This window comes from Populus nigra, chromosome 10, assembly GCF_951802175.1.
Source record: "Populus nigra chromosome 10, ddPopNigr1.1, whole genome shotgun sequence".
Classification (NCBI taxonomy): domain Eukaryota; kingdom Viridiplantae; phylum Streptophyta; class Magnoliopsida; order Malpighiales; family Salicaceae; genus Populus; species Populus nigra.
Window position 1 is genome coordinate 13,251,689 of NC_084861.1, and position 67,330 is coordinate 13,319,018.

At 34.3% G+C, this 67,330-nt stretch overlaps 10 protein-coding genes and 1 non-coding gene across 12 annotated transcripts; 7 read left to right on the forward strand and 4 right to left on the reverse strand.

Annotated features, from left to right (window-relative positions):
* Window positions 1-1,066: 1,066 nt before the first annotated feature.
* LOC133705663 (uncharacterized) lies at window positions 1,067-4,290 on the forward strand. Its single transcript, XM_062130990.1, has 3 exons — window positions 1,067-1,640; window positions 2,502-2,718; window positions 3,276-4,290. The coding sequence occupies exons 1-3, from the start codon at window positions 1,428-1,430 to the stop codon at window positions 3,764-3,766; spliced, it is 921 nt and encodes a 306-aa protein (XP_061986974.1). The 5' UTR covers window positions 1,067-1,427; the 3' UTR covers window positions 3,767-4,290.
* A 3,170-nt stretch (window positions 4,291-7,460) lies between these two features.
* LOC133704606 (glucan endo-1,3-beta-glucosidase-like) lies at window positions 7,461-9,562 on the forward strand. The gene is made up of 4 exons (XM_062129483.1): window positions 7,461-8,074; window positions 8,240-8,821; window positions 8,934-9,222; window positions 9,392-9,562. The coding sequence occupies exons 1-4, from the start codon at window positions 7,610-7,612 to the stop codon at window positions 9,415-9,417; spliced, it is 1,362 nt and encodes a 453-aa protein (XP_061985467.1). The 5' UTR covers window positions 7,461-7,609; the 3' UTR covers window positions 9,418-9,562.
* Window positions 9,563-10,261: 699 nt separating this feature from the next.
* LOC133705993 (glucan endo-1,3-beta-glucosidase-like) lies at window positions 10,262-13,553 on the forward strand. The gene is made up of 4 exons (XM_062131485.1): window positions 10,262-11,084; window positions 11,552-12,133; window positions 12,628-12,901; window positions 13,146-13,553. The coding sequence occupies exons 1-4, from the start codon at window positions 10,620-10,622 to the stop codon at window positions 13,169-13,171; spliced, it is 1,347 nt and encodes a 448-aa protein (XP_061987469.1). The 5' UTR covers window positions 10,262-10,619; the 3' UTR covers window positions 13,172-13,553.
* A 3,704-nt stretch (window positions 13,554-17,257) lies between these two features.
* LOC133704730 (uncharacterized) lies at window positions 17,258-18,219 on the forward strand. Its single transcript, XM_062129667.1, has one exon. The coding sequence runs from the start codon at window positions 17,335-17,337 to the stop codon at window positions 18,007-18,009; it is 675 nt and encodes a 224-aa protein (XP_061985651.1). The 5' UTR covers window positions 17,258-17,334; the 3' UTR covers window positions 18,010-18,219.
* Window positions 18,220-20,971: 2,752 nt separating this feature from the next.
* TRNAK-CUU (transfer RNA lysine (anticodon CUU)) lies at window positions 20,972-21,044 on the reverse strand. Its single transcript has one exon. It is a non-coding gene; the product is annotated as a tRNA-Lys (tRNA).
* Window positions 21,045-21,121: 77 nt separating this feature from the next.
* On the forward strand, window positions 21,122-25,498 carry LOC133704489 (uncharacterized). The gene is made up of 10 exons (XM_062129321.1): window positions 21,122-21,279; window positions 21,358-21,406; window positions 21,974-22,080; window positions 22,582-22,627; window positions 23,041-23,175; window positions 23,304-23,393; window positions 23,518-23,649; window positions 23,749-23,832; window positions 24,032-24,096; window positions 24,971-25,498. Exons 1-10 carry the CDS (start codon window positions 21,167-21,169, stop codon window positions 25,155-25,157), a joined length of 1,008 nt encoding a protein of 335 aa, XP_061985305.1. The 5' UTR covers window positions 21,122-21,166; the 3' UTR covers window positions 25,158-25,498.
* A 2,725-nt stretch (window positions 25,499-28,223) lies between these two features.
* Window positions 28,224-29,706, forward strand: LOC133704094 (uncharacterized). Its single transcript, XM_062128836.1, has 4 exons — window positions 28,224-28,458; window positions 28,559-28,681; window positions 28,782-28,943; window positions 29,035-29,706. The coding sequence occupies exons 1-4, from the start codon at window positions 28,322-28,324 to the stop codon at window positions 29,456-29,458; spliced, it is 846 nt and encodes a 281-aa protein (XP_061984820.1). The 5' UTR covers window positions 28,224-28,321; the 3' UTR covers window positions 29,459-29,706.
* A 961-nt stretch (window positions 29,707-30,667) lies between these two features.
* On the reverse strand, window positions 30,668-33,737 carry LOC133705529 (actin-97). Of its 2 annotated transcripts, none has more exons than XM_062130786.1 (5): window positions 33,607-33,737; window positions 32,712-32,781; window positions 32,035-32,428; window positions 31,044-31,657; window positions 30,668-30,943 (listed from the first exon to the last, which is right to left on the reverse strand). In XM_062130786.1, the coding sequence occupies exons 2-5, from the start codon at window positions 32,769-32,771 to the stop codon at window positions 30,878-30,880; spliced, it is 1,134 nt and encodes a 377-aa protein (XP_061986770.1). In that variant the 5' UTR covers window positions 32,772-32,781; window positions 33,607-33,737; the 3' UTR covers window positions 30,668-30,877. The 2 variants fall into 2 exon arrangements, with proteins under 2 accessions (XP_061986770.1, XP_061986771.1); XM_062130787.1 differs by having other exon boundaries at window positions 33,548-33,700.
* Window positions 33,738-36,040: 2,303 nt separating this feature from the next.
* Window positions 36,041-39,259, reverse strand: LOC133705593 (very-long-chain enoyl-CoA reductase-like). The gene is made up of 4 exons (XM_062130883.1): window positions 38,921-39,259; window positions 38,755-38,794; window positions 37,076-37,830; window positions 36,041-36,378 (listed from the first exon to the last, which is right to left on the reverse strand). The coding sequence occupies exons 1-4, from the start codon at window positions 38,987-38,989 to the stop codon at window positions 36,310-36,312; spliced, it is 933 nt and encodes a 310-aa protein (XP_061986867.1). The 5' UTR covers window positions 38,990-39,259; the 3' UTR covers window positions 36,041-36,309.
* A 5,250-nt stretch (window positions 39,260-44,509) lies between these two features.
* Window positions 44,510-49,920, reverse strand: LOC133705575 (KIN17-like protein). Its single transcript, XM_062130861.1, has 2 exons — window positions 49,890-49,920; window positions 44,510-49,762 (listed from the first exon to the last, which is right to left on the reverse strand). Exon 2 carries the CDS (start codon window positions 49,717-49,719, stop codon window positions 48,529-48,531), a length of 1,191 nt encoding a protein of 396 aa, XP_061986845.1. The 5' UTR covers window positions 49,720-49,762; window positions 49,890-49,920; the 3' UTR covers window positions 44,510-48,528.
* Window positions 49,921-52,442: 2,522 nt separating this feature from the next.
* Window positions 52,443-54,092, forward strand: LOC133704435 (protein VACUOLELESS GAMETOPHYTES-like). The gene is made up of 2 exons (XM_062129255.1): window positions 52,443-52,566; window positions 53,233-54,092. The coding sequence occupies exon 2, from the start codon at window positions 53,235-53,237 to the stop codon at window positions 53,979-53,981; it is 747 nt and encodes a 248-aa protein (XP_061985239.1). The 5' UTR covers window positions 52,443-52,566; window positions 53,233-53,234; the 3' UTR covers window positions 53,982-54,092.
* Window positions 54,093-67,330: the final 13,238 nt, after the last annotated feature.

Below are 67,330 nucleotides of genomic sequence, written 5' to 3' on the forward strand. Positions count from 1 at the left end.
AAAATATATTTTTTTATATTAACATGTTAAGATTATTGAAAAATACTAAAAATAATTAATTTAATATATTTTTTTTATCAAACAAATTTTTTTTAAATGTATTCAAATTCAGACTGAAACACGAAAATAAAAACCTTTTAGTGTTTATATGCCACCTAACCCTAATCCTAATCGTAAAAACTTGTCACTTCCGCCCCAATCTAGCAAAAACAGACGTACATCCTGCCTTTTTATTAGTAATTAAAAATAATCAGAGTGCAGTAGTGCCAGCCAGGTAAAGTTTTCACACCCAATGTGTGTTTAGTATATGTAAATTGTTTTTTAATATTTTTTTATTTAAAAATATTTAAAAATATTTTTTTTCAAATTTTATTTTTATTTATAATATCAGCATATTAATATCATTATAAAATATATTAATATCATTATAAAATACTAAAAGATATTAATTTGATATATAAATACATTTTTAAAACGCATACAAAGCACAATTTAAAACACACTTCTCTTGCTTGACGACATAATTAGTAGGTTTCAAGAGATTAAATTTCATGAAAAGTTGAAATGTCAAAGGTTGATGCATGTAGTAAGACTTGAAGAATTCATTCGAGGAGGAAATTTAACATCGTAATGGATTATTGGGTAGGTAAAGACCAACCACACAGCAAATTGGAACGACTCCATGTTGAACAAAGAATATAATTGATTTGCAAGTACCAGCCTCGATTGATTTTGTAGTCCTAACCTTATCCAAGTAATGTGCCAGCGCATTTTGGTGCATGAGGCTCTTCATTGAATCCCTTGAAAATAATAGAATAATAATAATAATTGAAGAAAATTATTCAATATTTCCTCCCTTTTATACCCAACTCCCCAACACAATGTCAACAGAACCGAACCAATAAATAATCACAATTCCAAACAACGACCAAAGCTCTGTAATTCCCATCCTTGTCCTTGAAATCAGAGGACTGACATGACCACGAAGGAAATTATTACTGTTATCCCAAGGTTGTTCCCGTAATTCCATCTCCATCCCTCTCTTTATATTTTTCCTACCATCTCTCTAGCTCCTACTCCCCAATTCCTCTTCCCTCCCCCCTCCCTCCCTTCTGGGTTTTAGCTGCACGCCAAAAAAGACGGGAAATATAAGATATAAAATATCCTTCCCTTCCCACGGCTCTACCTCCACCATCTTCCCAAACAACATAAAAAGGGCCACCGTGTTCTTCGTTTCTATGATCACAGCACAGTTTTGACTCCAGAAATGCGTCCTACTTGCATCGCGTTTCTGTATGCATAGAAACAAAATTGAAGTCTGTTTTACAGATTCCATGTTTCATTTACTATTTTTCATAATTTTTGTGATTGTGAAATAACAACAATAATATTCATAAAAAGGGGAGAAGTTGTGCTGTTCTGGATTGATGATGTGTGCGGCGACGGCAACAGGGGATTGGTGGGCGAGGGGGATTGGTGGGCAGATCGGGGGAGCTTTTAGCCACGAGAGCGAACATGATTTGGCTCTCATGGTTAGCGATTTTCTCGAGAACGGTTGTAGCTCCGGTGCCGATTCCTGGTGTAGCAGCGATAGCGATTCTGGTCTCTCTGATCTTCACCATCTCGCCGACAAGATTTCGGTAATTTTTATTCCCACGTTTTTCCAATGTTCTGCTTTCTCTCTCTAGAATTCCCTAGAATTATTCAACAACAACAACAACGCATAATTCTCTAGAACTCATCGAGTTTTACTACCGAAAGATTTTTTAATTCTGTACAGAAAGTGAAACTGAGCTGAATTCATAAAGAATCGAATTGAATTCTGCTAAGATTTTTTTTTCTTTTGCTTACAAGAAATGTTTTTTTTTTTTTTTAGTTTTCTTATTTTTTTGTTAATTTTGTTTGGTTATATTAAGAGGAAGAGAGAAGACATATAAAATTATGATAATATTATTGGTTTTGATTTTCTGTAAAAATGGATGAATTAATGTAAGTAATTTTATGGTATAATTTCACTAAAATTGAATTGATTTCTGTAATTCGTGGAGGAAGAGAAAATTTAGATTTGACAATTGCGGTTATTTGCCTCTCTTCTCGGATTGTTGCGAACTTCTAGTTTTGTGTTATAATTTCTATGATTGCTTGTCAAGTTAATCAAATTGTTAGAAATCTCAGATACTTCCCGGGAGATCGTAAACTGAAGTGCATGTAAAGACCAGCTCAGCTTATATTTTGTCTGTCTGAATCTCATCTGGTATACTGTCGTGGTTGTATTCTGGTGTCTGCAGTTTTGTTTAAATGGCAGTTCTTGTGTGGTTTCAAGATGTTTTGCTGACGTAGGTTCAAATGACGACTTCCTTGCGCATCTTGGAGTTGTCTTTAATATTGCAATGAGCAGTCTATCTATCGATCTGTGTTGATACATTTTAACTCTTGTCACTGTTTAGGCTTGCACAATTTGATCATAAAAATTTTTGCTGATTATTGTGCTACTATTGCAGTTTTACAAGCGCACAGTAGCTCAATATGAGAGTGACTTGTTGTTGATAGTTCATTCTCTTGTGCAATCGATCAAGGACACAGACCTTCATCGTATCAAGTCAGGTCCGTGTAATGCAAGCTGCATCAACTTTTCTTTGGTAAAATTGTTGAGGCTTTCGGGATATGATGCTGCTGTTTGTGTGTCCAAGTGGCAGGGTAGTGGCAAGGTGCCGGGAGGTATGCTATCTTGTTCTTAAGTTGCAGTTCTAAGATTTCTTTGAGAGACTATAGGTGTAGAAGGTTATGACTTGGCTAGATTTGCATCGAGGGAATTGCCCTCAACATTTGCTCTGTTTTCAAACCTCCATAATGCAATACAAATAAGAAATTTGGTGGCTTCTCTGTTTTTTTTTTCAGGAAATGTTAACTCTTATTTCTGGGAAGTCTTTGATTTGCATAAGCATTGGTGTTTAGCATCTATCGGATTATCTTGCAAGTTCGTTGGGGCTTGAGCCACCCTTCATAGGCAAACATTGTTTTCACTGGATAATCCCAACCTCAAGTTCTAATGTTCAACATGTGCCTCCTTAAATGATTTAATCTGGATTTTATGGACACGTTGTGATTTTTTGTATCTTGTGATAGTCCGTTTGGAGGGAGGACCTTGTTTATCTTATTTGGAAAATGCACCGCACCCTATTTTATCTTGTTTCATGCTGCTGCATTTGCTATTTTCTGAAGACTCAATTCTACTTGTACTATTTTTGAGAAATGTTCCTTATATTTAATGGCAGGGGATCATGAATATATTGATGTGGTCAACTGCATCAATGCTGGAAGCTCTGAGCGTGTGATCATTGATGTTGACTTCCGAAGCCACTTCGAAATAGCTAGAGCTGTTGACACTTATGATAGAATATTGAAGTCACTTCCAGCCATTTATGTAGGCTCCTTGACCAGGTTAAAACGGTATCTTCAAGTCATGGCCGAGGCAGCCAGATCTTCTCTCAAGCAAAATTCGATGCCTCTTCCACCTTGGAGGTCTCTGGCTTATTTGCAAGCGAAATGGTACTCACCATATCAGAGACAGTTTGATCCAGACAATCAAAATTTTAGTAGTGTCGATTCTTCATACCATAAGCAGTGTGGTCGACATTTAAAGAGACTGCAGTCCTCGCTGCAATTTGAAACAGAAGGAGAACGACTCATGAAGCCTATTAACGGTGATAATAACCGGGGGATGAAGTTTGAGAGGCGGAAACACTCCTTATTCAGGGCTCTTTGAAGTGTATAGAATTTTGTCTGATAATGCAAATTCCTTTCCTTCTCTGAGAGATTAATTATATTGCGGCCTTCTTTTTTTCTTTCTTTTTTATCGTTTGGCAAATAAGCTTGTACTGAAATGAAGAGCAGTTCCATTCAAGGGGGCACAAATTACAACAACACGCCATGTTACTGAAGACATCTTCTTATTCCCTTTTCATCTCAAACTCGGGGATCATAAATCTATTGTTTATTTTTCCTATGTTTGCATCAAGTGACAGTATCTGGTTTTCGGAGCTCCGTGGCGCTATACTCCTCATGGCAGCACCTCCGGCCAAATTACAAAGTACTTGCTTCACCAAGGTGCATAGTTCTATAGATTGCTGTTTTTCTTCTTCTTTCTGTCTTGATTCCACTCCTCGCCTACTATTTTTAATGGCCGAGGAATTATTATTCTTAGTCCCCAGTAATCGTGTTGAAAAACTAGAGTTACTTTTCTTGACAATACGGGCTACAAAATTAATAATTATTTGCTTTATTTGTCAAGTCTTCTACCACCCTTTCTTGTCTCATCGTTGTTTCACTGCTTTGCCCTAGGAAAAGGCATCCTAACATGATGAACTCTCACTTGTCAGGAAATACCATGTGAAATCAGAATCTATTAATTTTTCTTAAGAGTTGAACACATGTTTTCTCTTAGCACGTTTCCCATGTTCCATGCACATGACCATTCGAATTCAGTTGGCATTCGATTGAACTGGGACATTGTTGATCGTTAGTTCTTTGTTGATTTATTTGTTTAACTAATTTAGATTCCAAGTAGCTGGGTAGGTTGTAAGATTAAATATTTCGGGCTGTACTATATAGCTGCCAGTTGGTTCTATTTCAGATGTGCTTTTGCTGTCCCAGTAGACCATCCTTTCTGTATACACTTTGTGCCGTTTTTGCTCTGCTGTGAGGTGGTTCTACAATAGTTTTGGTGCCTGGTGAGCTCGCTGCTAGCATTCAATATATGGCCATGTATGTCACCGAGAGTAATTAGCTCATGATTTTAGCCAACTATAGGTCGGAGATAAATCGGACTGATTTGTTGTGTGGACACCCCGCAGGATAAGGGAGAATAGAAGCACAAACTAGGATAAACACAGCAGCGAAATATTTCAGAAGTTGATCCTTTTGCCCATCAAATAGAATTGTACAAGTTTGCGTAGTTTACTTGATCATTGCAGGTCAAGAACTATCAGCCATGCAAGGAGGACTTCCTGGCTGCGGTATTGATTGCCAGATGGGTCATGATAGAAACACCGTGCCCACACGTGAGATTTAAGCATATAGAGATTTCTCTGCGGTATTGAGAAGTTGAAGATCTGTTTCGAGTCTTCTGCAGCGGGTGGCCACACTCTTTTATTCTTCGGACACCGTTTAATAACATATATCATTCAACTAGATTTTTTATTAATTAACTTAAATGGAATTATTTTTTTATCAGATCCCAAATAGTTCATCTGACTCAGTTCTTTTTAAACACTTCATTTAAATCAATCGCATTCACACGTTGATATCTTGAAGGATGTCATTTCGTAATTCACGTGATCAGTTAAAAACCATTAATTGCTGTTTCAGAACATTTCTTTTTTCTTTTTTCTGTTTTTAAGGCTAAACAACTATTTATAGAGAGACTTGAACAGTTCTCACCTGTCCATACATCTGACGAGTTTCAAAAATTAAAATCTATTAATTTCTGTATTAAATTATTGCTATCATTTTCTCCTCAATTATTATCCAGGCAAAGGTCAAGACTTATTTGTAAGAAATATCACATGATGTAGCTTGTCAAGGAATCCCAGATGCAATTATACAACACCGTCATCGCGTGTAAAACACACAGACCCCCTCAAGACGTAATAAATCCATAGGAAAGATCATAAGCTAAGCTCAAGATTAAAAAAAAAGCAACGGAAAAATCGTTATGGTTAATTTTAATAATATGCAAACAATAACTTATATTTTTTAATTATAAAAATAGTCTAAAATTAGAAACAAAATAAACAGCACGAAGCATTTGATTAATATGTAGGTGGTAGGGTTGGGCACATTAATTATTATTTTTAATAGAGTGCAAACAAATTGATTCGAATTGTGAGTTTTAGTACAATTAAGCAAGAGTTAATTGCAAATAACTAAGTAAATTGGTACAGTGCAAAACTAAGCTATTTAAAAAATTTAGAGTAGTTTTGTTTTTTTGTTTAATAAATATTTTTTAAAATTCAATTTTTTTATAATTTTAAATTATTTTATATGTTAATATCAAAAATATTATTTTGATATATTTTGAAATAAAAATTATTTTAAAAAATAATATTTATTATGCCTCCCAATATTATTTTGCTTTTCAAAATAATTTTAAATTAAAATGTATTAAAATAATTTTTTATTTTTAATATTTACCTATTAAGATAATAAAAACAATAATTTTAGATTAAATTTTTTAAAAAAATATTAATAATATTTTTAATACAAAACAAATTAGGAACTACAAAAAGAAAATCCAGATGGATTTTGTTGTCGGGCCTCCTTAGATCCTGTAATAATTATGGATGCCATTGTTTTCTTTTTCCATTTATGGAATATCTTTATGCCTCGTTGTTATCGGGTTAATAAGCTCACAATTCCCACTACTTTAATTAAATTTACTGGTGTGGCCCTTTATCAATTATTTTTCTTTTTATGACTATTTATGTCCCACCACTTAACGAAGTCTTTGCTTCCAAGTTTAGTTGTTAGATGTTGAGCTGCCGTGACAAGTAAGACTCGTTTTTCATCACTTAACTAAGACTTTTTCTTTTTTTACAGTATGTTTGGGCGTGAGGTTGTTGTTGTTTTTTAAAATATATTTTATATTAAAATATATTAAAATGATATATTTTTTTATTTTTTAAAAATTATTTTTGAAATCAGTGTATCAAAACGATTTAAAAAATATAAAAAACTAATTTTTAACAAAAAAAATTAAATTTTTTAAAAATACAAGCACAATTACATCCCAAACACTAACTTAATCCAATGTTAAAATGATTTCATGAATTTGATGACAATTTGAATTAGGCTATAGACTACTGTTGATTGTTGCAATAATACTCACTTAACATGAATTTTATGACAATTTGAACCAACTTAATATTGGATCAGAAGAAGAAAAAAAGTGAAATGATTATATTAAATAAAAGGAATGTTTGAGCTTAATAACTCTATTATCATCATAGTAATAAACTCTACACTAACAAGTTTGAATATCATTATTTTAATTTTTTATAATTAGTTTAAAAATTAAACAAAAGATAATAATAAACCTGTGTATATTTTGTTTGAAATTGTTTTTATCTATAATATGTTATTGTTAAATAATAATATAAAATAATTTACAGAGCCTCGCACAAAAACTTAAGTTTTAGAATAAAATGTTTACTTGACAGACATTACTCAACAATTTCTTGATTTCTAGAAAGATGGTATTTTTATCTATGTCCAGTCCAGGACAATAATACGGAGTCTTAGAGGAAGACAGGATAATGTATCTGTATGTGTTTGGTAATGTCAAAAGTGCTATTTCAAAATGATTTCCGTCTAATGGTACTCGACGAGGGTCAAAAGAGTCAACTTTCGCTAGGTGGTTTGCTCTGGTCCCCAGCTGGTTTATCTACCCACAAAACAGAAATCACGGAGCCGGTTTCATCTCGATCTTTTAACAGCGCTTCCCATCTGTCCAGTCAATCTCTTATCTAATCTTCATAAATTCCACCATTGCACCTTCCATCCAAATCCAACAAAAAAAAAAATCAGGAAAAAGAACAATTGGTAGCTAGCTATGGTCGCAAAAACGAACCTTTCCCACCACCTCCTCCTCCTCCTCGTCTCCACCCTCCTCCACCTCTTCACTACCACATTTGCCATCGGTGTTAACTACGGGACCCTAGGCAACAACCTTCCCCCACCCTCCCAGGTTGCCAACTTTATCAAAACTCAAACGATCATTGACAGCATCAAAATCTTTGACACAAACCATGACATTCTCAATGCCTTTGCCAATACTGGCATTACTGTGACGGTCACGGTTGGCAATGGTGATATTCCTTCCCTTGCCAATTTAAACAGCGCCCGGGGATGGGTTGCTGCCAATATTGCACCGTTCCATCCACAGACAAGGATTAATAGGATTGTTGTTGGTAATGAAATTATGGCCACTGCTAATAAGCCTTGGATTTCTAATCTCGTGCCTGCCATGCGGACCATTCACAAGGCTCTTCTTCTTGCTGGAATCAGAAATGTTCAGGTATTACTATTCGTAATTACATTAGAAGATTTCCCCTTTTTTTAGGTTTCTTATGATAAAAATAGTGAATGATAATCCAAAGATCTGTAGTTTATTAGTACTCTTGAAATGTAATTAAGAATAATGGACCTTAACCTTCTTTTTTTTCCTCTCAATTTTTCACAGGTCACAACACCTCATTCTCTTGGCATACTCTCAATCTCCGAGCCACCAAGTGCGGGCCAGTTCAGGCGTGGCTTCGACCGAGCCATATTTGCACCCATGCTCCAATTTTTAAGGGAAACCAAATCACCCTTCATGGTTAACCCGTACCCTTATTTTGGCTACTCTCCAAAAATGGCAAACTATGCTCTTTTCAAGCGCAACAGAGGTGTGCATGATAGATACACTGGCATTACATACACTAACATGTATGATGCAATGTTGGATGCTACTTATTCAGCAATGAGAAAATTGGGCTATGGTGATGTGGGCATTGTAGTGGGCGAGACAGGTTGGCCCTCGGTTTGTGACCCTGGTCAACCAGCTTGTAGCATGGAGAATGCTGCTTGGTTCAATGGGAATTTGGTTAGACGTGCTAGACAAGGGAAAGGCACACCTTTGATGCCAAACCGGCGGTTTGAGACTTATATTTTCTCGTTGTTCAATGAGAATCTCAAACCCGGCCCGACCGCTGAAAGAAACTGGGGGCTGTTTAGGCCTGATTTTAGCCCAATTTACGATGCTGGCATTTTGCGCAATGGGCAGGTATGTTATGATCTGCAGAATTCATTTTTTCTTTTTACTAGAGGTGCTTGATTTGGTTTTCAATAATGTTCGAGCTTAAGTTTAAAATTCTATTATCCAATGCGTTATGTAGAGAGGCAGTGGTCGCGGTGGTGGAAGGCAGAGGCCCCGACCAACCCCAGGGAAGCAGTGGTGTGTGCCAAAACCTGGCGTTAGTGATCAAGCTTTGCAAGCAAACATAGACTATGCATGCAGCCAGGGTGTGGATTGCAAGCCTATTCAACCTGGTGGTGCCTGCTTTGATCCTAACAATGTGAGATCTCATGCTTCGTATGTGATGAACTTTTTTTACCAAACCCACGGTCGCCAAGCTTTCAATTGTGATTTCTCCAACACCGGTGTCCTAACTGCTGTCAACCCAGGTAAGTGAAATGTGTTTTACTCGATTCGTTAAGCTTAATTAATAGATTAAATATGCTGTTTTTTTATAGAATTGCAAGTTCGTATCTCGAGAAATATTAGTAGAATTGGTACTTCGATAAGAGGAAACAATTTTCGTTGTCTAATATTTGGTCTTGTGTTTGTGTACAGGTCACGGCACATGCAGATTCATCTGAGATCGAATGTCGAATGTCGAATGTCGAATGGCTCAGTATCTAACTAATTAATTAAAATTAGTGCTTCAATTAAGAAGTAATTTATGTACCTGTTTGTTGTAAGAACATAGATTTGAAATCTAATCGTACGACATTTCAGCTTAAAGCGTGTTTGGAAAAAAAAAAATTCAAATTTTTTGAAAACGCAGCCGCAGCCGCGTTCCCAAACGGTGCCTTAAAACACACTACTGTTCTTCTTGCAAGCCATGTTATTGCTGAGAGTGTTCCGCAGTTGGGCTTTCATTTGTGGTTATGTCACTTGCTGTTCAGCTTCTTTGGACAATTCCAGTTCAGAAACAAAAATATGAAAACTTCGGCTAAAAGAAATGAAAAAGAAAGAAGGTGGTGGTGGCCACTGGCCAGGGCCGCCAGGCCACCTACATTCATCTCCATAGGCTTAAAAGATAAAAAGAAAAGGCAAAAGATGTCTGACAGAATCAAATAAATTGATTGGCCGGAGCAAATTATCTTGATTCTTGATGTTATTATTAATTTTTTTTTTTTTTTGGGGGGGGGGGGGGGGGCGTGGGCTCCTTTACAAAACCGTGTACGCGTTACGCGTTCACGCCAATAAATATAAAGAAAGAGATAATCTTTCTCAATGGCAAGTCATGTTCCAAAACGAAGGCAGTCGATTCGACTGGTCATGTTCACACTGCAAAAGGACAATAAAAAAGAAAATCTGCCTCCATTTCAACTAATAGAACAGGGCCAACCGTGTTCAACCGCCACGTTTGACATCGACACAATCGAAGCATCATTTCATGACCAGCAGTTCACACATCCATGATACAAGTCTCCCATGATACCCTCCACTTCCCAAGGCATTTCTTTCGTGTGGATTTGCAACACGGCTTCTCCATAGCAATATCTTGCTTCACCACCATTCCCATGGGGACCCTTCGGCCTAAATTTACCTCTAAAAAGGAAATATCCAAATCAATATCTTCCATTCCAGAATTCCGCCTATTCATCGTAAAAAGTCAAAACATTTAACGCCAATTCCAGCTGGCTCTTCCTATATATTTCACCACTTCTCTTTGGATTAATTAACTGGTTCTGCATCGACTCTCTAAGTAGCTGTCCCGTTCTTTATTTATTTATAAATCCACAAAGTTTCCGACATCTCTTTCATATCTCAAAAAAAAGAGAGCCTTGATCACATGGCCACTATCACTACCACATCCATCACTACCGCCCTTCTCATCATCTCCACCCTCCTCCACTTTTCCACCACAGCCTTTGCGATCGGTGTCAATTATGGTACCCTAGCCAACAATCTTCCGTCACCATCTCAGGTGGCTAGCTTCCTCAAAACACAAACAACTATCGATAGCATCAAAATCTTTGACACCAATCCTGATATTCTTCGCGCTTTTGCCAATTCGAACATCACCGTGACTGTCACTGTAGGTAATGGTGATATTCCTGCTCTTGTAGATGTAAATGCCGCCAGCCAATGGGTTGCAAACAATATCAAGCCATATTATCCGCAAACAAGGATTAAACTCATCGCTGTTGGCAATGAAATCTTGTTTACTGGTAATAAAGAGTGGATTTCTCGTCTCGTTCCCTGCATGAAGTCCTTGCATCAGGCTCTTGTTCATGCTGGAATCAAAGATGTTCAGGTAGGATGATTTCTTCTTTCTATTGTCACATGAACGACTTTCATAAAAAAAAAAAAAGTCCATCTTCTTTTTGAAATGGTAATCGGTAATTTTTTCCTTTTTTTTCCCCTTCGAATAGATTTAGTTCATGATTTGTACTCAATATTTAAATGAATTGATCATTAAAATAATTTTAGAAAACTCAAGATACATATCGTTATATATAAGCTATAGCTTCAAGCTAGTACTATGCAAATCAAATAAGATTTAATTATCATTAAGTAAGAAAAAAATGTTCCTTTTATTGCCAATTTGTTTTTTGAAATATACCATGTTAAATAAATTTATACACATTGATTTTAAGTTCTTATTCAACAATTTCGTGTTGAATGCATCCTCATTTATTTTTAAATATCAATAAACATCTGGATTTGAACAACGACTTTGAAATTAGTTTTTAAGTATTGATTTTTCGTAAATTTACGCAGGTCTCAACTCCTCACACCCTTGGAATTTTGCACAATTCTGTGCAACCAAGCGCTGCCCGGATAAGGCCTGGCTATGACAGGGTCATATTTGCACCCATGCTCCAATTTCTACGTCAAACCAAATCCCCTCTCATGGTTAACCCGTATCCTTATTTTAGCTACTCTCCGAGCATGGAAAACTACATCCTCTTCAAGCCTAACCGCGGTGTCCACGACACCAACACCAACATTACCTACACGAACATGTTCGTTGCAATGATGGACGCGGTTTATTCGGCAATAAAAGCAATGGGTTATGGTGACTTGGACATTGTCGTCGCCGAGTCCGGTTGGCCCTCACTTGGAGACCCGAACCAGCCCATGTGTACCGTGGAGAATGCAGTCTCGTATAACAAGAACATGATTAAGGTTGTCACTTCAGGGAATGGGACTCCGTTAATGCCTAAACGACGGTTCCAGACATTTGTCTTTTCTTTGTTCAACGAGAATCTTAAACCCGGTTCAACAGCAGAGAGGAATTGGGGTTTGTTTAGGCCAGATTTTACCCCGGTTTATGATGCTGGGATCATGCGCAATGGACAGGTATGAAATATGTCAAACTTTTCGCTTTTTTTTTTAATGGATAATAGCAGGTAACACCTGATAAGTTAAGTGTATTCTTTTGGGATGAATATTGAAAAGGAAATTATTTGCATATGCAATTATGAATACATATTTCCGGCATTATGATAGTTTAATCTAAAACTTTCATATCATTTTCAACAAAATTCGAATTTTGGAGAGATCTAAATAATCTTCAACTTTTCTCCTTTTTCCTTCGATTTGTCTCTCTTTATTCTGATTCTTGTCTTGATTCAATTTCTGTCCTGGGACAACAAAGCAAAATTAATTAACATATTAAGCAGATCCTGTAATATTAACATTAAATTACTACTGTCAACAACCTGAGGTATTCAGTGTATCACATGCACATTCTAGCTAGCAGACAGATCCTCTCTAAAGTCCTTGCAGAAAGCCAAATTCTCGCTATATCATATTGTTGATTAATTTTCTTCTTTTTATTACTTGTTATGCAGTCCAATGGACCAACACCACCATCACCTACAAAAAGCAAGAAATGGTGCGTTCCAAAAGCGGACGCTACTGATAAAGCCTTACAAGCAAACATAGACTATGTGTGCAGCCAGGGTATGGATTGCAAACCTATTCAAGCTGGCGGTGTCTGTTTCAGTCCAAACAATGTCAGGTCCCATGCATCATATATCATGAACTCTTACTATCAATCCCATGGTCGCAATGATTTCAATTGTGATTTCTCTCAAACCGCTGTCCTCACCACCTCTGACCCAAGTAAGTCTATTAAATTATGAATTCTCTTTATTTTTTTTCTTTAACTGATAAATCCCGCTGATCAACTTCAAGTTAACTAGACCTAGAATCTAAAAGATGGTTGGGATTTCGTAAATTTAATCTGAAACTTCCCACCAACCTATATATAAATATATACGAAGTCATATTTGATTGAAGAGAAATTATTGTGAAATGAATTTTGTTTGTTAATATATTCTTTCTTATGCCTTCTCTTTGCACGCAGGTCACGGCACTTGTAAATACAATTGAGTAATAATTTGGGAGTGTAGCTGACCACTAGCAATGCAGGAAGGATCACTAACCAATAAAAAAGAAAAAAAACAGCGAAACATTTGGCATTTTATTTGCCTGTACCATCCATTCTTTATTGCTTTAAACATCTGCTATCTGTAAAAGGATTTAGCCCGTGGCAAGGGACGCTTCCATCTGCACAGCAGCCCTGAAAGTATAGTTATAAAGTCAAGGAATTACAGATGTAATTTTATTAGCTGTGCTTATACATTAATGTTTATGATGTCAGTGGTGCCCTCAAACATTATTGTTCACTCATTTTCATAAATAAAATCAAAGTTCTATGCTGTTGAGCACTTTTGTGGCCTTCAATAGCAGAGCTTCACCCTGTTTTTTCTCTCTTCCTCTTGTTTTGTTTCGTTTCGTTTCGTTACCATAAGAAATTTCCCTTCTTCTACGAGGATGATTGTGGAGGACTAGAGGCCCAGTCTGGAGAGCCACAGGCCACCGTCATCACGCGGCCCTTTTAACTAAGGCTGAAGCCTTCTCTAAACACACACCTGGGCTCTTGTAAGATGACATGGGCCTGAATGAACATCGGAGCTCTTTCCTCTGAGAGATGCCGACATTTCGTTTGCATATAGGTAGGTGGTGGCTGGTTTTTCAAGCGTGTAATAGAAAATTTCCTGAGAAAAACTTCATCAAAGCTTGTACTTGGAAGACACCGGTACTTAAAAGTTGAGTCTTGAGGATCAATCTCCAGATAATTGATTTACCAGTTGTTGGACTATCTACCTTGCATCCGTTGCAGTGTTAGTTGCATCATTAATTCTGATTTAAGCGTCTCCTAAGTTTACTGTAAATAGCATAAAAATCTGCAAGAGCAAGATTAGAAATCAAGTTCTCGAGAAAGGGAAACACGACACTAATCATGCAAAACTAACGTCCCATGAAAGAAACAACCAACCTGTTTTTGTCGCTCTGCTATAACCAGAACCAGGAACCTCCATTAACCCATTCCGTTTGTTCTAATTAATTATGTTTTTTTCTTCTAATCTGTATCGTAATTCATTGATGTTGATGCTTGATACAGTGGTTACCAATATCGATATAATTTCTTTGATTATTATGTCCTCCTCCGATTGTGACCACGTCCAAAATAAAAGGAAAGGCGAAAGCTGTTTTTTTGTTTTTGTTTTTGTTTTGTTTTTTTCCTGATCCCATCATTCTAACACATAATGATGGATCGAATTAGTATCTAAAATGATTATTCTCGATTGCCATTGTAGTGCTTGCCGCGGTTTAAAACAAGAAGTTAATTGATCCCCGACTTCAAATCTCACTATCAATTAAATATGTATGTAATCTTTGACAACGAGAACACTTTTATCTGCAACTTCACACACCATCTTATGAAACTCAGCTAATCTTGTTGGAATTTAGGGTTCGCCTACTTATCTTCGAACAGTACATGCAATTGATGCAACAGTTTTTGAAAACCTGGGTTCGAACAATTTATTTGGTGCGGTACTAATTAATTGATCCCCGTGACTTTGCAAATTGAAGTAATATTTGTTTTTGTTTTTGTATTTTAAAATATTTTTTGAAATTTTATTTATTTATTTTAAATTAATATTTTATTAATGTTTTTAGATCATTTTAATATGTTGATGTCAAAAATAATTTTTAAAAATAAAAAATATATATTATTTTGATATATTTCTAAATAAAAAAAATATTTTAAAAAATAATTATTATTACACTATCAATAATCAAATAAAGTTACATTTATGTTACATTTATGGTGGATAAATCACGTTTTTTTTTAAAAAAAAAAATGTTTTAGAATTTGTTCCTAATGGCAAGATTCATTTTATGACACAAAAGGATGACTTTGAATTCATACGCATGATATTTAAACTGTAGAAAAATGACTTGTTGATATGTAAAACATGACTCAAGCTGGTTTTTATTTTTTCTAATTATTTTAAATATTAACCTTATTAAATTTAATTAAATTTAATTGGTCAATGTTGACCTAATCAGATGAAAAAGTGAGACCAAAGCGAATCAATTCTAGAATTTTTTTTTGTTTAATTTTTTTCTAAAACAACAGTTTTTTTTATTAACTCAGTGATGCATGAGTAGCTGACCAACAATGTGGTAATTTTTTTCCCAAAACAACAGTATTTTTTTATTAACTCAGTGATGCATGAGTAGCTGACCAACAATGTGGTAACTGAGCTCTTAGCCAGACCTGACAACCATGATTGAAACCCTGGCAGCATCTTTTGGTTAGGCCCATGGGGTGGTGGCCCTTACTGCAAGAGTTATTGCTTTTAGCTGGTCTTCTCTCAGCACCTCTAGTCTGGACCGGAATCTCTTTCCCGTGAAATGATTAAAGGCGACGGTGCCTTTGGAAGGAAACAACTTTAACGGGAAGACTTATAATGAGATGTCAAGAATGAGGTAAACTCTCTCTCTCTCAAACACAAAGACAAAAGGCAACCATTTCTTATATATATATATATATATATATATATATATATATATATATATCTGAACAACTTCCACCAAACTATTGTTAATGGGTCCAGTTACAGCCTCTGGTTGATCTAACCATTGTTGTCGTTGCTGTGAACTGGATGGAGTTCTGTTGAGTGTAATTTCAACAACAGGAGTGTCTGTAAGCTTGTCTTTTAGTGCATTCAAATAGCCACACATTGCCTAACGTTAGTCCAGTATTCCAAGTATATTAAAATACGCGTAAGTAGATAGAATTATAGCTAGAGAGTCAAACGGAAGGAATTAAGCAAGTGGGTGTAATTATGATTCCAGGAACATGTTATCTTTTTTATTGGGTTCATTTCCAGTAAGGGGTTGCCGAAGTGTGGTCCTAAGCCCTCTGTTAGTGAGCTTTTGAACCCAATTTGGAAAAAATTATCACCTCTAACCCTAGATCTTCTGGTGGCACATGTTGTGCTCTCATGAAATCAGTAGAAGTGCTGGGTCTGGCAAATGGGTGCTTGTGGTGGATGTTATTGAGCAATGTTACAGTCTAAAAAGCTGTGAAAATCTCCACTAGCAGATCGTGACAGCAAAATGTTATTAATATACCTGCTCTGCTATTTAATTATGCGTACATTACCTGTCCATTCCTTGCATTTATTTGTGCTGCCATGGGAGGCATCATGTAAATAAAGGCGCGCAAATAAGCAAAAAAGTCCAGAGAAAAAAAAAAAGCCAGTGATTCAATCTATTTTTCATAAAAATTTTATTTTTTTTGTTTTAAATTAATTTTTTTTTGTTTTAAATTAATTTTTTGTACTAATATAAAAAATAAAAAAATATTATTTATATATATTTATATATAAAAAATACTTTAAAAATAATATCTACCCCCATTTACACCTAAAATGAAAGCATCATGATCGGAATAATGTGATGAAGATAAAGGGCATTTGACACCCTTTTTTTTTTTTTTATGGATCAGACTGAATAACCCTTTGTAATGACACACTCAAATATTAAAATATAATAACACGCAATAATAGGATAATCAAACTTATGTGATTCATCTAAAATAAACCTAATTAATCTTTAATGGAGGAGTGACATACATAGCAGACATTGATAATGATAGCATAAAACAGGAGTTGATTTTAAAATTAATCCTTATTGTTTTGCAAAATGATTTAAATAATTCCTCTAGCCTTAAAAATAATTAATTGGACCTTGTATTTTTAAATCTATTTATAACCTGATCCTCTTGACCTGTTCTATTTTATTTTTCAATTTTTCTTTTGTGTTTTAAAATTAAAGAAAGGAATAAAACAAATGGGAGAGCGAAAATGATTACAAAAGAGGATATTTTAAAAAAATATTAAATTAAATATGGTCAATACCAGTTAAATGATTAATTATTTATTTTTAAAATTAAATAAATTATTTAATTCATTTTACAAAACCAGAGAAAGTAATTTATAATTTATTCCAAATAGATATGGTCTCCTTTAGGTACAGGGGTACCCTCATCTTGACTGTCGTAATCTCTTAAATAAAACATAAAACCCAGACGGAGAAAACAATTATACTATATAACATAACTTAAAAAAGTTTTAGATTGGTTGGCCATCACATACAACAAAAGCACCCACCTCCTCCGAAAAATCACACCCCCCATGGAAGACAAAGAGAAGAAGAAACACCATAAGAAGCAGAAACACCAACACCCAAATGATCAAACCACCAAACCATCATCAGATTTTTCTTTCAAACCTAGCTCAGAAGTGAAGGGTCTTCGTTTTGGAGGCCAGTTCATTGTAAAATCTTTCACAATCCGGCGAGCAAGGCCACTCGAGCTTCTAAAAGTCCTCTCGTATCCAACAACAAATAAGAACAGCGACAACAATAAGACCCCTTTCCCTTCAACAACAGCTTTTCTGCCTACAAACTTCACCATCTTAGCACACCATGCTTGGCATACCTTAACACTTGGTCTTGGTACCAAGAAATCCAAAGTACTGTTATTTGTCTTCGAATCCGAGTCCATGAAGTTGGCTGTTGACAGAATATGGCCGCCAGAGATACCACTCGGAGAAGTCAACAAGAAACTTATCAGAGGCCTGAATGGTTGTGAAATGGCAAGATTTAAGTTCAGAAAAGGATGCATTACTTTTTATGTCTATGCAGTGAGGCGTGTAGGAAACATGGGATTCTCTTGTGCAGATGATTTAAAGATTATATTACAGTCCGTGGTTGCACTCAATGATTTCTTGGATCACACTGCTATGCTTGCCATGCCTCACCAAAGAAGCATCAACTATGCATCACCCCAGGTCGCCATGGCTCACTAGGCATGCTTATTTTTGCCCTTCTTTTTCTCGTTTTAGGCCCTTTCTTTTGTTGATTTTAGTACTTATTATCCTTAATGACGAGGGAATTGGTTTATTTGTGGGGGATCTTGCTTATGTTTATTTTTATTTTTCCTTTTCTTCTAATTAACAAAAGGACTTTATTTTAGTCTAATAAATAAATAAATAAATCGGAGTTTATTTGGTGCTGAATTCAATGTCTTCCATTTGCAAGTTTATTCACCAGTTTCACATGCAGTGGCGCAGTTAACTGGCAATTCCGAAAGGGAGGTAGCGACATTACAAATGGGAGTAATGCTGTTATATTCTTGTGATCTTATCTTGAAGGAATATTTGTGTACAAAATCATTATTTATTCATTTCCTTCTACCATTTCTGTTGTCTTTCATAAATTTATGGTAACAATATAGTCAAGAAAATTATTGTCGAAGAATATTCTTTGCAGGCAATAGTGCTGCAGTGTTCTAGTTTTTTCTTGAGTGCTTCTTTGCAAGTGTTTGGTGATAAACATTAGTGACAATTACAAGAAAACTGTGAGTAAATAAATAAAAACAACAACCAACTTCTTACCAACATAACAAAAGAATGATCAATGTTACGTTCATCTTTTAATTATCTTCTTGATCCTTTCACATCTTTTCTCAGGGGAAATTTTTATTTGTCCCACAGAAACTGCACTGAGCCATAGATTAGAGATGAATCATGCCAATCCATAGCTATACATGTAATTAATTGCCATCAGCATCGCAGCAGCGTGGCGGCCTCAGTCAACCCAAAATTTCCCCTCTCCAAAGACTCAACAGTCTTTTCTTGTAAATTGTGTTAAAGATCAATATGTAAGAACTTAGATCCAACCCGAGAACCCAAATGTCGAAGTTATACTTGCAGTCCTTCAATTGTTCTTGAAGTTAGAACTTACTGTTCCAGTGCCAATATTTAACTACCTTCACATTTTGTCATTTTACCATAATGTCAAAATTTTCTTGAAATCTAAAAGGCTCTTCTACGAGCATTGCATAACAAGCACTAACAAAAGGTTAATACACATGGTGACCGAAGAGTTTGTTGGTTTATGGGTGTGATGATAAGGATACGGAGATGATATATTTGGGTCAAGAAAAAAAAGAAGAAGCCATGGGGCATGATAGAAAGAGAGAGAGCAGGTCAAGGGCCAACCTCTCCACCTCTACCAAAGCTTTATGGTCTACAAAAGTAGGGGAAGAAAAGAAAATCCTCTTCCTTTTTCACATTCCTTCTTATGGCTTTAATCATGCCATGGGAAGGCCCACCTCCAACCCATCCCTTTTCACATGAATCATGGAAGTCTCATTCCTTCTGCTCCTGAATATACAACAATAATACACCATTGCTAATCTATGCACGGTTTAATTCCATGTAGACAAGCGTGGCATGAGTACTGCACAGAGGAGTGTATTGGACTCATAAGTACTCTGTCTGCTGTTTGATCACAGGTATATCATTGGCTGTCACATGGTATCTGTCGAAACTACAGTAATTAAAATGTCCTTCCAATTAGCTTCTATGAAAATAAAGAACCCAAAAAGAAAAGAATCAGATTTAAATAGTGTACTGGTGAATCGATGTGTATATATTCAAAGGTTTCCAGTGTACTTATGTCGGGGATGGGATGGGGTGGCATCTTTATGTTGTCTTTCTTCTTTCTTGAAGATAAAAGCAACTTGCAAAAGCAGGCGATACCTGAAAACACACTATGATACTTGCCTCCTAGGAGATGCTAAATGCTTGGTTTTTCACTTTTTCTTTTTCTTAATCCGAGGAATACCTCCATCTCAGATGTGTTTACAGCAACACTTGCAAATGTTTCATTACGGTTGGCTTTCCAAAGGGATGTTAATATACAAGCCTTCAAACAGTTTGAAGAAGTGATTCGCAAGTTTGTTAGACAATTAAACCACCGACATGTCTTCAGTCCAACAACAAACACTAGGATCTTTTGTGCCTAGGATCAATTATAGGGCTTGACTTCCATATAAATAAAATGCATGAATTGAAAAGGTTCTCCAGAATTGACATTGCACTAAATTTGACTAAACTGCACCAAAACATTGATTTAAAATTCCAGACATTTTGAGTTGCGCTTCACTCTCCTCGGACATCGTGCCCGAGTTCTCGAGAAAATGTGCTGGGATGTTGAAGATGGTTTCCGTGTTTCGAGCAAGGAAATAACATTATATTTAAAGTGCTTTCTGTCCTCCAGATAAAATTAGAGGTTATCGAGTTAAGGTAAACATAATTTCAAAATTAATACAAAGATTTCAATAGTCTAGTATAATAAAATAAAAAATAATCTAATACCGTTTCAAAAAACTTGTCGATTTTTTATGCAAAACGGAGAAAAGTGGAAAGAAAATTGTTTCAAAATAATCGAAAGACCTATATTTATAACGTTGAGTGATTAATAATTGATTTTTTTATTCAAAAAATGTAACGAATACTTAAAATTTGCTTATTTAACGATCGAACGCCTTGATGTTTTAAAATATAATTTTGAAAAAAAATATTCTTAAACTTTTATTCTTTATATTATGATTCTCAAATTTGTAAATTATTTTGATGATTTAACACTTGAATTTATTTTTTCTTATACCTTGAATTCAACAAAGTGTTCATTTCATTTTTTACGTGCTTGCTAAATTGTTGAAACTTAGTTGTTTTCCAACACCATCATCTCATTTTTTTGAATTTGAATAGCGGTTGTAATGTTTCTTTTCCATTTTTTTAAAATATATTAATTCATGGGTATATGGTTAGCACTGAGCCTTACCTTATGAAGAAAGAAATTTATTCTCCATAAAAAAAACCAACAAGGTGTTAGAAAAACCATATGATTTGATTGGCAGAGCTATTCAGCGGCAAAAGATAAAGAAGTTTTGGGCCAGTTTTGAAGCGAAAAATACACAAACGCCCACCGTGGGGCTCGAACCCACGACCACAAGGTTAAGAGCCTTGCGCTCTACCAACTGAGCTAGACGGGCTTGCTGTTAACACGGTACCAATTTTGAATAGATACTAAATGTAAGTAAACAATACCAAAATATATCCGTCTAAGGAGAAGGGGCTTAAGAGAGAAGCGAGAAACAAAATAACGTCAAACAGAATGGGATTTCTATGGACGATTGCAGAACTCTTGGTAGCCTTAGTTTTCATTATAGCTTCGTCCTTGCTTACCGCAGTCGTATCTGAAGCTTATAGAAGAAGACACAACAACACGTACTTTCAATTCCTTCCGTAATAATTTAAATGTCTTTTTCAAGATTCATATATAATCTGTGTTTATTTTTTCTTTAGGCATGTTGATGCTCCTGCTTTCTTCGAGGATCCGAATTCCTTGAAACAGGTAAAATCATGACGATGATGCTTCCTTTACTTTAAGATTTCGCCTGATTTAGGGATTTTTTTTTTAATTTTTAATATAAGAAGTAGTGAACTTGATGGAGCCGAATGTTATTAACCATATGCCCTTTCTTAGTGAAGCTACGGCATTTGAAGGCGTAAATTTTCTATCTTTTCTGTGAATTATATGATATAAATCGCTATTTGAGACCCGATGCAGCTGTTTATCGAGAGCTGTTTTTTTAGTGATTTTTCATTGTCTAGATTGGTTTTAACTTTAGAATTGTTCAAACAGGAAGCTTTTCTGGTTAGGTTACTCAAGAAAGATCAAAACATAACCTTTTGACTTGAATCGAATTATGGTTTTGGGTTCGCTCGGCTTTGATTTTTATTACTAACATTTCACTGAGAATCAGGTGTACTTGCAGAAAAATAGGTATTTTGAAGAGGAAGTGGTGTGATTATTATAATTAGATCAGTATTATATGATGGCAGCACATGTGCAGTGCTATTTAATGAAATATAGAAGAGGTTTTAAGTGAATCTTACATTTATTTTTTTCTTAAAACAGGTTCCATGTCCCCATATCCATGATCCTGCTGAGAAATATATATCTTTGGTTATTCCTGCGTTTAATGAAGAGCATAGGCTTCCGGGAGCTCTTGATGAAACCATCAAGTAGGTTTCATCAAATTAATTGTAGTGTATTATAGTGGTGTTGCTTTTTAATTTTGGAGATTGTATTGAGCAAGAAGAGGCTTAGAGTATTGTAGCATTTTAGGTACATTGCATTTCCGTTTAAAAAAGAAAATTGTTTAAGCATTCTCATTGCCTCATATGCAAAATGCAAGAACAAAAATGACATAGACTTAGACAAATACAATAATTAAATGAGGACACGGTGATAGGGAAACTCACTTGTAAATCATGGATCTGCTTGTGCAATATGCTCTCATTGGTCAGCAACTTGCCATCCAAAAGAATGTTCAATTTTTTTTTTCTCAACCCATTTTTTGCGTGATCTTGTTTTGTTATGGTATATGAGAAAATAAGGATAGGAGATATGAGGAATACAGTTTCCTAGTAGTGATCCCATAAAGTAATTAATTGGATCAATAACTATTTGCAATAGAACTAAGCTGTTGGGATTTTAATGTTATCTGTGTTTTCACTTTGTAGTTATCTTCAAGAGCGTGCAGCAAAGGATAAGTCATTTACTTATGAGGTACCTTTTGTTCTTGAAATATGCTGGATCATTTTTTTTTCCACAGCTAGTGATGAATGATATAATGTATAGTTGTGAGAATCATCCAATGCGTGAGAGTTTTTTGATAGTGGTTTCTGGAGCATCATTTTGGTGAAAGCTACAGTACTGTAATTGGAAAAACAAGAAAAGAGAATCCTACCAGGAATTCCATGAAGATGTTAGCTTGTATCCCTTTCATCTCAAAATTTTAGGTGTACTAATTAAGCTAAAAACCTTTTGTTTAGCGTGCTGTTCTATTTACAAATTGAGAGCTGTATAGTGATTGATGCTCTGCCGGTTGTGTTATTACTGTTATGAACAATCGAGGATGAGCTATGTTCCTAGCATTTTCTTCATCTTTACATTGTCTAAATAAATGAGTTTCTGAAAAGGTGGTGATTGTTGATGATGGAAGTGCTGATGCGACAAAACGAGTAGCTTTTGACTTCGTAAAGAAATACACAGTGGATAATGTAAGGGTTATCCTTCTTGGTAGAAATCATGGCAAAGGAGAAGCTATTAGAAAAGTGAGTATAATCTAAGCTGTTCTTTGATGCAGTTATGTAATCTTTAATTCAGTTATGTCCCATGTTTTCTCCCATGTTCACAACAACTCATTGAAGCTTTTTACCTATGTGAAAGCATTGTAAAACAGGGCATGCTTCATTCACGTGGTGAACTACTTCTAATGCTGGATGCCGATGGGGCAACCAAGGTTACGGACTTAGAGAAACTAGAAAATCAGGTTTGTGTTAGCTATGGCAAGTTTAGTGGGTAAAAACATTGTAAATTTTTTCTTTCCTTTTTTTTATAAGAAAATAGCTATTGCAATAACTTCACTTCAGACCATCTAATGCTTTGCCTATCAGATCCATGCAGTTGCTAGAAAGGAGTTCCGTTTAGAAGAGTCAATATCTAGCGGTTCAAGTTTTAGAATATCTGATATCCCACTTGCTGCCTTTGGTTCCCGTGCTCACCTTGAGGAGAAGGCTTTGGCTACAGTTCAGTCTGATTGATTTTTCTCACAAATTCATTTTTTTTTCTTTAGCATCCTTATTTTATGGTGGCCTTTAGTTGATCTTCTTGCCTTCATTTCTCAGAGGAAATGGTACCGCAATTTTCTTATGAAAGGCTTTCATCTTGTGGTTCTCTTGACTGCTGGTTCTGGAATTCATGACACACAGGTAAATTTCTGCAATATTTATACGCATGCATGCACCCAAGCACACACTCACTTGTGGTTGTTGGTTTGACACTGGCATGGACTCTCCTTTTTTAGAAACTTTAGTCAAAGCCTCGAAGCTCATGTACTGTAATGGGGTGAATATGCTTTCTTTTTGTTTTTTGTTTTTTTTCCTTGATGCGATCTTTCGTGCATTACAGTGTGGTTTTAAGATGTTTACTAGGGCCGCTGCCCGAAAGCTTTACACAAACATCCGGTTGAAGAGGCAAGTATAAACAGTAACAATTAATTTTATCTTCTCCTAGCTTGTAAAATTCGTTAGAAAAAACAAAGTATACTGATATTTGTATTTACACATGCTACTTGCTGTACAATGAGGCTACTGTCATAGCATCACCACTCAAGGGGCTGGCTGCAGGGGGGGGGAATATGGGCACATATTGCAAGTCATCTTTTTTTTTTGTTTTGTTTTGAGGGAGGGGGAGGCTTGTGATAATATCACACCAATTCATGCTTAAATAGTGTCCTTTGAGCTGTTGATCCACTTCGGATAAATTCTTAAGCTAGGCACCTTGGAAGAGTTCAAAACAACATTGATTTTTCTTTTGATTGCTCCTTGTACAGTTTATGTTGTTTAGGCTCTGTTTGTTTATGTGGTATTGCATGTGTTTTACTCCAATCATATATTTAAGTACTTGGTTAATCAACACATGCTAAAGTTGTCCCAAACTCTCTCTTGAAACCTTGGTTAAGAAAAGCTACCATTTGTAGCTTTTTTATAACTTTTTAAAACCGTAACTGTAAAAGTTATCACAATATCAAACACACATTTTTTCTAGGCAAGTGCTTAATTTTAGCTAAACTTATAAAAAAACTCATTAACATTCTTAAATGTAAACCCTGCAAAACTTTTGTTTAGATCGTCAAACTTAAATTCATTTGATTGAAATAATTAATGAATCAAAATGAGCATATGCAAAAGAATAGGCAAGTAGGATTGTTGTTTCTCATGCAAACCAATTGTGGAAATGAATTCGGTAGACTAGTAGTTGTGTTTGGCCACCATTTCTTTCTTTTTGCAATCTGCTCGCTTTTATTCTTTCTTATAGGAACCAATATATATCATGTGCTTTGTGCAGATGGTGCTTCGATGTTGAGTTGGTTTTCCTATGCAAATGGTTTGGTATCCCTGTGATTGAGATTTCTGTAAACTGGACTGAAATCCCAGGATCCAAGATGAACCCATTAAGCATTCCCAACATGCTCTGGGAGCTAGCGCTCATGTCCATGGGATATAGGACTAGAATGTGGAAAATTTGCAGCTGAGGCTTTTCATTTGGAGTTTATTTATGAGAAGTGTTGCGATCTTCTTGGCATTTCTGCTCTCAAGTTATTCTGACACTTGATTAGGCAACGTTAGGGCATACAAACTACGGAATACACCATTACAATGAACACCATTTCTAACCCTGCGGTTTCTGTGGGCACTACTGTTTGAGGAGCACATTTTTCGATTCGTCTTCCTTGCTCTTGATTTTTGTATCATTATTTAGAATCATATTAACAGAGCATGTGATCAAATTATGCAGCTCATTGGAATAACAATGGAGGGATGTCAGTGCGGACCCCTTTCGTTTGAATTCTAAGATGGAAAATTTAAAATGCCATCCACCATTACTTTTTCCGCAGATTGTAGACCATGCATGACATGAGGCCTCCTATTCTCCTCGCTGCTCTTATTCAACGGATGAGATTTTTAATCTGTGTTTTTGGGTCCTATGATCCAGTATGCTATTGCGAGCGCTTCTGATATTCAAACAACGAATCTCGACAGTGAAACACAACAGCGTCCTCATCAGCACTACACAATCATGTTTCTGTTCTCTCTTTGGTGCTCCATGGAAAAGCTCTCAGAGGGATTTCAACCAAATAGACAATGTCTTGAAGATTTTAAAAGGAAAAAAATTAAGCAACATCAACCGTGGAGCCTAACCGGCACCCTCAATGCTCTTAAGGCTAATAACAACTGGGCTGTACCATGTGAAAAATTATTAGAAAGAATAGGTAAAGTATATAGGCCTGGCTCGGACATCTCCTTTCAACTGGGCCCGTATGTTTTTGCGAGATTGGAATTTTTTTTTTTTGCTTTACATTAATTTATTAAAAAAATTTAAATTTTTTAAATTTGTTAATTTTAAAAATAAATTTTAAATAATAATAATACTATATTATTTTAATGTATTTTTAAATAAAAAAATAATTTAAAAAACAATTATTATTACAGTATAAAAAATACCCGGCAATAGATAGGAGTGAGTGGCTGAAATCGCAAAGCAAAGTCTTTCCAAAATTCTGAGGCAAGTCGATGCAAATGAAAGGAATTCTATAATAATAATAATAATAATAATAATAATAATAATAAAGCGTGACGATTAAGATGGCTGTGTTGCGGGCTGAACAACCAAGATGGCTCGCCGGTTGGTTGGTTTTAGAGACTGACGATTAACAAATGATTTAGGGAACGGGGTTAGATGTATCTTTTCCATGAGAACATGCTAGTTTGACAATATACACGTATCCTTTAATGGCTTGGTATATTTTGCTACCAAATTGCGGCCTAACATGGAGCGGGTGGAGATTGAACCATGAGCGGTCCAAGCTTATAAGGGTCAGTTGAAGTTGGTCTGGTTTGCCTAAGCTCTTCATTCTTCACGTGAAGAAGTGGGATGGAACCCACATCGTTACTCCCAGTACAATCACAGGTTCACCACCAAAAATTAATTATTATAAGTAAATCTAAAAAGTGCTGGAATTTAGTTTGCAAAATATGCTGCGGACTTATAAAATAATATCAACGCAATGTTTTTTTTTATTTTATCTTTTCATCTTCTTCTTTGTTTTTTTAGCTTTTGTTGAATCAAATTGTATACCAATCTAGACTAGTTTGTTAGAGAATGAGGAGATTAAAAAATAAAATACCAAAGTGAAAAGGATTGAGAAAATAGGTGATATTTTTAGATTTTAGGGTGACATATTAATTCTGCCCTTAAAATATTTTTTATTGGGGATAATTTCGTAATTTCATAATGATTCATTTGACATTTCAGAATTTAAAATATCAATTATGTTTTTTTCATTTTATAATACACAATGAAAAGCCCCTTATACCCTTGGATTTTTTTTTTTTAAGTTTATGTTTCTATCTTTTTCATTTTTATTAAACAATTAAATGACTCACATGTCACTGGGAGTGGATTTTCCATGCCTCACATTCAAGATTGTGTTTGTATTTTTACTTTAATATTTTATAATTATAGGTTTGGGTTAGGGGCAATTGTGTGATTTAATATATACATAAATTATTTAAAAAAAAGTTTCCAACACATGCATTTAGTGCGTGGACAATCCCTATGCCTTTAGGGCAGCACATTCAATCTGTCTGGTGAAACGTTACCTTTCGTGGTAGTATTTGAAACGCCTTAGTATTGCCTTCTCAAGGAGGCGACATGTGTGGACAAAGGCCGCAAGGTTTGGCTCTTCTAACAATTTTTTTTTTTTTTTTATCTTTTCCATAAAAAATCATGCTTTGCATTTAAAATTTCAAGGTGGTTTCTTTAATTTAAAATATTTGAGTATCGCTTCTTATTCTTTTAATATGTAAGTTTTGATATTGATATTTTTCTAAGTTGTTTATTTATTTTTAATTTTATTTTTCAATCTAATTTTTTTATATTTTTTTTAAGATTTGGCCTCGATTCTTTTTTTTCTTCCTTTTTTCCTTTTTTTTTAAGCTTTTAATTGTTTTCAATTTTATTTTTTAATAAAAAAAATTTAATTTGTTATTATTTTAAAATTTGATCCTTGTTTTCTTGGTGGTTTTTTTTCTAATTCTTTTGTGAAATTGATTTTTTTCTTTAATTTAGCCCTTCAATCCAAAATTATTCATCCTTTGTTTTTTTTCTTAAATATCTAACCCTTATTATTTTAATTATTATTTTTTAAAAAAAATCTTTTTAATTAATTTTTTTTAACTCGTGAGCAAGTGATATTCCTGTAATTTTTAATCTCTTGAATCCTGATATTTGAGTAGATTGTCTACGACCTAATCCAAAATCAATCGTGGCTATCAACTAAACTTTATGCCAAAACTATGTATAAAATATACACATTTCCTATACGTCGACCTGATCAAGTTCTAGAGGGGCAAATGACAAGACAGCAAAGATGTTCAATGACCAAATTTACCACACAGTTTCCACGTTAGTGGTATAATGCTGGCCTGTTGAAACTTGAAATCTTTCGCTGACTTCTATCCTTTTACCTTTAAATATTCACTTACATGTCTTTCCCCTCTCATTTCATACGCAGACATGCACTTTTGAAGAGTAGTTGGTGTTTGTTGCTGCTAATGGAGTAGTTGCATGTATTACGTACGCGACTGAGAACTCCGAGAGAAAACAAAGTGAAATATTCTTCTCAGGTCAAAGAACATGGCTATGCTTCTAAACAAAAACAGCAAGATGGGCAGCCCTCTTCTCCATGAATTCAAGAGGCAAGCTTCTTTCTTCTTCAAAGAGAAAATCAAAACTGCTCGTTTGGCACTAACTGATGTTACACCAACAGAACTGTAAGTTAATTCTCCTTCTCGTTTTTTGTTAGTTTATATGATTTCGATGCCATACAATTATTAATCAACCCTTTTCCTGGTTGGTTCAAACTGTTCGAAGGTTGACAGAAGAGATCACAAATGGAGATCTTTGGGCTCCAGATACACGTGCTATGGGTGTTATTTCACGGGCTGCTTTTGAAGTTGATGATTACTGTAGAATTGTGGACATTCTACACAAGAGGTTTATATTTGTATATTGGGATTAGATTAATCTATTTGTCCTCTATGAAACTTAGAGATTATACTGAAGGATCTATGTTTCTTCTTCGTTTCCAATTCAGGTTGATGAAATTTGATAGGAAAAACTGGAGAGTCTTTTACAAGACTCTGCTTCTATTGGAACACCTGCTAACCCATGGACCTCTACGGGTTGCTGATGAGTTTCAGTGTGATAAAGATGCCATTAAGGAGATGGCTAGCTTTCAGTTTGTCGATGAGAAAGGGTCGGTAGAGTTGCTTATTGACAAATTAATTGATATACAATTTTAAGGGCTGTAGCCTCCGATTTTTATAGTTTTTTGGTTTCGTTTGCAGATTCAACTGGGGATCAAGTGTTAGAAAACTATCCGAGAGAATCCTGGAGCTACTTGAAAATGAACAGTTTCTCAAAGAAGAGAGGGCAAGCGCTCGTAAGTTAACACGAGAGATTCAAGGGTTTGGTAGCTTCTCCCAACGATCCTCTTCAGCTGAGGAAAGCTTAAAAGCATTAGGCTTCAGGACACGTTTGAGGTGTAACTCTATCTATAGCCATCAACACAATCAAGAAAAAGATGACGAGTTTATGGACTCGAAGGGGAAGCTTTTGCACGAGGAAAGAATCCAAATCCATGAGTATACCAGCCATCCAGCACTTGGAAACCAAGAAAATATTAGCAGAGAGGAATATACTGCAGAAGATCATCCATTCTGCGACCATCATCATCATACAACAGTATCCCTACTTTCTGATGCAGAATGAACTTTCCAAACTGTTTTTTTTTCCCTACTGGTTTGAGAGGACGTGAAGAAAAAAGAGAATGTGAAGATATATATGTGAAATAGGCCGAGTTTGTGTGTTCATATAAATGAGAGTTCTTAATTAAACAGACAACATATTTAGCAAACCATAAAATGTCTTATAAGATTCAAAAGTTTGTTCGCATCTTTACTGTCAAATCCAGCACACTTGTATTGTATTAAGAAAAAAGAAATATTCATTGTTTTTCAGTCTGTTTCTCCTCAGCAGAAGCACTTTCCACTGCAAGCAGTGTCTGCAAACAGAAGAATTAAAAGAGTCGGTGAGTTAGACATTTTATCGGACACTGTGAGCAGAGGGAAAGTTCGGAGATATAGAGGGAAAGAGGGATGGGTGTTGTTACAAGGCTGGGTTTGTACATGTTGCATGTGGACAACAGAGGCGCCGGCAAGAAGCGAGACAAATACAGCAACGCATGACCTCCCAAGTGAAGGAGTGCCCGTTGGTTGCTTTCCTGCTCCGAATTTTTTATTCATTTCTGGATTTCAGAAAACTATCAATGGGTCTGGTACTGCAATCTGCAGGTTCTAACTTTTTTGATTAAGTCCTAATAATTCAATAAAGATGGATCATATATTGGGCCGGTACCTGGGCTTGAGGATGATTGGGTTTTGGCCCAAGATTCGGTCAGAATTTCCTCCCTAAGTTTTGTCCCGGACATGTCCAAATTAACTGAAAACTCGATCCCAAAAGTGAAGACTTACTGAAAGTGGTGTTGATCTGGCATGCAGCTATTGAAATCAAGATCACTAAAGCAAACCCCTTCTATAACCTTAGGAGTTAGGATTTGTGCCCTTCTGTAGAGCATCGGTTACAAGTTAAAACTTTACCCCTCTTATCCCATTAGGGCTTAGAAAGTGATTGGCAATTAAGGTGCAAAGAACAGCCCATGATTTTTAATTCGATATCCTTTTCTAACATTAAAAATCGAAATCAGCTTTTAAATGCCATCTTTCAATATTTTTTAGCATTTTTTGAAACACGGCCATGGAGACTGGTTTGATGCCAGGCTTTTAATCATATTCAGTCCCAAGTTCCTTGTACTTCACGTGCAATATTGTTGCTGTAAATGACTCCTCAAATAACTCATGCAAATTAAGCAAGGACGTCCCCCAAAAACAAAATTAAGGGCTTTAGGGTGGTGGTGCAAAAGAATCAAAACATCTCGGGATATTACTAATGAAAGAATTGGACCAACTCTGGCAATCAACTCCTCGCCTTCTCAAAAACCATCACTCCAACATTACAATAAACATAGATGGATAGCAAAGCTACAGTGAAAGGGTGCAAGCTGCACCACTTCTTTCCGAGAAATATAGCATTTTTTTTCTTTTTTCTTCGACAATACCACCCTCGAAGCATTTAGAAGCACTTCCGATGCACAATTGATGGCCCTGACTCGTCATACTCTGCCTTTGCAATCCACATCTGCACTCGAAGAAACAAGCAAGGAAGCAATCCGGTCAGAAACCAATGTTAGAGTAAGCTTTCTATCAAGAACCATGCATGTACATAGATTTTAACTAACCTGCTGGAAGGTGCTAAGGGATGCCAAGATTGAACCACCAATCCAGACACTGTATTTCCTTTCTGGTGGTGCAACCACCTTGATTTTCATGCTGCTTGGGGCTAGTGCAGAGATTTCCTTGCTCATTCTGTCAGCAATTCCTGGGAACATAGTTGAACCACCACTGAGGACAATGTTACCATACAAGTCTTTCCTGATATCAACATCACACTTCATGATGGAGTTGTATGTGGTCTCGTGGATGCCTGCTGCTTCCATTCCGATCATTGATGGTTGGAAGAGGACCTCTGGGCAACGGAAACGTTCAGCACCAATGGTGATGACCTGCCCATCAGGCAATTCATAGCTCTTTTCAACTGCTGAGCTGGTCTTGGAGGTCTCTAGCTCCTGCTCGTAGTCAAGAGCAATGTAAGCTAGCTTTTCCTTCATGTCCCTCACAATTTCCCGTTCAGCTGTGGTTGTGAAAGAATAACCACGCTCAGTGAGGATCTTCATCAAGGAGTCAGTGAGGTCACGGCCAGCCAGGTCAAGACGAAGGATGGCATGTGGAAGGGCATACCCCTCATATATGGGGACTGTATGGCTGACACCGTCACCAGAGTCCAACACAATACCTGCACAGCAAATCCACAACCAGTAAATAGGGTATCCTAGAACAAAAGGACATGCCTTCAAAGAAGGCAGTGGACTAACAAGCTCAAGATTTTCAAAAAGAAATTGAACAAGACAATAAAAATAATTGGAAAACATCAAACACATCTAAGCAAAAAACTGAGGAAAAACAACGGGAAAGGAGCCAACTGCAATGAGAAAACTCTAAATAAATCTAAACAGATGGAACAGCAGCTCCAAGAATCAACCTAAACAAGTCATATTTAGTCCTCTCCAAAACAATCTGTATTGGCACATAAAATATTACTAATTAAACACGACCAGTTTACGTTTACAATTTAAACCCTCTGAATATTAACGAAATCATTTGACCACTTACCAGTTGTACGACCACTGGCATACAAGGACAGGACAGCCTGAATGGCAACATACATAGCAGGAGTGTTGAAGGTCTCAAACATGATCTGTGTCATCTTCTCACGATTAGCCTTGGGGTTCAGAGGAGCCTCGGTTAGGAGCACTGGATGCTCTTCTGGGGCAACACGAAGCTCGTTGTAGAAGGTATGATGCCATATCTTTTCCATATCATCCCAGTTGCTCACAATACCATGCTCAATTGGGTATTTCAAAGTTAAGATACCTCTCTTGGACTGAGCCTCATCACCGACATACGCATCTTTCTGGCCCATGCCAACCATCACACCAGTGTGACGAGGACGACCAACAATACTGGGAAAGACAGCTCTTGGAGCATCATCTCCAGCAAATCCAGCCTAAAAGCAAATATTGCAATCAGTTCTCCCGAAAACAATACATAAACAATACACAAATTTAGAAAATTAAATATGTTTAAAGCAGTTTCCAGAAAGAAGATTTATTCTTTACAGCATGATAAGCTCTAAATACATTTGCAAGCAATTTAGGAAAGGATCTTCCTATCCAAAGCAAGTAACACTGGAAATAAATTTGGTGAAATTTTCAACAACTTCATGCGTATTTCTATAAGAAGATCAGAACAATTTCTTTCTACAAAAACAATAAAGTCGAATGGCATACCTTGACCATTCCAGTTCCATTGTCGCAAACGAGTGGCTGAATATCCTCTGCGTCTGCCATCTTCTACTGCCTGGAATACCAAACGGTGATAATCAACAAAAAAAGGAATAAATTTCTTTTATCCAGCAAAGCAAAAACATCAAAATCATCTCCTAACTAGCCATGCATTAATGCAAAACGGAGTAAAAAATAAAATATTGAAAAAAAAAGAACACAAACAAGAAAATGAGGTTTTTCTCATTCATCAGTTAAAAAACAAACAGCATCATTGCAAATCAATGTATCACATCCATAGATCCCATGTCTTATTACACAAACACCTAAATCTGCAAATCTAACTACTGAACAATGCCCCCCCAAAAAAAGAAAATGTAATGGCAAACCAACCGTCGTGTTTCTGTGTCTTAAAAACAGAAAAGTAATCGATTAGGAAAAATAAAGTGAACAAATATATCGCATCAAAATCAAAATGCATAAAAAAGACTTAAGAGAAGAGGCAAGTAAATCTCGAATATCATTTCAGAATAATGTTAAATCACATTTTTAAAGCAATTGCAAACGAAATCTAAAGACACAGACATAAAGAAAAGTGAGCATTTAGACTCCATTTCCAACATTGTAATTACAGTAAAATTTACGGTCTTCACTGTTAATTTCCCAATTTTCCTTCTGATTTTAAACAAAACAAAGCCGGGAATAATAATAAAACCAGATCCAAACATGGGATTAAGAAGAATCCAAAATGCAGATAAAAAAAAATGATTTGCGAGCATGAATCGCACATTACAAAATACTAAAATGCAAAATGCAGAATCAAAAGGAGATCAGATCCAGACCGCTATACAGCAGATCGAAAAGATAGAAGAGCGATTGATTGAAAAAGAAAAGGACCGACCTTGTTATAGGAGGGACTTTGAGAGAGTGAGCGAGGCGACTACGCACACAAACAAAACTCAAATGTTTTTTTTTTTTTTTGAGCTTTTGGAAAGAGAAAGGAAGAAGCTCAATATATGGAACTCGAGATGAGTTGTGGGCCGTTGGATTCTTTTATTGTTATTTTGTGGGCACAACTTACAGAGAGGAACGCGTCATGCGCTCTTCTTTTTTCATATTTATTTCCTATCTATCTGGGGTTATTATTTCTTGCTGGATCCAGCTCCTCACGGTTTTCCGGTCATTTCCTTTTTCTTCTCCTTCCTGTCTTCTCTATTTTACCCCTCCTCTTTTTTCCCTTCTTACAAATCTTACCTGCACGTAGTGTTCTTGCTTGGCATGGTGTATTTTTGAAATGTTTTGATTTTTTTTAGTTTTGAATTAATTTTTTATGTTTTTTTATTGTTTTAATGTATAAATATCAAAAATAAATTTTAAAAAATAAAAAAATTATTTTAATATATTTTTAAATAAATAACACTTTAAAAATAACCTCTACCATACTCTAAACAAATCATAATAAATTACTATTATTGTTTTTTTCCTTTTTTGCATAAGTTGTTATATTTCTTACAATATGCTGTCAGGATCTCTTTTTTATCTCTTAAATGAAAAGGCTAGAATTCAACAATGAGATTAGCTCAATTTTCGTGGATGAGTATAATTTTATTACAAAAAATAATTAAAAAATCTACCATACTATTTAGAGCACACAACCGTTCTAGAACATAAACTTGAGAAGATGTGTTTAATAATATGAAAAAAAAGGGTTTCGAAGGAGATGATGGATTAGTGCTGATCGAGCTACTCTTCTTCAAGTTTCTATTTTATTTTTAAATACCATTAGTACAGGCTACAGCCCACTACCTGAGTATTTTAAGAGTGAGCTGCACATGTGCATAGCTGCGACAACTTTTCCCTTCATGAGTAAAAAGGGTAGGAACATTCCTTTGATTATGAAATGGCCAGGTATGGAAGAATCAAAGATTTTGTTGGATAAATGATGCAGCCTAGCGTCTGCCTTTTGTGCTAAAATGACCATTCTAAACTAGGTGGAGCTACGTTTTCCAGCACATAACAGTTGGAGCGCGCTTCCATGGCTCGGGCCCTTTCTCTTTTACTTGGACAATGCTAGCATTGGAACCACAAGGGTGGGCTCGTTTTGGAGCAAAAAGGCTGAAACCTTCGATTTTCTGTAGTGTAGACGCCTGGTTTTTTTCCCTCCCCGTAAAGTGGTTACCGTACAAGCAGCAGAATGCAACCATTGGCAATGATGATTTGGTCACCAATGTTCCACGTATGCGACGCATCAATGATCGATTCCACCAGACCTCTAAGCTTTAGATAAACACCAAATACAATGTCAGGGGATTGAACGAGCTTGCACGTAGAAGATGTAGTTTTGGCGCTGCAATTTGTGGGTTTTCTCATGGATGGATGCAGCAGCATGAGAGCATCTCTCCAACAGAAAAGCTAAATGAAGACTCAAACATTAAAAATTATAGTTTTTATTTTTGTTTTTTTATTTTCTCGCTCTAAGACGTGAGAGGTAAACAAATAATTATTTTAGATATTTGTTATGTGAAGAGTAATTTCTATATTTTCGTGTACCAAAAACAAAAATAAATAACTGTTGGCCAATGATTATTTTTATAGCCGTTGGTTAACAACTCATTTTCTCACTCCAATACGTGAGGCAAATAGTATCTTAATATACAAGTATTTATATGATTCAATTTTTTTATATTTTTATTTATAGTATTTACTTGAAAGTCTACTGTTACTGTTTAAATTTGAAATATTATTGTTCAATTTTCAATTGTTACTATTTGACTTTGAACTGTTACTGTCTGACTTTCTAATTGTTACTGTCTGAATACTCATCATATTTATAACTATATCTAAAGTTCTAAAATATAACATATATTTAAATTAGTTATATAATTATATTAAAATTAATTTAATATAAAATATATTAAAATATAATTAACTTTTCTAAATAACTTTTACTATTAAAATGTATATAATCAAAAAAGTTATATTTATACTGTTAAAAAAATCATTTTCTTCATTTGGCTCTTTATATAGCATTTCCCGGATGCTCCGAGGCATCTGCTAGATGAATTAGGCTATTAACACGTTGCCTGTTGTGAGCAGACTTCTTTTATGGATCATAAATGTGAGTTTTATTTTACCAAGAGGGGGTTGTGTTATGATCCAAATCCTTTTTTTCAGTCTGCAAGTAGGTTAGCTAGAAACCTGTGTTGCTTCAGAATAAGTTCTGATGTGACATGGATAATGAATTTCTCCCACCACTCAGAAAACAACTGCTGCTACATGGCCTCAATTGGCATCCACAGCTAGCGAATGGAAATAAAAGATATAAAAAAGTACGATTTCAACAAATTAGCTAAAACCAATACGATTCAAAAAACTATTCCAAATAATTCAAGACAAGAAAGAAATAAAGGTCGACGACGAACTATCCTCGTTGCTAAGTTTCCATTAATTTAAGCTGTCTAGAATAAAAGCCTACGATCCTCGGGCAATCGAATGGGAACGTGAACTCCACTTTCTACTAGACAAGCACCGAAACATGAGATTCCTGATAACAAATCAGACGACACACCAAAGCAGCTGACTTGTGGCTGAGATACCAGTTAATCTACAGGACTGGGGGCAGTATAACCCATCTTCGTGGATATTTAGGTCTTCCATCCTTTCCATCGAATAGCTGTAGAGGGCAAGATGGGATGTAAGCAACAAAAAGAAGAACGCTAAAAATTCAAACGGAAGGTAAACCACTCTTTTATGTAGTTGTTTTGAGATGAGTTTCTTATATCAATAACATAAAAGCAAGCCAGGACAATTAGAAGTGTAAGTAGAAAGCATGTTGATGCTGTGCAAGCGTATTCTTCTACCCAAGTTTTCACTTACAATTATCTACACTAGGTTAAAGAATCCACCTTTCCAATCCATTATTATCCTCCAGTAACATGAAGACAACGTAAATTTCCCCGATGAAGAAGAAACATTAGGATGCAGACCTCATTTGAAAAAACCCAGCAACTATACAACACCTTATCTTGATGAATGTAATGGAATCTGAAAATTTGAATCAGTTAAATCCAACTCAATTCTGATAAGCCTCCCTCCAATCCAAATTTGCATGAAGGCCCACCCACAACACATATCTAAAAAGATATGCATGTGTTTGCAGGAGCACAATATATGTATGATTATAGGATTCAGAAGCTAGTAATCTGATATTATCTACGTCAAACCATCTTATATACACATACAAGATCTCATTGCTACATCAAACCAGGTTGGCCTATGTGCAGGGAAAGATTTACAATTTTCAACATCTTATGAAGAAATATAAAGATATATATGAAGCTACCGGTTCAACAAAAATAACAGAAAGTTACCTTCTTCAATCTGCGATGCTTTGCAAGGGCCCAATTGGTCATGATGGAAGTAGCAACCACGAGAAAAATGTAGCCAGCAACAGTCTGGGTTGCAATATTGAAACCTAACCATTGATAAATCTCTGTTGTGTAATTTGCACATGTAACAATATTGAAGAGAAATCCACTTGGGATTTGATAGCCGCCATTCCCATCTGGACGGCGAAGATTCCTCAGCAAGATATGGCAATAAAAGTTTGCGAGTTGACAAACCAAGCCAAAGCCAAAGCCAATCTTCATTTGAAGATCACCAATAGGGGTGTAAAGTGGATGGTTCACGTAGCAAGCGATATAGGAACCAAAGGTCCAATAATAAGCACAATTTCGAAACACATTGGAGAGCGGAGAAGTTGCATGGCTAAACCGGTGCACAAAAAATGTTTCCATGATGCGTTTGAAATAGTGGAAGCACCAGTAGTACAATGCATATGTCTGAACTGGGTGCTTGATATGCTCTCCCTTGTAGCCCAAAAACTGGTAGACTGGGAAGTAGTAAAAAAAAGGATAGAGCACCAAAGGACCCAAGTATTCAAAGAAAAAGAGTGTGCGGTAGGAAACTTGCGGACCCAGGTCCTTGAAAAGAATAGTTAAGCTGTCTAAATTCCCATCTTGGTATTCTTTGAGGTTCTTCTTGTAGTTGAGTACAGTGGGCCTTTCCTTTGATCCCGGTGGAAGAGGTAGGGTCAGTCGCTGTCTTGCAGGGTAGAATTTTTTGGCTGTTGATGTAAGACATGCAGAAATGGTTATGGAAACAAAATTGCATCTGATGCACCAACTGCATACACGGCACTCCTATGTACATGTGGCTTCTTGGGGGAGGGATAAAAAAAAGTAGGGGCTAGTGTACAAATGAAAGCAGATATAAATTTGAATTTTGTCAACAAAAATTTCAAAGTTCAGATTTAATTTCATGCTTTTGAGCTCTTGTTCTCAATTTTAAGGATTGCATATCAAACCCCTTCCACATCACTACTACCACCACCCTAGCCAACCAAAAAAAGAAAATCAGAACCCCGATCTTGTGAGTTTCATCTCAATGATGTATGAGACATCAAATCAAAAAACTTTTAGAATCTTTTTGCATTGAAGAAACTAATCAATGCAAAACCCAACATGAATTCATGATATAGAGAACAAAATTGAGTACTGTACAAAGAAAATAAATAAATAATAAAACTCAAATCCAACAACAGCACCTTCTTCAAATATAATAACCATTATAATGACAAAATCAAGGGCAAGAAAACCAATTCCAACAGCACTTGTTACAGTGAGGAAAGAGAAGCAAAATGCATATTTCTCCACCATAAAGCACCCTAAGCAAATCTACAAACTCTAACACCACCATAAAGCAGAAAAAAGCAGCTTGCCAATTCCAAAAGTTGAATTTGCAACAAAGGAACTGGTATCTCTAAGAAAGCATCATGATTCATGCGCTTCTGCGAAGAAACAATACCCATGGCATACTCTGAATTCCTTCGGATTTCCTATCTAATCAAAATTTGTGAATTAAATTATAGGAAGAGTTTCGGTTAATTATCTCCAATCAAAACTCAAACCATACTAAGATCCTGAAAGTAATTTAAAACCAAATTCCCAATCTTTTTTACATAACGAGAGGAGCAGAATAAAGAACTTACTTCGCTTATGAATAGCCTCTTGCAGATCAGCCACTGTTGCCTACAAGACAACCAAAACAAAGAAATTTACAAATCAAAACGCACAGATCTTTTTCCCTTCATTTTCCTCCTATCAACCAAACATGCTAATAATAAATACAAGACAGAAAATGTGTAATAAGCATACCGAATCACTAAGCTCAAGGCCCCCTTTAATGACCTCTCTACCACTGCGAGAAACTACGGTCACCTTCATTCTGAAGATCAAATGAGCGAGACACGGTTCGCCAAATGTCAGAAAAAGGAAACCCTTTGAATTTCAAAGAATTATGTTCAAGATTCGGACAGAACTAGAAACTCGGAACTGAAGCTCCAAATGGGATTTGGTTCTTCGATGTCTCCGCAAGACAAATAATAGAAATAGCAGTGTGTACTGTGTAGGCAAGTGCTCGTACTTGTGCATTAAAGGTGTGTGGTTGGGGTAGGAGAGCCAACCATCATCCTTAATTGACGATGCGTTTAGGTTTGTGTTAGGAATTAGATTATTGTTGGGGGTTATTGCATGTGGGCCAGTGTTGATCGTCCCTGATCTTGCCATCTCATCTTTTTAGTGATCCGACGGTGGGTTTTATTATAACGTTGCTCAACAAATTTTTCCTTAACACCCTTTTCTTTTCGTGTTCAGCACGAAGATACTAAGAACAGAAAGGGATTTTGCATACCATGCATGGTCCCTCGAGTATCAACGTTTGGTCAAACCAAACACCATGTTTTATTTTTAGTTAGTTTAGATCCTCAACTTCCAGATTACTTACTTACATTAAGAGGGTGCTTGGTAGTGTAGTAGCGGTTGCTTTTCAAATAAATTTTTATATCAAAATACATGCCAATAATTTTTTTTATTTTTAAAAAATCATTTTTGACATCAGCGCATCAAAACGATCCAAAACGTACAAATCATATTAAATTTTAGCAAAAAAAATTAAAATTTTTTGAGAACGTGGTTTGCACCGCGTTCCCAAACATGTTCTAACAATATATAAATGGTGTGGGGAAATCACTGTTTCCCCACACACAAAGCACTGTAATTCACAGTGCATTTTTCTTTTCTTTTTTTTGCATTTTTTCATTTTTTCCAACTTTCTCCCTTTTTTTTTCCAAAATTACTTTCTTTCTTTTTTTCAACTTTTCTTTTTTTATTCATTTATTTTTTTTCAAAATTATTTTTGTTGATTTTGCTTTTTAAATATTGAGTTGATTAAAAATTTCGCTTTGTAATTTTTTCCCTTTAAAATACTGTGGATTCCTGCAATTTTTTCCCATATAGTTTTTCTATTTTATTTTTTTATTTTTCAAAATTATATTTGTCGATTTTTTTTAATATTGAACTGATTGAGAATTTAGTTTGGTAATATTTTTTCTTTAAAATATTGTTGATTGCTACGGTGTTTCTCTGTATGGTTGTTTTTTTTCTTTTTTTATGATTTTCTCCTAAATTATCTTATCTTATTTTATTTTTTAATATTTAGCTGATTAAAAATTACAGTTACAATATGTGAGGAAATCACTGTAACTTTCCTTATAGATTAATGTGGATTGCAACAATGTTTTTTCCTACATTATTTTTTTCTGTTTTGTTATATTTTTTTCTAAAATTATATTTGTCAATTTTATTTTTTAAATATTAAGCTGATTAAGAATTGCAATTACAAGTAAATACAAGTTTTTCCTCACAAAACACTATGGATTGATGCAGTTTTTCTTCACATGGTTTTTTTCTAGTTTCTTTTGTGTTTTCATTTTTTTTAATATTTTTTTTCAAAATTATCTTCGTCGATTTTATTTTTTTAATATTGACTTTGTTAGAATTTAACTTTGTAATAAAGCTTAATCATGTAGAGAAAGCATCGTAACTTTCCTTACAAAATATTGTGGATTGCTACAGTGGCTCTCCACATGGTTTTTTTTCTTATAATTTTTTTTTTAAATTATCTTTGTCAATTTTATTTTTTAATATTGAGCTATTTGAGAATTACAATTACAAATAAGGCCAAATCATGTGGGGAAACATTGTAACTTTCATCACAAAACACTGTGAATTGTTACAGTGTTTCCAACATGATTTCCCCCTCCTTTTTTGTTATTTTTTTCTAAAATTGTCTCTATCGATTTTTTTTTAATATTTAGCTGATTAAGAATTTAGTTTTATAATTTTTTTTAAACAATGTGAATTGTTGCAGTGTTTTTCCATGTGATTTTTTTATGATTTTTTTCAAAATTATCTGTCAATTTTTTTTTTAATATTGAGTTGGTTAAGAATTATAATTACAATAAAGTTAAATCATATGGGAAAAGCGTTGTAGTTTTTCTCACAAAATACTATGAATTGCTATAGTATTTCTTTAAATGGTTTTTTATTTTATTTTATTGGAAAAAGCACTGTAGTTTTCTTCACAAAACATTGTCAATTGCTACAACGTTTTTTTTCATGGGTTTTTTTCTTTTCAAAATTATCTTTGTTGGTTTTTTTTTAATATTAAGTTGGTAGAGAATTTAGCTTTGTAATTTTTTTTTTATTATTAACAGAAAAGTTAAATGATATGGTGAAAGCACTGTATCTTTCCTCACAAAATACTGTAGATTGCTACAAATCATTTTGTTCAGTCTCTAAGTTTTTGATCACCAATACAATTTTTTTTTTCCATCATGAAATATTTGATCCATCATACCTTTAATTTCTATTACTTATCTAGCGCTGATTTATAATTATAACACTATCAAATACGTTTATTTTATAAGTTCGCGGCAGCGCGCGGAGATTTCATATCATAGTTATATAAACTTGGTGGCCATCTAAGAGGAATCAATTCGACAAAAGACACTGGAAGCAAGAGATATGGTTCAATCGAAACTGAATTCTAGGGATTAGTTTGAGTATATGTAAGAGCTCAAGGGACCACCCATGTTGTGTTTTTTTATCTATTTCTTGTTTTCTTGAGAAAAGAAGAAGAAGAAGAAGAAGAAGAAGAAACTCAAAGCATGCTTGACCGTTAAAAGACTAAAAATTATTTTTTCTTCACTTGACAGTGTTTATTTTTACTGACTATATGTTTAGAATTAAAAAACATAATTATTAAATCAGATCCATCCGAGTTGACTTAATAAAAAAATTAACACAATTTAAAAAATGTCAAAACAGCTTTGTACTGGATAAAATAATTAGATAAATAATTGATCTAATGTTAACTTAATGACTGAATTCTAAAACCAAGGTTCTGAAAACCATGTTGAATTGCTGGCTCCGTTCTTGTCATACGAATTGGTGACCAAACACTCATTTTCCCAATTTGTTAACGCAAGCTTCCTAGTCACAAAAACTTGGTTTGCTCCTTTTAAGTTGTTTGAAAAAATTGTTGTTTGAAAAAAAATGCAGTAAAAAAATAAAATATTATTTAAAAATTATTTTTAATAACAATACATGAAAACAATACAAAAATATATTAAAAAATTAATTTTAAACAAAATAAAATAAAATAAAAAATTTCATGAAACAACGTTTAAAGACCTTAACTGCAGCAGAAAAGCCTATCATTTTAGGCCTGAGAAATAATGTGAACTGCACACATATATTTGTTTACACATTTTTGTTGAACGTTCTGCTAATAACCAACAATCCATTGCCAAACTTAAATAAGAAAAGAACCTTGGAAGCTCAACCATTCGGTAGAAACAAGTTATTTCATTTTCATTGAACAACTCTAAATCAAGTAACATTGCAGACATCAGACAAATCATATCATGTTTGAGGAACAAAAACCTTTTACGATGCACTTCTACGTTCAATCTGTACAGAAGGAAAAACCAAGAATAGTTAACATCTTACAGGGGCATTAATGGTGGCAACAAGATTACAGCAAATACACAACATGAATCAGCAGCTATAATTCTTTTTTCCAAACACTGGATGGTGCAATCAAGATTACAGCTAACACCCAACATGAAGCAACGGCTATATTTCCCTCACCATTCAAAGAACTCAAGCATTTTTTAGCAACAGTTGCAGCCTATTCCAAGAACCCAGCATTTTGAGCACCAGTTGCAGCCTATTCTAAGAGCAATTCCAGGAAAACTTTTTTTTTTTTTCTAATCTTTATACTAACTGATGCAAAGCTTCTTTTGGGAAAGTTTTCCAGATCTTGGTGGCTTGGATCCTAAAAATCAACGAATACTTGTTATCATTGAATTATATGCGCCTATACGAATTGCTTACGTCCTAGTAAAATAGATGGTAAGAAACTTAGTATCTCTAGCATTATTACAAAGAAAAGGCATTTTTCACATCTTTATAACATTACACCAGTCAATCAGCAATGAATGATCTAACAATTTTTCTAATTATGAAATTATTATTTGCTGCCATAAAAATTTCTGACGTATTTCTTTACCTGGTAGCCGGTTTCACAAGCCCAGGACCAAAGTTGGAGAAGAAAAAATGAGTTGAACAGGGATTTCAAAGACGATCTTCCTCTGAAAAATTGGAAGGGTAACATCTCTCAACTATAACAAGCTCCCCGCTCCCCCTTCACAGACCACGTCTGTAAAACAACACGACCAAAGATAAAAAGGAATGCAAATGACATTCTCTAGCTTTAGCTTCTTAAATGAATAGTTTCCACTAGTGATTTACAATCTGCAATTTAAAGGGAAAACCTAAAAAAAACTCTCCAGAACTTTCTTTTATGGATTTTGCCTCTTTAAGATATCATTCTCAACTGTTTCTTTCTGACCTCAAGGGGGGAATCCTTCAGAAGATTCACCATTTTATTTCTGCTTCTTTCTCTCTATAAAAAATTACTCATACTACTTGGCAACCTGACTAGTGGGTGTTGTTCAACTGCATGTCTCAGCCAAGTATCATAATTCTTAAGGTCAATGTGTTACAAATCAATCAGTAATCATACTCGGAAAAATTTCCAATCACAGACAATTCCAGAACTTCAAGTTATCATCTTACACGCAATTTTTATGGTGATAATAGAAGCATTCTTCAATAAACATTCTTCTGAGTCATCATCAAATCTGGAGAGATACAAAACCATAAAATGAGCATCACATATGCCAGAGGAGACTAAAAATTACAACAATCTTAGAAAGCCAGTGCAGCCACGAAAGTAAAATATGCATTAAACTCACTACGCAAGTCTGTGTATACCCTCATGCTCTGTCTTGAGCATTCTCACGTGCTAAAATCCCCTTCTCTATCTGCACCTTGGCACAGAACTTAATTTTCAACCACTCCTAACAACCTCGAACTGGACCCTCTCTCCAATCAGCAGAACCACAACTCAAGCTCTTCCTGATCAATAGCTTCACTTTGTATCATGTACCTTTTGGAACATTTTCCTCATTACCCCTTCTGCTTGTGGTATCACTCTGCCATCAATCTCATCACCGTAGCAACAGCATCTTTACACAACTTAAAGTCCTTCCTATTATCTCATCATGCCTTATTGTCCTCCCCCGTCAACTTTTCCAATCACCATTTCCCACTTTTTGCGCAATTTAAGAGGGTGAGGGATCAGTGTTCATCCACTAAATCTTTTAAATATTTCAATCACATAGAACCCAGTATTGGAACATTAGCCCATATGCATCAGTATTACAAATTTCCCTTAGAGTGTAGTATAGCAACTTAGAGCCATATAATAACTGAAGAAAAGAACATTATTTTGATTATGAATGGTAAATATATGAGAGAATAAAGAAGAAGAAAAAGTAATTCAAACTTATGGGATGAAATTTTTATACTTTTTTCCTCAGTCATGGACAAGTGCTCTCAATCTAAGAATTAAAAATCATGACAATGAGATTCTGTGTGAATAGCTAATTTCTCACCATCCAATCAGATATTGGCAGCATCGGGAGTGCAACTTAACACTGTTATAGATCAAGACATTTATGTTCAACACTCAGGAAAAAAAAACAATGTTCACATCCACTAGGCCTCTAAACTTTATAGGAAATGAATGAGATCGCAGAAAACAGATGAATTTGATAACCAAAGCACATTTCTGTGCTTGATGCTTGGAACCATCAACAGGGTGCTGGGAGTACGGAGAACCCTATCTGTTACCTACCTAAACTCGCTCCATCTTGGCAAAAGAAATCTCATCCTCTTAATTGTCACATCCTCCAAACAACCTCACCAGGCCTACCTCCGCTTTTCATTTGCAAAGAGGTTAATCATCAACCTTTTTGACTCTGGATAAGTCATGTCAATATTTATGTTTTCTAATCAAAACTTGCAGACAATAAACTGTACTTGAATGTTTACACTGAAGTCGATAATTCAGTTTCATAACGAGGCACAAGTAATGATGATGAAGTATGAAAAAATAAAAAAAGTCAATCAAGCTTGCAAGTTGAAGACCTTCACTACAGCTTTGTGCATGTTGCATGGAATGATATACTCCTTGACCAAAGGAAAAGGAAAGAAAGAAAAGAATGCAAGAAATATTAAGCATCGTTAAGAAGCCACAACTAGACAAATTAGTCAAACCAGAATCATCAAAAAAAAAAAAAACTCTTCCAAATAATTGAAGACTGAAAAGAGAGTCAAATAGAAAAGGGATTCGACAGGGAACTGTCCTTGTTCCTTGAGTTTCGAATAATTTATGCTTTCTGAAGGGGACACTGAGATTTCCAGTAACCGGGTGAAAATATCACCCGCACTTTGTACCCAAACTGTGACAAAGTACCATAGTCTGGGATTCGGTGACAAGGAATCCAGATTGTATACCACTACAGCCAACAAAAGGCAGAACTGCCAGTTATTCTATGAGAAAAGGGACAATATGGCCCATCAGAATGGATATTCAGGTCTTCTCTCCTTCCTATCAAATAACAGCAGAGGACAAGGTGAATTGTAAGGAACAGAATAGCATGGAAAAATTAGGAACAGTGATACATTTGTTTTCTTCAAGCCCAAATATTGCTTACTGCCATCAAATCTGAATCTTTTAACAGTTTAATCTAATGCAAATCTGATGTGTTGCAGATCCAAATCACACATGAAGACCCGCCTATGATCTTAACTTTTAACTGCTGATGCATATAAGATGAGACTGCAAATTCAAAAGCTAGTGTAGTTATCTTATGTCGCCCTTAGCAATTATAATATACACTCATACAATCTTATTTCCGCATCAACCCAGGTTGGACCATAAGCAAAGCAAGATCCACATTATCCAACTATTAATGAAGGAAATACAACAATATAAAGCTAACAACTGGTTCAACAGAATTATAGAAAGCTATCTTCTTCAATTGGCAGGTGCTTTGCAATGACCAGGTTGGTCATGATTAAAGTAGCAACCACAAGTAAAGCATAGCATAGCATAGCATGCCAAGTCTGTTTTGCAATGTGAAACCTAACCACTGAATCTCTGTTGTGCACTCTGCACATGTGACGATATAAAAGAGAAACCAGTATGGGATTGATAAGCTAACATTGGCATCTGGACAGCAAAATCTTCTAAAAAAATCATGGAAATAGCACTTCAAGTTTTGACAAATCAAACCAGGGCCAAAGCTAATCTTCATTTGAAGGTCACTAACAGGGTGCAAAACGGATGGTTCACATACCAAGCAATGTAGGAAGTTCCAATAATCAGCAGAATCCTAAAAGTATTTGAGAGCAAGGTTACATGGCTAAATCAGAGCGCAAAATGTCTATATGATGCATTTGAAGTAGTAGAAGCACTAGAAGCATTAAGCATGTCTGGCCTGTTTGGATGATTTGCACTCCCTTGTAACGACAAGAAAAACTCTGGCTACAACAGTCTGTTTTGCAATGTGAAACTTATCCAGAGATGATCTCAGTTGTGTAATCTGCACAAGTCACAATATTAAAGAGAGGCCTGTATGGGATTTGATAAGCCACCATGTGCATCTGGACAGCAAAAATTCCTCAAGAAAGACATGGAAATATAACTTCAGCTGGACAGTGCGAAAGTTGATATTCTTTTGAAGGTCATCGCTAACAGGGTGCAAAGAGGGTAGTTCACATATCAAGCAAAGTAAGAAGTTTCAATAATGAGAACAATCCTAGACGCATTTGAGAGCAAGGTTATGTGGCCAATCAAGGTGTAAAAAAGTACAAATGATGCATTTGAAGCAGTGGAGGCACCAGAAGCATAAAGCATATCTGGTTTGGGTAGAAGAAACATAGCCTGCAACAATGTTTTGAAATGTGAAACCTAACCACTGATGACCTTAGTCGTGTAATCTGAACAAGTGACCATTTTTAAAGAGAAACCACGATTTTATAAGCCACCATTTGAAATAAGGACAGCAAAAATTCTTCAAGAAAGACATGGAAAACTTCAGGACTTGAAAAACCAAACCAGCGCCAAAGCCAATCTTCACTTAAAGGCCACTAAAACATTAACAGGGTTCAATGTAGGCGGTCCACGTAGTAAGCAATGTATGAAGTTTCAATAATCAGCACAATGCTAAACACATTCGAGATGTTCAATGACTTAATCAGGGAGCAAAAATGTCTCCATGATGCGTTTTGATTAGAGGAAGCACCAGTATAATAAAGTATGTCTGACCTGGGTGGACAATCAATCTCCCTTGTAACAAAAAAAAAGTGTACCCAAGTTTTCAAATAGGGAAGACAAAGGACCTATTATTCCCGGAAAAAAAGCTGTATGGTGGGAAATTTGTGGACTCAGTTCCCCCAGCACTACAGTTCAGTGCTCCAAATTCCCATCCATAAGGATTTTCTTGTGGTTAAAGGATGACGGGCTTGTCTTTAATCCTGGCAGAAATAAGGAGGTCAGCTGCTGTCTTGGAAGGTAGAATTTGTCATTGTTGTTGTAGGGCAAGCAAATAAGATCGTTCAATAAAATCACATCTGATGCTCCAGAAACATACAAGCACCCATTATTTACATATTGTTAACTCAAGACGGGAAACAGGAGCGGAAAGAAAAACCTTATGATTTATGATCTTATAAATTGAAAGCCAATCACAGAACTTTATGGGTTCTTTTGCATGATGAAATTAAAACTCAACACGATGTGAAGATCTAATGAATAAAAAATAGGCTGTGAGCAGACTTTGCAAATGTAAATAAACAAACTAAAAGCCAGATGAGTCCTCTTCACGTGTAATGACCATAATAACGGCATAAAGTCATAAATTATATATAGGATGACAGACTTTGAGTCAATAGCTATACGCTTCCCTGCATAAAATTAAAAACCAAACACAATATTTGCCCTTCATTTTCATAGCAACCTAACATACAAATATTAAAAGAAAGAAAGAGATGAGTATATGGAAACACAAAGGTCAAGGCCTCTTTTGATGACCACTCTACGACAGGTAGAAACTACAGTCACCTCCATTTTGGAGATAATTGAAAAGAGAGTAAAGTCATGTAAAGCTATATAAAAAGCATATACTTTATATCTTAAACAATTCTCTTCAAGATTCAGAGACAGCAGAAAAACAGAAACCTCATAGGGAACTTCCACGTTGAGATCTCAGACAGATATAGTAATGACAGTAGCAGTACATAGCTATAGAGAAAGCTAGTAGAGTTGGGTTTGAGGAGAATGTGAACGATAAGGAAAAGCTTACTGATAAACAGAACTTTTCAAGGAGCAACTTTCCAAAGTCATTTTATTAATCATGGAAAGTTACACCACATATTCCACAAGATCAATAAATCCAAAACTACAAAAGCAATTCCAGAACTGAACTAAAGAGATTGAACAGAACTCACTAGGCAAGTTTGCAAATATCCTCGTATTCAACAGCCTTAAGCACTCTCCCGTCATAAATTCCCTTCTCTATCTGCACCTTGGCACAAAACTTCTCCGTATCCACTCCCAACAACCTGGCATTTGAACCTCTATATGCCCCATTCACTATTTTCACCAAACCCCCAATCTGCGGAATCACAGTCTCAAGCTCTTCCTGATCAACCCTCAACTTATGCTTATTCTCAAGAATCTCAATTTCAGCAACATATTTATCAATCACTTTCCTCACTACCCCTTTCTGCTTATAATACCCTTTCTCTGCCAACGCCTTACTCATAACCTTAACGATAATCCCTTCAAACAACCAATAATCCTTTCTATTAGTCCTCTCCTTTGCCTTCTCTTCCTCTTTCATCAGCTCCTCCAACGCCGATTTCCCACTTTTACCTCCAATACCACCTTCCTTATTTTTCCCCATCTTCCTCTCCTTATCCTCAACTTCCTCAAAAACCAATCTAGAACTAAAACTCTCACCTGTCTCTTTCCCAACATTATTACTCTTCGAACCAAGGGCAAACCCAACCTTCACCCCGCTGTCCAATTTCAACTCCTTCGCTGGCCGCACTTCACCATTATCCACAGTGTCATTTTTAACAGTCAAAAACTCTTCAGCCTTCTCAATCTGCTTTTTAATTTCCCTCTCCTGCTTCTCCTCCTCTGCTAAATCCGCCCTGACTCTCTTACTCTTCGCATTCTCCTTAAAAATCGTCTCCGAATCCCTATCAATATAAGTCATAAACCACCCTTTCGGCGTCTCATCGACTTTACACTTTCCAGTTCTCCCCAGATGCTTAACAAACTCCGTCAACGTCGCCCACTGTGTCGAATTCATATGAATATGGTGCCTGTCATGAATATACTCGTTGTAAATCACGGTCGCCGCGACACGAGAAAACCTATGGCTCCGTTTCATCGAATCGAGGAACTCGTTTTCGAATTCTTCAGAATAGCCGTCGACGATTCTGTTAGGGTTTTGACCGAAGACTTCCATTTGCCGTTGGTGGCTTTCGCTCATACAGTGGCACTTGAATCCGTTCTCGTCTCGACATTGTTTTTGACACATTTGACAATACCATCGAAGTTTCTGAAGACCTTTCGCTTTGATTCGATTCGCTATCGCTTTCGGTGTAAGGAAATCGTTCTTCCCCATTTTCTTTAGGGTTTGATAGATTGAATTGGGATTACAGAATTACCTGTAAAATAATAATAATAATAATAATAATACACAGTTTAGCTTCGCTTCTAGAAGAATACTAACATTTATGTTAAGATCTAAATCAAAATTAAACACTTCGCCTCTAAAAAGGTCAAAGGAGTTACGGGTCGTTGCTTTTCTGTGGTTAAAGAACGATAAACAATGTTCGTTTTTTTCGTTTGTGGGCAATGCGGTTATATATGAAAGAATTGGGCTAATCTATTATGGGCCTAACATGAGACTAAGATAAAAGGGCCCGCTAGGATGAATAATGAGCCCATGTTATGTTTATGGTTATACTGGGCTGTGATGTTGGTCTGCTTATTTATCTAACCTCACTTGCTGACGGTTCAAATTAATTTGTCGCGGATAATAAAGTGGGATTTTCAAATATGTTGGATACCTTTGTGTTTCTTTCTTCTTCTTCTTTTTTATATAGTTGACATGCTCTTGTACACAATTTATGTATGGGTGGTTATTTCTAATAGTCAAACCACCACAATGAAAAGCCTGTCAATTTGAGCTCCGTAATAATTATATCTTTACATGTAAATTAAAAAATACAATTTGTAGAATTAAAAAAAAAGTCATTTTTATTTGATTAATTATTTATCACTTAACATTTATCACCTGAATTATTAGCTCATTTTTAACTTTATACTTATGTTTCATGAGACTATAAAAAAATGAATATTTAAATTTTTGAACATATCAATTTATAACAATGCAGAAATTAAAGATTTTTTATTGATAAAAATAAAGAATTTATATAACGTTTTGATATTGTCTTATAATATAAAAAACAAAAATATATTTGATTGAAAAAGTACATAAAATAAATTCGTGTTTTGAACAATTTTTTAATAAATTTATATATTTTAAGAATAAAAATTACAATAAAAAATGTTATATTTATATTAATTGTTTACGGCAGTAACATAATCAAACACTACCTCATTAAATACAAATGCCAAGGATATAAAATACACGGGAAAATATTTTTTACATTTAATTTATAGTGCAAGAAAAAAAAATTGGAAATTTTGTCGTGGCTAAATTATTTTAAGGCAAAAATATGTTCTATAAAATACCAACTTATAGTATATATATACCACTCATATCATGGTCTTGTCATTTTAAACTCAATGTACCCAACTCTGACTCAGTCTTTATACCATTTCCAACTCTGTTTTTTATTTTGCCCCGCCAGAGTTTCAATGCCAGCTCCGCATCATTGTAGACAGGCCAAAGGCCCAAATGGCCTTCACTGAGCTGGAGTTATGCGTGAGACGTTAATAAGCTCACTTTCAAACTTTTAAAAAAATATTGAATTTTTTATCTTAGATTTAAACTATTATTTTTTTTATATTTTCAAATTATTTTATATAAGAAATATTTTAAAAAATAACTAATGCTATAATACCAAACTAACCCTTAGTTATTAAGACACGGCATCGTATAATACATTCGAGAGACGTAGCACACAGGAAAGTACCAGACAAATTCGTGGTTGTTCTTAAAAAAGAAATAAGAAGTTTATTTAAAAAAACAAATTGTAATGAAATGCAACGCGGTATCATACGTTTCCTTTCGTGTCATGTGTGCTAACGGAACGCGTAGCGAAGACACCGTGATAACCGACAAACTACTAATATATTATCGGTCTTGTTTTCTGTATTAACTCCGGTCTCCGCATGCACGGCCAAGTAAAAATCTACCGACATAAGCACGCAAATGCGATGGATTGAAGACATATATATCCATGCAATAATTTCAATAAAACTATATTTAAGAAATCCCCTGCTGCATTTTTTCTGCAGTACAAAACTTGAGAACCATTATCCATGATGAACTTAAACCAACATTCGAGGACAGTAATTAAGGCAAATCCATATATACACGTATTTGTAGGTTTTTAACTATAGAAGTACATTTGATTATAGTAGTGTTCCAAGCTAAAAAAAATTATTTTATTTTATTTTCTAGATTTAAGCTTTTCAATGACAACACAACGAACCGATGAAACCAAATACCCAAAATAAACACTCCTATGTTTTTTTGTTTTTTTAATTTGTAGTTTTTCACGCTCATGATAATATTTCCACACACAAGTATGCTATAGAACACAACCTAATAATGGGTTGAGCACTGGTAATATCTTATGCATAGAAGATTTTAAAAATATATAATAATAATAATAATAATAATAATAACAACAACTTACATGCAGCCATACAGGTCATTTAATTTCTTACTCGTACATTAATATTTTACTTGTTTGAATAAACAATCGGCCCTGGTACTGTTGCAATTATGGACTAGATCAAAGCTAGTGTTGTGAAGTTATCTCATTGGGTACAATACAAGGAAGGAGCGGATATATAATAATTACACAAAACTGAATGTCGTTGAATATATCAACCTTTCGGCATTTTAATTTAACATATGATATATGAAAAATAAAAGCCATATAAGTTTTCTTAACAGGATGCATACACTCACACTTAATATAATCTCTTAGGAACGAAGACAACGGTTTTTCTCAGTAACTACTACCTCCCACCCCAGAAAAAAATATAAAAAAAGACCTAGCCTTCGTTGATGTTTCCCTTCTAATTAAGTCGGTTTAGGCCTCTCTATATAAATCGTGCATCTTTGGAGATTCCTCAATTCGTACCAAATAATCCAGACTACTTCTACATAGATAGACATCATTTTGGGCATCAAAGAGGGTTCTATTAATTAAAGCCTGCCGAGCGCTTTAGCCAGAACTAATCCAGAGATCCTAGCGAGAAATTTTCGGTAAGATAATATTTTATCTGCTTGGTATTTGCTAGGGTTAATAATTCTTGTATGTTTTTGTTAATATATTTTTTATCTGCTTAGAATCAATTCATACATCGTTTTTGTTTAATTTATTCAACGGGTGTCTTATGTACATAAGATATATGATAATATGTAAGCATATGTCTAAATAAATTTAAGAAATTTTTCTAATTACAAGAAGAGGTTGATGTTAGGTTATGCTTTTAAAATTATCTAGAAAAGAGAGCTATTCTAGACCGACTATAAACTGGTTCAAGGATTACACGTTGTACAGTAAAAAAACATAAATAACTTTTTTTTTATTAAAAAAAATACTCTTTATTCATAAACAATATCTTTGTCGTGGAATATTGGGTAAACTATATATCCACTTTCTGTCTCCTCTTGTCATTTCGAACCCGGAAACAGTTTTTTATATATATTGCTTGCGGAATATTATAGTAGTGTATGACTTCTCTTTTCCTGGTTTGGGTAGAAACTAGATTATATTGCAGTACACACAACACTGTATATATTTATAATTGATTTTCCTGGACACCAGGGCTAGGAAGATTTCAATCTCTGAATTAAATGGTGTAGTTACATGTTTTATAATTACGCACGCACTTGCGGGAAAGTGATTGAGCGTGTTTATAATTACAGATATGGGATTAACCAAGATCAAACATCCTAGTCATAGCCAACATTATCTTTTGCTGAAGTATCCACAAGAGCCTTATCAGTGTAACGGGTGCATAGGGCTAGGGTTTGGCCCATGCTACGAATGCGAGCACGAAGACTGCAGTTTCTATCTCCACGAGGAATGTGCAAATGCTGCCCCATCCACCTCCCATCCATTTTCTAAGTGCAGCTTGAAATTTCACGACAAGGCTCCTCAAGAGGGTGAAAGATACTGTGATGCTTGCGGAGAAGATGTGTCAGGGTTCGTGTACCAGTGCAAACACAAAAATCCACACGATTTCCATCCTCGCTGTTTAAAGCTCCCGCGTACCTTGACAACTGAAGATGGGTTGATGCTACAGTTGAGGAAAAAATTGCCATCGAAATGCTTATACTGTGGAAGCAGGGAAACCGCGAACAGAATCCAAGGCTGGTGCTATGTTTCTTCCTCTGATCAATACTGTTACCATATAGCTTGTGTGAAAAACATGATTCTGGAGAAGTGGAGAAAGGGTTATTTCATTCAAGATGGCAACGTGAAGGCGAGTTACCTAGCTCTTCAAACTTTCAACCCAAGTAGAGAAATAGTACTCCCAAGTGGGAAAAGCTCAAGCAAGGCCAAACAAATATGGAGCACGGCAAAAACAGTTATTATGCTTATTATTTCTGCTTTGTTCGGAGAACCGACGACTCTCATTTCAGTGCTTGTTCAACATTTACTCTCCAGTTAAAGGGGAACGCAGACCACATCGATGATTTTGTTTTTGTGCGTAGAATCTTGTAATTAATGTTTGTTTGAGTGCAACTATATGACTTTTCGTTTTGTTCATATTGTTCCCAAAATATTCGTGTAGATTTTGTGAATATTGTCAAAGAGATGTAAAGATATTGTTAAAAAAATAAATCATGTTAAATGTTGTAAGAATATTGCGAGTTTGTGCTTGGTTCAAGCATGTTTTGATTTGCCCATTCTCTGTAAGGCTATCGTTTACTGATAATACTATATATATGTAAAAATATTGTATTATTATACATGCAAGATCTCATTGAAAGCAAATCATGTTGTGATAATGTTTTCAGTGGGTATGTGACTAACTATGTATGCTTGTTCGCATGTAGAAGAAGTGTGCCATAAAGAAAATTACGGACGATCTTGGTGAAGGACTTGAATTTTTTAAATTCTTGATTTCTTAATACCAATCACGAGTTAATTAATTATTCTAAAATTGTTTGCATGATGAAATATGATTTTCTCTTTTCTTAATTACATCTATTTTTATCTAAATATTGATAATTACATTTAAGCATTATAACATTTTCTGGACATGATTAATATTTCTTATATCTATTTTTCTCTAAATATTGATAATTAGATTTAAGCATTATAAAAGTTCTTAGACATGATTATTTGGATGGCCGAAGAAACATTTTTCACGCCGTACCTGTCCATAATAAGGAACTACAGTAGTCCATTAACCCTTTGAAGATTTTTAATCAAATTAATCTAGATTGCATGCCGTTCAAGTAAAAATCGACAATCCTGAAAATTATTATAAATTCCAAAGTCCACACACACAAATATATATAGAAATTAAAGAGATGTTATACTGATTTTTCTTGCAAATTATGCTTTCCAAATATAATGTGGGTGACTATCAAAGACACTGAAAATTCCATCTAAATTCCTCCCCCTCGGCGTACAATTTCAGCGAAATGCTTGGAGTCGTCACGCCACGCCACCCATTTCTTATCTACTTTTATCATCTGACCCGTTTCACATTATTTGACCATCGCAAGTTCACGGAAGGAAGGGCAGAGGAGGATGAAATGAATGACATATATAAGTCTGTCAAATCAGGTTGAAATGGGAAGAAAACCAAAGAAATAATTTAAAATAAATATTCATAATCTTTATTTTTTTTTGATGTTATTTATATTTTTAGAGTATTTTTTTCTAAAATCTTATTATATTTTTTTATTTAAAAAATATTTATTTCAACATCAAAAAAACCGTTGCCTATACTAAATAAGATTTTTTATAAATACTAGTCATAAGCCACTTAATTTATCAAATATCAATGATAAATTATCAATTATTTTAGTCAAAGAAAATTAATGAGATTGTTAAAATTAATAAATTAAATAATTATCTAATTTAGAAGTTCTATTCCTAAACTAGGATTTTTTAGGACATTATATCTCTATTGATTTGAAATTCAGTTAGATCCCGCATCCAACAGGAACAATACAGGCAAGGTTTGTTTTCCTTTAAAAAAAACAATGGAAATATGAATCCTTTCATACAAGTGTAAAGTGCAGAGAAAGTTCCTTTTCTTTCTAGATTTCCTACTCGCTTGCTTATAAAAAACAAAAAAAAAAGGAAAAGAAATGTTCATTTCCGTTCAATTGCTACTAAAGAAGTGCTGGATTCTAGAAAAATTATCATCGACAAGATATTACAAACACATAAATAACCCAGTCTAATTGGAAAAAAAGCCCAACAGCGACATAGCTCATTGTAGACTTAGCGTCGTTAGAACACCAGACTACACAGCCTAATTAACCTGGCCCGCCTAACAAAAGCTAGATGATTCTTTGGACAGAAAGCCCAGATACTAGCCCAAGAGTTAATTATAAATCGATTCGCCAATCACTGATATATCTTCGACAGGTATATCATTTTTTTGCCGATAAGAATCCGATTCTTGTAAAATAAGAGTATTTATTGCTGTCATGAGTGGCAAGCAGGCTACTGATCTTGTAGAATTTACTTGTTAGATAGAAAGGGCAATTTAAAATTTTATGATATGATCAATGTTTCTTTCAACCGATAAAAGGAGAGTGAAAGTTAGACATTGCCCGGAGCCATAATAATTTATCAAGAACCCAAGAAGCACCTGGTTTGACCGAAGAGTAAGCCTTACGTTTTCCATCAACCGGCCCCTCTCTCTCTCTCTTATTTTTTTTATTTTTTATTAATATTGATATTTAGAATAGTTTAGTGGTAATTTAGCTAATCTTACAGATCTCGAATAACTTTAAAATTTATAGAATTTAAACAGAAAATTTGTAAATAATAAACTCAAAATATAACTAGAAGGTGTTTTTAAATGTTCGTCAAACCTCTCCATCACATGCAAGATTTTTGGCAAATACACCTGGTTTCGAGCCACCGAGAAAAGCTTGTCTGAAACAAACTTGCAGCTTTCTACAACCAAATTACGATTCTATATGAACCAGAAATCATGAACGATTTTTGGGTTCAAACTAAATTTAAAAATATATCACTTAAATTAGAAGGACTAGTCCCATCTCCTCAGTCCTAGCTGACCTTCGACTCGAAGTCTTTCACACGAAATCTTTTTCACACCTATATTAAACAATCTTTGTTCAATGAAGACCATTAACCATATAAAATCCGGTAGATACTCCATCCAAGTCATAACTCCACCAAAGCTCGGTCCGGACCTTTCTGGTAGAAGATGGGCCATTTGGTATTACTTCTTAAGCAACCGCTTGCCTTTTCCAATCTCTACTTGAGTGGTTACATGGTCCCGATTTTAATTTTGGATTTATCCTTGAAAGTCATAAATCTCTTAGGTTGAAATAAATATTTTAACTATTTTTAAATAAAAAAATAAATTTCTAAACCATTTTCTTGAAGTTTTCACAGACAAAACACAATTGTTTTCAAATATTATTTAAATTAGTAGTGTTAACCTCTTATGATATATTTATTTGATACATAATAGTTATATATTAATTAGATATCGATCACAGATTTATTATTTTAGAATCATATAAAAAACCTCTCTGGATTGAAACAATCTCATGCACATTCGTTCTTCATTTATATAGCAATATGTTTTTTGACTATGCATATTTATGTTTATGAATGAAAGACCTTTTCTTTTCTTTTCTCGGCTCCTGTAAGATTCACATTATTGATAATAAAGTGCAAATCAATTCTCTTACAGTAAAAAAAATGTTTACAAACATCTTACGGTTCACATCCACATCACATGAAAATAATCTGTGATTCCACCTGTCATAATAGCTCATGGATTGCTGATTCCCACAAACTTCAACCAGGCGCAACATTTTCCATCACCATTTTTCTTTAGATAGAGAAAAAAGAGAGAGAAAAAGTGGGCCAGGTTAATGGTGTTTCATATGCATCAATCAAATCCAGACCCTTTATTTTGTTCGTTCAAAAATTAAAAAAAAAAAAAACTGTTTGGTGGGCTGAAATGGGCCCCAGTCACATGGTTATTTTTCTACAATCAGTGACCTCGTGTCCCTCCTATGCAATCATATGAGCAATTGCTTTAGCTTCACCGCCGTGTTACATCACCCTTCGTTCAGTTCCAGGGAAACTTAAGATTCTTCACAGCCAGCGATCCAATTAACAGGACTGGTCTAAAGTAGATGATAGAACTGGAAACATGGGAGAGGAAGTTAGCTTCTCCAAGTTTCTAAGCGTGCTGCCATTTACACCTTTTTATCTTAAATAATGAGATGGGGTTCAGTACAATCGAAAGCGCAGGCCTCAAATTGCTTAAACAGGCTCTCTTTGGCATGGAACCAGTGTCTTTTGCCTGTCAAAGGTGATTTTAGGACCACTTTTCCGTATCCCCCCAACTTCACTTCGGTCAATTTAACCTTATAGCTTCGTTTGATCTTGTTGCCGTATATATATTTTGTTTGACGGGGACCCATCCATCCATGATGCTGCGTCACTAGTCTGTATCGTGATATCCAAAGGGGCCTCCTGTCGGAGCCTAACCGCGTGCGATCCAATATCCTTCGACTCGTTTTTTTTTTCCTTTTAAATTGCAATATTGCTTACTCTTTTCCGTGTTTGTACAGATGTATCGATTATTCACCCAATGCTTTTTTTCTGTAAGGATGAAATTTCCATTAAACTAAGGCCAATAATACAGAGATATCGAGTACAAAGTACTGTGAAGAATAAAAATCTGGTAAAAACAAAGCATCAAGACCCGAAACAAAATGGGTTCAGGTAAATGAACATACATGTGGAGAAATGACTCTATCCAGATCTATAAGTGGTGAAACTAACTATTTGGCGTAAATGGTAAGGCGGACTGGAGTTTCACTTCACTTCTGAAAAGTTATATCTCACGAGCAAGTCTTTGGGCTACTCTAGATTAATCTGTTTCATGGTAGCCGTGGGAAAGCACACCTCGTCAGGGCCTTTGATAGCGGCAATGGAAGCAAAATTGTGATGGTCACGAGGAGATTGACTTGTTCACCGAGTAGACGGGGTTAAAACTCTAAATTTGTAGCGCTCGACCAAACAACAAACCGCTCTCTAGAAAGAGCGTGTAGATCTAGAAGACACCCTCCATAATTAGTTTAGGAAACTAAAACTAGACGAATCTAAAACAAAGTTGGAGAGAAGAACTAGGGGATCGAGAAATAGAAATAGAATGAGGGATACCGTCAAATTTGATCACTAATAACAAGCCCAATTTAGTTTACCGTTAAATTTGATTACTTGTAAGAGGCCCAGTTTCGTTCTTAATTTTTTTTTATTGAAACATTAAGAATGCCTGTCATGGATAAAAAGGGAGAAAAGGACAGTGTTAATCCTTACACTGCTAAATGTGTGATGATATTGGAGGAATGAAGAATGATATATTTTGTCTTCTATGTTCAAATATATCGAAATAATTACATCAAAGTTAATTTAAAGTATTTTTAAGAACAGAGCTAACTAAAAGTAAATACATTTTATCATAACATTCAAATTTTAAACTTTAAACTAAATAAGTATTTTCATCACATAAACCAAAAAATATCCACCAAAAAAATACCCTTTGCTGTTGATATAATTGCGGTTAATAAGTAAAATTGAGATCCCATTTGGTATTGAGTGTCGAGGGATAAAAGTTGATTTTTTTATATTTTTAAATTATTTTAATATGTTAACTTTAAAAATAATTTTTAAAATATAAAAAAATATTATTTTAATATATTTTTAAATAAAAAATATTTTAATAAACAACTTGTACTCTTAAAAACTTCCGTAATTTTCGTTGGAATTGTCCTTTACATTAATCTTGCGAAGACTTTTAACTCCAAGGGTGTAGTTGAAATGCAACTATGGACAATTGACAGGACTTGTCTGTCTGTGTAAAACAGGGGATACACTGTGGAAAATAGTTATGTTTGTCAATTGTCGTATGTCTTACCAACTTAACTACTAGCTAATCATGTAATTCTCTTCAGTCAAGTGTACGTACAGAGTTGATGAGTCATACAGCAAATAAAGCTCATAAATGTGTGTATGGTTGCATGTTCTCTCAGAAGTTGTAATAACTTTAGGATATATACTGTTTGGAAATACAGGGTAAGTTATGTTGTATAAAAAATTCAATTTTTTTATATTAAAAATTAGTTTTTTATATGTTTTGGATAGCTTTGATATGCTGATCTCAAAAATAATTTTTTAAAAAATAAAAAATATTATTTTGATATAATTTAATAAAAACAATTTAAAAAATAATTATAACTGTACTATTAAACAAGCTAGTTTTGGGCTGGACTAAAGCAACTTTAACGACTAAAGTGAGCAGGACATGAAATAATTTTAAAAAGAGGCAAATAATGAAGTTGGACCCCAATTTAGTAGCCACATGAGAATTAGTGGTTGAAGTTACATCAGAATTAGGGGGTCTAAACGGGCCTCTTGTGCGGCAAATATCCACTTTCATAGCAAATTCTTTTGATTTTTGAACCGATGCTTTTTAGGAACAGACAATATTATACATGATACATCCACAATATTTTGTCAGTTCACGACAACTTTTGATATATATGATCTTTCGAGAGAGATATTGACACCAACTTCAACCCATATAATTGGCTTTTCATTGGTGTAATTCTCCGTCAAAGCGTGTGGGCAAGAGACCACCATCCTTACCGCGAATAATTACAGTTTAAGGGGATGTTTGTAACTGTAGTAGAAATGGTATTTTAAAGTGTTTTTTTATTCATAAATATATTAAAATAATATATTTTTTTAGTTTTTAAAAATTATCTTTAACATCATCTAGCTATCAAAACAATTTAAAAATATAATAAAAAATTTAAATTTTAAAAATAATAATTTTTAATTTTTTTTTTTGAATTTTCATATAACACGGTTTACTTTTACACCGCGTTCTCATGTTTACTTTTAGCAGCGTCAAATTTTCATCTAATCTAGCAGTAAGGTCCACAATCACTTCATCAACTAGCTGCTGTAGCATGAATAGGAATTCTACGCAAGAGCTTTCAGTAAAGGCAAGATATATATATAAGATAGATATTAGCATCTATATATAAAAAGTTGTGGTGGTTGAATAATTTTGAAAAAATTAGCTTGGAAAAGTGGTGCAATGTATTTTTTAATTAAAAATATATTAAAATATTTTTTTAAGATTTTTTTGACATTAATAAAATAAAATCATAAAAAAAACATCTAAAAAAATAATATACTATTTTTTCAAGCTAAATTAATATAATTTTACAAAATAAATTCAATCACAAAAAAATCAGAGTCTCGAAAGCTCAATCCTTGGTCACCAAGGCCAGAATCTATTGTGCGCATGAGATATGACCGCTAATCAAAGAGTTTTCCTAATAACCTTTTGAAGAATCTACCAATAAATGTTTGAACAATTGTTGCTTAATCTAATATATTTTACCAATTCGATTTTAAGTTTTGTTTTCAAATGAACGTTCAAATTTTATCTAGACATTAGCTTTTAAAAATCAAAACTAATTCAAATAAAAAACAAGAAATTGATAAATTTAAAATTTTCAAAATTTTAACGATTTTATTATATCTTGTTAAATACATATTTTATTAGAGAACAATATTTGGCATGAACTTTTTAAATTAAATTAATTACTACAGGAAGTAATCCTGAAAGTAAATTAATTCAACGGGAAAAAGAACCATGGCACCAATTCCAAATTGCATTCAAGGGCCTATGAAATCATTAACCTCAGAAATCAATGTGAACAACCTTAAATATGGATATTATGCTTTCAGCCCTAGGTGATGCTCTCAAAACATAACGTTCACTTGTGAGCAAGGGAGAGGGAGACTGAAAATACTGCAATAATTTCAAATATCCCAGAGGATAATCGATGACCAAGTTCTTATATATTTTTCACCTGTTCGAAATATTGGATTAAACCTCTTGATTATACGCTTATAGCCAGCCGAATACCGTTTCCTAATCATAAGCATACAAAGAATTCCATTCGTCCTCTACTTCGGCAAATGTTTCTAAACTTCCATGCAGAGTCGATGCTAGCTTGAGTTTGATCTAGCATTTATGGTGATCTTTTCAAAGAATCTGTGTTTACAAGGTCGGATAATGAAGAGATGTAAAGAAGTACGTACGCACGCCCTCTCTTCGATATTCGAGGTGGTATCATATTTTAAGAATAATAAATAGATATACGTGGGTGACATGACCGTCTAATATGACGTTTGGGATCTTCACTTATGAGGAATCTTCTTTTGTATCAGCACCGAAGATAATTAATTATAAATCAGGAGGGTTTAATCAACTACAAGTGTAAGAAGAAACAAAAATGTTTCTCATTTTCAGAAAAGTCGAGTCCTCGTTCAAGAGATTGGTCAACCATGTCGTTCCATATCTCTGCCTTTTCTCCTTCATGTCAAGACATGATTCGTTACTTAATTATTGCAGGACTCAATATAGAATCATTACAAAACTGTGCTTGAATGAAAATTAGTGCTTCTCTACGCAAAATTCCAATAACTTTTATGTGGTAGATGATGGAACACAAGATCAAAAAGTATAATCAATCAATCACCTAATAAATCTTTAGCCCCGGACACGAACAAAACTGTTGTTCTCCTTTTTTTAGTCTCACGTAAAACGAAAAATCAGAAAAAAAAAGGAAATTAAAAAAATATTGGAAGAAAATAAAAAATATACCAATAAGAAAAATATACTAGACACCTAAAAAATTATCAAAGACTGATTGAAGAAAATCAAAATATACAAGATTGAAAAAATTAACAGTGTATTTTTGACTAATGAAGGAAGATCCTATTGGCGCTGAAGAAAATTCAATTTAAAAGAAAAATTCAAAATTGGATGTTTAAAAACTCAATTAAAATTTCTCAAGGTCTAATTAAATTTATTGAGAGCTTAATTGCCAGAAAAATTGATTTTCGAAGTCAATTTAGGTTTTAATTGGAAGAAATTAAAGTTTGGGAGTTGAATTGTAATTTTTAAGAGTTAATTTAATCAAATCAAAAATTTAATTGCATAAATATTGAAGTTTGATGGACAATTAAAGACTTGATTGAAAAAAATCAAAAACCAAAGACCAAACTGAAAAAGACGCATAAATATAAAGGCTAAAAGGAGAGAAAAAAAAATAGGAAAATATCAATAATAAACCTAAGTGTAAAAGTTCAAGGGCCTAATACAAAGATTTCCTAAGCTTTGAAAGGATAATAAATTTGTGAGAGATAACTTTTCAAATGAAAGCAAAACAAGAGAATAATTGTTCTACATATATTTTCTTATCTAAAAAGACGCCCTTGTGACCTGTTTAAGGTGTTTTTTTAAAAAAAAATTTATGCTTATAAGCATAGAAAAGAGATTTGAAATACTTAACAAGTGATGTTGTATTTACCTCTTTGTTGCTGTGATCTTTATTTATTGTGCACTTTTTGAAGTTTTTTGTTGTTTTTTATATAATGTTGTTTTAGTTTAACTTAAGCAATGTATGTAAAAGTAAAAATGTTTATTCTGGGTTTGCTAGGCTTGTTCATGCACAAAATGAATTTAAAAAATTAATTCTTAATCTATATTGCATGAACAAGTGTTTCAAGTTGATGATTTTTGGATATAGTACCTCATATTTGATTTTGATAATTTGATATTATTTATTAGTATTTGTGATTCAAACATTTTTATTTATGATAGTATGACTTATTGTGTTAAATAAAGCATGTTATAGAAGCCAAAAATATTATTTTCTAGGCTTGACAATGGCTACCTATGGGCAATATTCTTTATGTTCTTATAAGGAACATTGCCTTAGCCCTTAGTTTGAACCAATTTTGGTCTATTTCCCTGCATATAACTCTTCGTTATGCTTGATTAATAAATAATTTAGGATTTATTTGTATCAATAATATATTTTTTATGGGATTTAATCCTAAGATTTTGATTTTGAATTGAAACCTATTTTAATAAAATTATGATGATTAAGTGATAATAAAAGTGAATAGATGCTAGATTATTGATCTTCGCATGATTTCCAACATATTTATACCCCTGATTTGTCTATATCCGGTTTGATTTGGAACCCATACTTTTGGGTTTGGTGTTCTCCATGTTCTTTATTTTTTTTTGGTCTATTTTGTTCAAGAATTTTTGTGTTTTTATGTCTTTTTTAATATTTTTTTTTACTTTGGTTTTATTTTAGGGTTGTTTTCAGGTCATATCAGAATGTTTGGTACAATTTATAGTCGAACAAAAAATTCCAGGTCAACCCCGTGGGGTCAAAGGGTTAAGACCTTGTTTGGCTTGTAATATTTTATATAAAAAAATTATTTTATTTTTCCTTGCATGTGGAAAAATTCTAAAAATTTCATGCATATTTTATTTTTTATAAAAAATACATTTTTATCATACTTTGAAAAAAAATACAAGAATTAGTCAAAGGATATCATAACTAGTTTATGATTATCCGTTAGAACTTGGCTTACATTTCAAAAATATGAAAAATATTATTTTAGTTCTTTTAACATACGAAATTATAAACTTATACGTAAGATGTATTTTTGATATTAAATCAAAAAACAATTCATTTTATATTTATGTTTTGGCATTAGAATAATTAAGTTTTAACTTGATAAGATAAAGACTTCCTTATCAAGAAGGGCTTTTTTTAAACCCTATATAAGCCAACGATTAGAAAACATAATAATACATTAGTTTATATCAAACAAACAAACAATTCAGATCACCCAGGTAAGGCATACTGGGAGTGCTAATACCTTTCTTTTATGCAATCAATTCTCTTACTCAGACTCTGAAACCAATTAGAGTTTTTAATGATAAAAATATTAGGTTATGACTTCCATTCCCATTTTTTACTGATAAAGAAAAAAAATTTCTTATCATTTCCTGTCACATCACCACTTAAAATCCTAATCCGAGAGGATGATTATTGTGACGCTGCACATGAATGATAAAAAATATATCAATTAATTAAGCCATGATTAAAAATAAGATCAATAAGATACAATTGAGCCTAAACATGCCTTAAGCAATCATTAACTAAATATGCACGTGCACGTGCGCATGTATGTCTTCGTGTGTGTGTGAGTGTGGTGTATTATCTAAAAAGGAGAAGTTTTGAAAAATAGTTATAAATAGAGTGTAAAGGATATATAACAATAATTTAGAAGAAAATAAATTAAACAAGTTCATAAATTGAAATGCCCTATTTATCATTATCGTTATTTTTCTAGTTGCATGAATAGAATTTTAATAGGAAAGTTCCTTTTTTTTTAGAGGTGAATGTCATTTGATTTATTTGAATATCTAACCGAGAAAAAGAGAGAGAGTTCTAGACATCTTTTCTTTGTGAAGTTTTTCTACACAAATCTTCAAGATTTATTCTTTCTCTTTATTTATATTTTGAGACAAACAAACAAACAAAGAATAAAAAGACTATAAATAAAAGAAAATCTCTCTCCCTCACTTCTTTTTGCCATCTTTTTTTTTTAAAGATAGAAATGTATGATTTATGAAATGGACATCTAGAAATGACCAAACAATTAAGAATCCAACGCATAATAAAATGACTAAAAGGGCTCGCAACAAAGAAGCTAGCACATATCAAAATCTCATAGACTCATAAAGGGGAGAGATAGATAGCAAAAGTAATAACAACAATGACATCTCAATACATGTTTTTTTTATAAAACAGCTTAATCTAAAAAACTTTCAGGGAAATATCACATATTCATGTATTGTAACACAACCCCCCCCCTTTTCATATGCTTGTTGTGTTGTTTGAAAATGCAAACTATATATTTTTTTGAGGTTGTTTTATTTTCAATATTGCAACCTTAAAAATTAAAAAAAAAAATCATGAAGGTTGGGAAATTAAACCAATCAAGAAGTTGACCCGATTAAACTTAATGTAAGCTCAGTTAACCTGGATGACCTAGCTTTAATCAATTCAAAATCGACAAGTCAATCTTGAGATATATAAATTTTTAATAAAAACAAAAACAATATCATTTTAGTCCACCATCTTTTGATATATCGCTTTACTCTAGAATTGTATAACCAACTTTTTTTTTTAACCAAAATGTCATGTCTCAATCTTTCAATCGTGTGTGGGTTCAATTTGCCATCTTTATCTTCCCCTCTATATCAAAATCTCTAAGTGAGCATACCGGTCTAATTTATTTTCCTCACAACTCTTTTGTTCTACTTATTGTATAAACAATACCATGAAGTTAAGTTTTTAGATGTAGACAACAAACTGTTGATGTACTTACCTTTGTCTTTTAGTGTTTATTATTTTTACGAACATGCATTCTGAGGTATGTACGATATTTTTCTTATCTTTAATTTTTCTAAACCTATATTAGGTTAACTTAATTTCATATCGGCTCTCTAATCACTGAGTCCATTTTCAATATTATTTAATTCTTAAAATATATATATAAAAAATCATGAATGTTGCGCTCTTGGAGAAGAGCGCAACCTTCACAAATTTGAATGTTCAAAATTTGGAAACTAAATTGTCTAAATGAAGGTCCAAAATTTGAACATTCAAAATTTATGAAGGTTGCGCTGTTTTCAACATACAAAGGTTGGACTAGTGTTTATCGTTTTTTTTACTAGTGTTATTTTTTTAAAAAAAAAACTTTATATTAACGATTATCAATGTCAAAAAATTAATAAATACAAATAAAAATATTGATGAATTGATAAATTTTAACATTGCATGCGGCATCAACAAAAAGGTTAATCCTACATGTCATCGCTTGGATTTCCGACCTCCTTCCTCAAATCTTCTTCTTCTTATGTTTTTTTTTTTTTGTTCTTCTTCTCTTTAAGCTACATCCTCACTTAGCCACATTACTATCGAGAATGTTGGGATCATCACAATCTCATCAATATACCTCACATTCAACCGACCAAAAATACCCCACATCCTCGATCACTATTTCACTCTCATGAGAGAGAGAGAGAGAGAGAGAGAGAGAGAGAGAGAGATTATTTGCTTTTTTTAACATATTAGGGATGCCTTTATTCCTAGTTGGTAAATATCATTGGTTATTGCAAAAGCAGATCCAAATCCGAGATTCCAATATTCTATATATCTCTTACACTAAGATGAAAACCCAACAAAGATTTTTAATAATGACAATCATAATCCCCATAAAACACGGCTGAGATTATCAGATTGAGATTTTATATATATATATATATATATATATATGATTAAACAATGCAGTCACTAAGGCTATGCTTACCACAGGGTTAATAAAAGTAGGGAACAAAAATCAAACAAAACTTGAAGAAGGTCTAGCAGTTTTTGTGCATTCTTGCACAACTTTTGACTCTGTCTAGAGCCTAGAAACTGCAGTGGTCTTACGTTAGTTTTTTGCGAACAAGATCCGGGAATCCTATTCTAGATAGGGTAGCTATGCATGGATTTGAGTGGAATTTTGGCGTTTCTTTAGCTTCTTCTTGTCCATGTATATATATCCACCTCTACCACTCAGAGTTTCTAACGGGCGCGGATACAACAAGTAAGTACTTCTTATTTGGCGAATCACCCATAATTATATAATCATTTTCAGTCAAGTACGTCTTAAAACCTTCCAAAATGATATCATGCTCCCCTCCCTCCCTCCCTCTCTCTCTCTTAACACCCACTTACTCACTTTTCTCAAAATCCAGGTAATTACCATTACCCACAAACTATTTACCTGAACATCTTAATTAGCTATTACCCACAAACTATCTGAGTTTAATTTGGG

Bases quoted from the DNA above. Each gene is read 5' to 3' on its own strand.
- LOC133705593 (XM_062130883.1), bottom strand. From the start codon at position 38,989: ATGAAGGTGACCGTAGTTTCTCGCAGTGGTAGAGAGGTCATTAAAGGG. The intron at 37,831-38,754 runs GTAAGTTCTTTA...TTACATCAACAG, and splicing joins AGAGGCTATTCATAAGCGAA to CCAAAAAATTCTACCCTGCA. The intron at 36,379-37,075 runs GTAACTTTCTGT...TGCCCTCTACAG, and splicing joins AGCATCGCAGATTGAAGAAG to CTATTCGATGGAAAGGATGG.
- LOC133704094 (XM_062128836.1), top strand. From the start codon at position 28,322: ATGGCTATGCTTCTAAACAAAAACAGCAAGATGGGCAGCCCTCTTCTC. The intron at 28,459-28,558 runs GTAAGTTAATTC...AACTGTTCGAAG, and splicing joins GATGTTACACCAACAGAACT to GTTGACAGAAGAGATCACAA. The intron at 28,682-28,781 runs GTTTATATTTGT...TTTCCAATTCAG, and splicing joins GTGGACATTCTACACAAGAG to GTTGATGAAATTTGATAGGA.
- LOC133704435 (XM_062129255.1), top strand. From the start codon at position 53,235: ATGGGATTAACCAAGATCAAACATCCTAGTCATAGCCAACATTATCTT.
- LOC133705663 (XM_062130990.1), top strand. From the start codon at position 1,428: ATGATGTGTGCGGCGACGGCAACAGGGGATTGGTGGGCGAGGGGGATT. The intron at 1,641-2,501 runs GTAATTTTTATT...CTACTATTGCAG, and splicing joins ATCTCGCCGACAAGATTTCG to TTTTACAAGCGCACAGTAGC. The intron at 2,719-3,275 runs GTATGCTATCTT...ATTTAATGGCAG, and splicing joins TAGTGGCAAGGTGCCGGGAG to GGGATCATGAATATATTGAT.
- LOC133704489 (XM_062129321.1), top strand. From the start codon at position 21,167: ATGGGATTTCTATGGACGATTGCAGAACTCTTGGTAGCCTTAGTTTTC. The intron at 21,280-21,357 runs GTACTTTCAATT...TTTTTTCTTTAG, and splicing joins AGAAGAAGACACAACAACAC to GCATGTTGATGCTCCTGCTT. The intron at 22,628-23,040 runs GTACCTTTTGTT...GTTTCTGAAAAG, and splicing joins ATAAGTCATTTACTTATGAG to GTGGTGATTGTTGATGATGG.
- LOC133705575 (XM_062130861.1), bottom strand. From the start codon at position 49,719: ATGGGGAAGAACGATTTCCTTACACCGAAAGCGATAGCGAATCGAATC.
- LOC133704730 (XM_062129667.1), top strand. From the start codon at position 17,335: ATGGAAGACAAAGAGAAGAAGAAACACCATAAGAAGCAGAAACACCAA.
- LOC133704606 (XM_062129483.1), top strand. From the start codon at position 7,610: ATGGTCGCAAAAACGAACCTTTCCCACCACCTCCTCCTCCTCCTCGTC. The intron at 8,075-8,239 runs GTATTACTATTC...AATTTTTCACAG, and splicing joins CTGGAATCAGAAATGTTCAG to GTCACAACACCTCATTCTCT. The intron at 9,223-9,391 runs GTAAGTGAAATG...GTTTGTGTACAG, and splicing joins CCTAACTGCTGTCAACCCAG to GTCACGGCACATGCAGATTC.
- LOC133705993 (XM_062131485.1), top strand. From the start codon at position 10,620: ATGGCCACTATCACTACCACATCCATCACTACCGCCCTTCTCATCATC. The intron at 12,134-12,627 runs GTATGAAATATG...CTTGTTATGCAG, and splicing joins GGATCATGCGCAATGGACAG to TCCAATGGACCAACACCACC. The intron at 12,902-13,145 runs GTAAGTCTATTA...CTTTGCACGCAG, and splicing joins CCTCACCACCTCTGACCCAA to GTCACGGCACTTGTAAATAC.
- LOC133705529 (XM_062130786.1), bottom strand. From the start codon at position 32,771: ATGGCAGACGCAGAGGATATTCAGCCACTCGTTTGCGACAATGGAACT. The intron at 32,429-32,711 runs GTATGCCATTCG...ATTTGCTTTTAG, and splicing joins ATGGAACTGGAATGGTCAAG to GCTGGATTTGCTGGAGATGA. The intron at 31,658-32,034 runs GTAAGTGGTCAA...TTTGCTGTGCAG, and splicing joins TGCCAGTGGTCGTACAACTG to GTATTGTGTTGGACTCTGGT.